This window comes from Cricetulus griseus, chromosome 7 (genome assembly GCF_003668045.3).
Source record: "Cricetulus griseus strain 17A/GY chromosome 7, alternate assembly CriGri-PICRH-1.0, whole genome shotgun sequence".
In the NCBI taxonomy this organism is placed as follows: Eukaryota; Metazoa; Chordata; class Mammalia; order Rodentia; family Cricetidae; genus Cricetulus; species Cricetulus griseus.
Genome location: NC_048600.1, coordinates 7061765 through 7133853, shown reverse-complemented (window position 1 = coordinate 7133853; position 72089 = coordinate 7061765). Strand labels below are relative to the sequence as shown.

The window sequence follows — 72089 nt, the reverse complement described above, 5'->3', positions numbered from 1 at the left end:
GCTACATTGTTCTGTGCTTTAGATTTCAGTGATATGAAATATGTTCATTCTAATAAAATACAAAAATATGTAGACTGTATATGTATGTAGTTTAATCACATATTAATTAGATGGAGAATGGAATGACAGATACTAAAGAAGATGCAATTGGCATTCTTGGTTTGGCCTAATACACGTTTCTACCACTAGACCCATAAACACTCTAATTTTCTCTGGTCCCAGGCTAATGTAAGCAAAGCCACTTCATAGAATAAATGTTCTGTTTTCTCTTCACTTCTCACTTTCATCTTCCGGCTTCCCTTCTGTGTCTCAGACTTCTGATGCCATCATAAAATCCATGTTTTCCTCAGGTATTTCCAAAGGCATGGATATTTAAATGCCTGTAATTTTGAAACTGTTCCTTTTCTTTACCCTTTCAATTTATTCTTATATCATGCAAAAATGCTATTGATGACATCTTCAGCAAATGCTACAGAGAATGAAATTAAAAAGTGGGGATAAGGACTTTTCTCTGCTTAACAGAAAGAAATAGAGATTGAAATCAGTTTGCTCTGATCCAACAGGCAATATTATTTTGTTTTGTTTTGTTTTTTGAGACAGGGTATCTCTGTGTAGCTTTGGAGGCTATCCTGACACTCTCTCTGGAGACTAGGCTGGCCTCGAACTTACAGAGATCTGCCTGCCTCAGCCTCCTGAGTTCTGGGATTAAAGCATGTAACACCAATGCCCAGCTGGCAATATTATTTTTGTTACAGAGTAGTTTATTTTGGCTTCTGTCTCCAGAGTGTTACAGTCCATAATGGCAGACTATAGACATGGTGGCTAAACCTTAAAACTAAGTGGCTACATCTTAAGCTACAAGCAGGAAGAAGAGAGTAAATTGCAAATGGTGTGAGTCTTTTAAGTATCAGAGCCCACCTCCATGCCTCCCAACAGCACCACTAACTGGGGACCAAGTGTTCAAATGTTCAAGGCCATGGAGGACATCTCATTTAAAACAATACCAAGAGTACACTTAATTTATTGGTTTTTCAAGACAGTGTTTGTCTGTGTAGTCCTGGCTATCCTCGGACTGTCTCTGTAGACCAGGATGGCTCAGACTCACATAGGTTAACCTATCTCTGCTTCTCAAGTACCACAGTGAATAATTCTTAAATTCAAAGTATGTTGTGTATACCCTGTTTTAATTAATGTCATGTTGCCCATCTAGGGACAGCTAGGCCATTAGACTTTTCTTATTTACTGCAGGACTTCAGGATGACATGAGTTACATTGAGCCTGGTAAATAACTTGAAAATGTGGATCTTAATTCTTTAGGTCATGTCTTGGAATCAGGCAAGTATGTACTATTTGAATTCCAGGCCCACCTACTACAGAGAATGTGTTACCCTTATCTTTTTTGGCCTTAGTCCTCCTTCATTTTGCCTGAGAATGTAATCATAATGTTTATTTCACAGAGGTGTTTTGGAAATTTTAGAAATCATAACATTATAACAGATACTGTCTAAAGAATAATCTGGCACAAATACTACATCCTTATTTTGTAACAAATATGATGAGTACTGAGAAGGGTTTATGTCTGAAGGTTTCTTTATGAACTATTTTAAAGTTGTCACTCCCTCCTACTAGTCATCTTTGAAAGTCAAGAGCAATGTTTTAATATAAATGAAATGGGTGGATGTTGTACAACATGATGAAATTTCTAATCCAATTTAGGGAAAAATAAAATAGGAAGTTTGGGGAATAGGTAGACATAATTCTGTTTTTCAGTTATATCAGCTAGTGATCAAGAAAGGAAAATTAACTGACTTTTAGGTAAAAGTAGAAAAAACAAGATAGGGAATAATCCTCTCAAGAAATAATGTAAGTGATGCTTGTGTTTTGATTTGGATTTTGAGTGTTACACAGGGATTCTCATGTTAAGGGCATGGTCACCATATCATACAATTTTTGGAATCTGGTAGATCATTTCAATGATAGAATCCACTGCAAGAATGTTCTAACAATGGAGGTGAACCCACTGAAAGGGATATTGACACCCTAGTTCTTTCCTCATGTGTCTCTTTGATTCTCAGATACCATGAGATAGTAAGTTACTCTTCCATCTGCTCACATCATGAAGCACTGGTCCATCACAGCAATGGAGACCAGGGACCAGAGACTGAAACCTCTGAGCCAACAAGCCCAAATGCATATTGTTCCCTTCAGGTTGTATATCTAAAGAATTCTGTCACAGCCATGGAGAGCTGACAATTTCAGTGGGGAAAGAATGGGATTATTTATAAAACTAAGTTGTAAAACTTCTAATAAACATAATGATTTTAATGTTATAAAAACTATGTATTAGATTTGTTTGAAAATGAGAAACATTTCTTAAGCAATTCTGTAAGTCAAATACAACTTTAATAGCCACACAAGAAAAAAAAAGAAAAATTAATAGCTGGCTTCCTTCATGCCAGTATTTTATTAAGTACAGGAAACCACTGACATAGAAAGTAATAATAACTTAAAATTAAGTTACATCCTAAAAATGCAAGAGTGGTCTGACATTTAGACATTGAGGAACCTAATCTTTTACATGGGAGAATAATAATTAGAAACTGCACCTAAGAAGTGCAAGATGTATGTCTAAATTTCTAAAATTTGACTGCAAAAAGTAATTAAACATTTCTAGTAAGTGGTTTATTGATCTTAGAAAAATATGAATACAACACTATTACTATGACAATACTAATATTCTGAAGGTAGACTTGCTGAATTAGGATTTGGTGCCTTACATCATCTCATTAGATGATAAAAACACCTTTGACAAAAACTAACACCCAAGATGTCTGCATATAACTGTCTTAGCTACTCTGTATATATGTTACAGTGGTGTAGCTTGATCCTCTTGTGGAACTCCAATGTTTGGGAACAGGGGCTGTCTCCAACTCTATTACTGAGTTTTGGGACTCCTCTCCCCCATATTGTGTCCCCTTGTTCAGCCTTAATACATGGGGACATGCTTAGTCTTATTGCAATTTGATATGCCATGTTTTTCTTGATACCCATGGGAGACTTACCCTTTCCTAAGCAGAAATGAAGGAGGAAAAGATTGTGGTGTGGGAACAGAGGTGTTGGCCAGAGTGATTGGGAAGAGAAGAGGGCAGGAAACATTGGTGGGGATGTAAAATAAATAAATAAATAGACAAATAAATAAATAAGTAAATAAATGTATTTTTAAAAAGAACACCTAAGTATTATGAATAAAGCAGCAATGAACATGGTTGAGCAGGTGTCTGTTTTGTACAATAAAATTTCCTTTGGATATATGCCTAAAATTGGTACAGCCTAGTTTCTGATGTAGATATGTTCCCAGCTTCCCAAGGAATCAAAATACTGGTTTGCATAGTTTTTGAACAATTTTACAGTTCTCCTAGCAATGTATGAGTGTTCCCCTTACTCTACTTACTCACCAGCATGAACTGTCATTTGTTTTATTGATATTGCCTATTCTGTTTGATGATATATTAAATCTCAAAGTATTTTTAATTTTCAATTCACTGATGACTAAGGATATTGAATATTTTTTGGTGTTCTTTAGCCTTTTGTTTTTCATCTTTTGAGAATTTTGGTTAGAATCATTCCCATTTTAAAATTGGGTTATCTGTTTTCTTGATGTTCAGTGTTTTGATATTTATACATATGATCTATTAGTTGGTCAGTGTCTAAGCAAGATGAACCAGTGCTGAGAGAGGAAATGGAAACAAGACCTATCCCTAATCCAGAAACTGTCTTCAGCTTATAACCTTTCATGAAAGAAAAAATAGTTACTTCCAGTATAGTCTCATGGGTATACAAATCACTCTTATGTCCAGAAACATGAACAGCCACCACAAAACACACTCAATGGCATTTTTGGAGTTTTCATGTTTTCTAATGATTTGTCTGGCATTATTTATAATTTTTTCTTACTAGGTCTGTTGATATATTGTGATTTCCAGTCTTGTGTTTTTTGGGGAATTTCTAAGTGTGTAAACATGTGGATCACTGAATCTACACGTGTTTCTTATACTTTTTCTTTGTATTTTTCTTCTATTAGCTTGTTTACTTAATACTATTCTGGTTGGTTTCTTTCAATTTAATTTAATTTAATTATTTTTAGATGCCTGTTTGTATTCTAATAATAGAGAAATAAAGGGTATGAATGTGGATGGGTAGAGAGTTAGAGAGAAATTGAGGAAGGGCAAAGAATGATGGGTATATGCTTCATGAAAAAAACTATTTTAAATAAATAATAAATATAAAAGAAGAATATCTAAAATAGGGAATAAATAGCTATTTGAGTAGAATAAGGAGCAAATAATATCTAACCAGAGGTTTTATGTGCTTAAAATCCCCCAAAAAATCATTAAAATGGTAAATTAGGCTGAAGATAAAACTGATTTGTGAGAAACATCATATGGAATTCAGGAAGCTGTGGGTACGGTCCCTAGCAATGAAAAAAAAAAAAAACAGTCCTGGTGAATTCCTTCAGTCCCACACTCAAGAGGTGGAGACAAGGATATCAGAAGTGCAAGGTCGTCATCCTCGGTTTCACAATTCTCCAAGGTTAACTTGGGATGTATGAGACCCAGCTGTAGTGATAGATAAAGCATCAATATGATAAATAACTATGTTTGTGAGAAATGACAGAATTTTTATGTCAAATATATCAATGACATATTTTGCGATTTCATATAAAAACCAGAAAGCATATTGTGAAGATTATATTTCTTAGAAGATTACATAAGATAGATTGGGGGTTAAAAAATGATTAATCAGCCTCTCCTGAGCCCTTCTCCTGGCCAAGAATCCCATCACCCCAGGATCTCTCTGGGCCTGCAGCTGCAGAGGGCGAACCCACCTGCATAGAGTGGACCTGCCCAGACAGGAAGGGCTTCTTGAGTCTGGAAATACCTCATTCTTCCTTCCACCTCTGCCAACCTGACCTCTCCTGACAGGCAAGACCATCCATATCTGCAGACACTGAAGTCTTGGTCCACATACACCACCAGGTGACAAGAGAAGATAGAGACCCCCACCTGCACCCACTGGAAGATGAGATGGGAAGAAGTCAGAATGAGAACACATTCATCAGAAAGACCAATATGATACCACCAGAATCTAAGGACTCCACACCAGCAAGATCTGAAAAGCACAACACAGAGGAAGAAGAAGAGACATACCTAATACTCTACTTCATGAAGATGTTCGAGACCCTTAATGAGGAAACAAGAAAATCCCTTAAAGAAATAGAAGAACAAACAAACAAAAATTCAAGAAATAAGTAATTCTCTTAAAGAATATAAAGGAAAAAACCAAACAAGTTAAGGAAGCACTGGAAACAATTCAAGGCAAGAAAGCAGAAATAGAAACAATAAAGAAAACAAAGAATGAGGGGATGCTGGATACAGAAAGAGTGGATAAACGATGAGGATCTAAGGATGTGAGTATAACCAATAGACTACAAGACATGGAAGAGAGAATCTCAGTTGTTGAAGACTCACTAGAGGATATAAGGTCATTGACCAAAGAAAATCTCAAGACCAACAAATCCCTAACACAAAATATCCAAGAAATATGGGACACCGTGAAAAGGCCTAACCTAAGAATAATAGGTATAGAAGAAGGTTAAGAAATACAGCTCAAAGGTACAGAAAACATATTAAACAGAATCATAGGAGAAAACTTCCCCAACCTACAGAAGGATATGCCTTCTGTATGAAAGTACAAGAAGGTTACAGAACTCCAAATGGACTGGACCACAAAAAGAAGTCCTCTCACCAAATAAGAATCAAAACACCAAACTTGCAGAATAAAGAAAAAAATATTAAGAGCAGCAAAGGAAAAAGGTCAAGTAACATATAAAGGAAGACCTATTAGAATCACTCACACTTCTCAATGGAAAATTTGAAAGCCAGAAGGTCCTGGATAGATATCCTACAAACACAAACAGAACATGTATGTCAACCTAGAATACTGTACTCAGCAAAGCTTTCAAGCACTATAGATGGGGAAAATAAGTTATTCCATGACAAAATGAGATTTAAACAATACATGTGCTCAAATCCAGCACTACAGAGAGTTCTGGAAGGAAAACTCCAACCCAACGAAGATAACTACACTCACAAAAACATAGGCAATAGATAATCCAATTTTACCAAGCACGAAAAGAAACAGGAGGGCAAAATCCACTCACAATGACACCACCAATAAATTCAAAACAAACAAGAACCAACAATCAATGGACATTAATATCCCTCAATGTCAATGATCTTAATCTGCCTATAAAATGATACAGGCTAACAGAATAGATATGAATACAGAATCCATCCTTCTGCTGTATACAAGAAAAACACCTCAACTACATATACAGGCATTACCTCAGAGTAAAGGGTTGGGAAAAGATTTCCCAATTCAATGGTCCCAAGAAACAAGCTGGTGTAGCAATCTTAATATCGAACAAATTAGACTTCAAACTAAAATTAAACAAAAGATATGAAGAAGGGCATTTCATATTCACCACAGGAAAAGTCCAACAAGATGAAGTCACTAGCCTAAATATCTCTGCCCCAAATATGAAGGCACCCACATTTGTAAAAGAAACATTACTAAAGCTCAAACCACACATAACACCACACACACTTATAGTAGGAGACTTCAACACCCCTCATTCACCACTAGGACAGGACCACATTACAGAAATTTAACAAAGAAACAAATGATCTAACAGAAGTTATGAACCAATTGGGATTAACAGACATCTATAGAGCATTCCATCTAAATACAAAAGAATTTACCTTCTTTTCAGTGCCACATGGAACCTTCTCTAAAATTGACCACATGCTTGGCAACATAGCAAACCTCCACCGATACAAAAAATTGAAATAACCCCCTATATCTTATCAGACAACCATGATTTAAGAGTAGAATTCAACATCAATACAAATTGCCTCAAACCTACAAACTCATGGAAATTGAATAACACTGAATTGTACCATTCCTGGGTCGAGGAAGAAATAAAAAAAAGAAATTAAAGACTTCCTAGAATTTAATGAGAATATAGATACAATATACCCAAACTTATGGGACACACTGAACGTAATGCTAAGAGGAAAGTTCATAATACTAAGTGAACACATGAAGAAACTGGAGAATAGTCACACTAGAGAATTGACAGAACAACTGAAAGCTTTAGAACAAAAAAGAAGCAAACTCACCACGGAGGAGTAATAATCAATCTGAGGGCTGAAATTAACAAAGTAGAAACTAGGAAAATATTACAAAGAATCAATGAAACAAAGAGTTGGTTCTTTGGGAAGATCAACAAGATAGACAAACTTCTATACAACCTAACCAAAAGGCAGAGAGAAAGAGCATGGTAATTAACAAAATCAGAAATGAAAAGGGGGACATAACAACGGACACTGAGGAAATCCAGAGAATCATCAGGTTAGACTTTGAAAACCTGTACTCCACAAAATTCAAAAATCTAAAGGAAATGGACAATTTTCTGGATAGATATCACTTACCAAAATTAAACCAAGAACAGATAAGCAGATTAAATTGACCGATAGCTCCTAATAAAACAGAAGCAGTCATCAAAAGCCTTCTAACAACAAAAAAAGCCCAGGTACAGATGCATTCACTGCAGAATACTATCAGAAATTCAAACAAGAGCTAATACCAGAACTCCTCAAATTGTTCCACACAACAGAAGCAGAAGGGACATTGCCAAACTCTTTTTATGAGGCTAGAATCACTTTGATACCCAAGCCACAGAAAGATACAATTAGGAAAGAGAACTATGGACCAATATCCCTCATGAACATCAATGCAAAAATACTCAACAAAATATTAGCTAATCGATTCCATGAACACATGAGAAAAATCAGCTGCTATGATCAAGTAGGCTTCATTCCAAGGAAGCAAGGATGGTTCAACATATGAAAATCCATCAATGTAATCCACCATATAAACAAACTGAAAAAGAAAAACCACATGATCATCTCACTAGATCCTGAAAAAGCCTTTGACAAAATTCAACATCCCTTCATGATAAAGATCTTGGAGAGAACAGGAATAACAAGAACATATCTAAACATGATAAAAAAAATATAGACCAAACCAACAGCCAACATCAAACTAAATGGAGAGAAACTCAAAGTGATTCCTCTAAAATAAGGAACAAGATAAGGCTTCCATCTCTCTGTATCTCTTCAATATTGTACTTGAAGTTCTAGCTAGAGCAATAAGACAAGAAAAGGAGATCAAAGGGATATAAATTGGAAAGGAAGAAGTCAAATTTTCACTATTTGCAGATGATATGATAGTCTACATAAGTGACCCGAAAAACCCTATTAGGAAACCCTTAAAGCTGATGAACACCTTCAGCAAATTAGCAGGATGCAAAAATACCCCCCCCCAAAATCAGTAGCCCTACTATATAAAGATGATATATACAATGAGAAAGAAATCAGAGAAACATCACCTTTCACAATATCCATAAGCAACATAAAATATCTTAGGGTAACACTAACCAAAAAAGTGAAAGATCTGTACATTAAGAACATTGAGTCTTTAAAGAAAGAAAGTAAAGAAAATACCAGAAAATGGAAAGATCTCCCATGCTCTTGGATAGGTAGGATCAACATAGTAAAAGTGGCAATCTTGCCAAAAGTAAACTACAGATTCAAAGCAATCCCAATCAAAATCCCAACACATTTCTTCAGAAAACTTGAAAGAAAAATACTCAACTTTATATGGAAAAACAAAAAACCCAGGAGAGCCAAAACAACTCTTACTTCTGGAGGCATCACCTTCTATAACTTCAAGCTCTATTATAGAGACATAGTTCTGAAAACAGCTTGGTATTCGCATAAAATAGAAAGATAGACCAATTGAATCGAAAACCCTGATATTATCCCACACACCTACAAACACCTTATTTTTGACAAAGATGCTAAATCTATACAATGGAAATAAGATATAAGATATAATCTTCAACAAATGGTGCTGGCACATCTGGATTCAGACATGCAGATGATGGCAGATAGTTCCATATCTGTCACCATGCAGAAAACTTAAGTCCAAATAGATCAAAGATCTCAACATAAATCCATGCACCCTGAATCTTCTAGAAGAGAAAGTGGGAGATGACCTTGAATGAATTGGCATAGGAGACTTCTTCTTAAGCATTACATCAGTAGCACAGACATTGAGATCTGCAATTAATAAATGGGTCCTCTGGAACCTGAGAAGCTTCTGCAAGGCAAAGGACACAGCCAGTAAGACAAATGACAGCCCACAGAATGGGAGAAGATCTTCACAAACCCCACATCTGACAGAGGGCTGATCTCCAAAATATAAAATGACCTCAAGAAGCTAGCCACCAAAACACCAAACAATGAAATTAAAAAGTGGGGTGCAGAACTAAATAGAGAATTCTCAACAGAGGAATCTGAAATGGCTGGAAGACACTTAAGAAAGTCCTCAAAATCCTTGGCCATCAGAGAAATGCGACTCAAAACAACTCTGAGATACCATCTTACACTGGCCAGAATAGCTAAAATCTAAAACACCAATGGCAATCTATGCTGGAGAGGATGTGGAGAAAAAGGAACACTCCTCCATTGCTGGTGGGAGTGCAAACTTGTAATCAGTATGGCTGTTGTTCAGGAAAATGTGAACCAGTCTACCTCAAGATCCAACAATTCCTCTCTTGGGTATATACCCAAATAATGCACGTTCATACAAGGACATATGTTCAACCATGTTCATAGCAGCATTGTTTGTAATAGCCAGAACCAGGAAGCAACCTAGATGGTCCTCAACTGAAGAATGGCTACAGATAATGTGGTACATTTATACAATGGAGTACTACTCAGCAGAGAAAAAAGCAATGGAATCTTGAATTTCACAGGCAAATGATGGACCTAGAAGAAACCATCCTGAGTGAGATAACCCAGTCACAAAAAGACAAACATGGTATGTACTCACTCATCTATGAATTTTAGACATAGAGCAAAAGATTACCAGCCTACAGTCCTCTTCACCAAAGAAATGAGGAAACAAGAAGGACTCTAAGGGAAAAATTCATGGACCCCAAAGAATGGGAAGGGGAAGGATCTCATGAGCTAATTAGGCGCATGAGGGTAGGGGAGAAGGAGCTGCCAGAATGAAAGGAGGAGAAGAGGAGGGGACAGGAGGAAATGGAGGAGCAGAAATGTTGAGTTGGGGGAAGAATAAAGGAGAGCCAGATGAAAGATACCATATCAGAGGGAGCCATTATAGGTCCAAGCAGAGATCTGGCACTGGGGAGATTTCCAGAGATCTACAAGGATGACACTAACTGACAATCTAGACAATGTTGGAGAGGATAACCAGAATGCCCTTCCCCTATAATGAGACTGATGACTACTTTTTATGCCATCCAAGAGCCCTCAGCCAGTGGCTGATGGAAGCAGAGGCAGACATCCACAGATATACACTGAACTGAACTATGGAACCTAGTTGCAGAGAGAGAGGAATGAAGATCAAAGGGGTCAGCACCAGGCTGGTGAAACCCAGAGAAACAGCTGGCCTGAAGAAGTGAGAGCAGATGTACCCCAGACTGCTGTTGGGGAGGCCAGCACGGGACTGATCCAGACCCCTGAACATGGATGTCAATGAGGAGGCCTCTGCACTCTAGGGAGCCCCTGGTAGTGCTTTAGTATTTTTCCCTGATGTAAGAGGGGATTTTGAGAGCCTATCCCATGTGAAGGGATGCACTCTCGGCCTGGACACATGGGGGAGGGCCTAGAATTGTGTGGTGGACTTTGGGGAGCCCCTGTCAAGTCCCCTACCCTGCCTGGGGTGAAGAGGGTGGATGGGGTGGGCGTCAGGTGGGGGATTGGGGAGCGGGAGGGAGAGGGAGGATGGATTGACATGTGAAGCAAGCATGTTCCTAATTTGAACTAATAAAAAAATAATTACAAAAACATGATTATTCAAAAGCATTTTAACCTGGAACATGATTGGACTGCAAAGGTGTTTAGAACCAAGTTTGTCAACCTGAGATGGATTCCCAAGACTCATATAGTACAAGGAGGGAACCAACTCTTGAAATTATCCTGTAACTCCACTTGTAACTCCTAACCCTTGCTACACAATAAATAAGAACAGTCTAAAGTTAACCAGTCAAGAGTAGAGGAAAATAATAAAAAAATAATTCCTATAGTAAAACTGTAAGCCCCATTTCATTATAGTTGCATAATATTTACTTGATGGTAGTATCCTTACAAATTTAAGTATAAAGCAATGATAATATTTAGATGAATATAAGATTTATATCCTGGTTAGTAGGATTTTACATTAAATATAGGTATGTTGAAAGTTTAAAACCAAAATATATACCACACAAATATTAACCTAAAAATGACAGAGAATTGAAAAATTAAAACTAATCAAAACCTAGCAAAATAAGCAATATTCAAGAACAAATGCCAAGAAATAAATCATGTACTATGTTTTCAAAGACTGACCATGGCTGCAGATTTTCCTGACATTGAAAACATAATGACATAGCACAACAATCAACTTTAGTCCTAAAAATGTTGACAAATTACATATAATGGACAAATTGCTTTTAAAAAGGTAACATCAAACATGTCAGGAAAGAGAGACTCTGGATGGTCTATTATCTGTTAAAGAAGTTAAGTCTATAATTAAACCTTCATAAAGTTCTCATGAAATCCAAATTACTTCCATGATTATTTCTTCCAAACTTTTGAGAAAACAATAATATCATATACTTCTAAGTTCTTTCCAATATAGAGGACACGGACTGTAACTTTTCTAGAAGTCCAACATAATCTCAGTTCAAAATCTGATGATAACACACATAGGGAAAATTATGGACTGGTTTTGAAAAGTATTTTGCAAAGAAATAGGTTAATAACTTACTGACATATCCAAAGGATTAGGTAAAAATAAGGACACCCAAAATAAAAGCATAGAAAATATCTCAGATTAAGAAATGGAAAGATCTGGCTAGCATGATTTATTTTATGGAATAACTGGGAATCTCAAACACTCAAGAGTATCAAACTTACTGAGGGATTTAAGACTTGTAACTGAAAGTCCAAGAAGTGAGATGGTCATAGCTCACAGTCCTTTCATGCATCCTCTCTTCTCTGTGCTCTTATGCATCCTTTACAACAGGAACTTCTAAGCACTGTAAACTTAGATATATGTAATATTCAAATCCATGAATTTTGTTAACTAAAATATGTTACTAATTTTAAGACAATGGTGGATACATTTTGTGAAGGTCATAATGTAAAGAACGCTGCCTTTGGGATGAATTCAAACATTACAGCCCTATTTTTACCAATGAGGTCAGTAGTATTCTAACTACTGATAATAATGTGTTTTTGTCTCTTGGGCTCCGTTGAAACCCTAGGCATCATCAAGTTACTTGGTAAATAGAAGAGGGATACTGGATATCGAATATTGAACCAGAAAATAGCAACGACTGTACTTTGCTGGTATAACTTTATTTTATCTTCTTCAGATTTATGTTTGAGAAGCAGCTGGTTCAGTGACATTCCCGTCATTCAGCTGACCAGAAGGTTAGGGTAGCAACTAGTCTTCTCTTTGGTTGTAACTTCTGGGTAGACTTAAATAGAAGTGTCTAATATCAATATTTCATTTTTATTTCTATAATGTGCTTGCAAACACCCGTGGCTGAATCTTGGAGCTCTCAATAATTTCACTAAGTATTCCTCCATGATTTTAATGTTTTCCTCAAGGTGTTTCAGCCTCAACAGAATTCATGAGTTCTTTGAATGTTTTTTGATTATCATGCTTCTACAAAGTCATTTATATTTTGTATACTGCTTTATGTCATTTAGTAATTTCACCTATGTCCTCATTTATTTTAATTTTCAATTCTTAAATTTTCTATCCTTTCTTCTCAATTTGATCAGCTTTTCTCTTCTCACATGAATATTGATAGAAAATCATCTTAATTTCAAAGTTTTAATATTTCCACCCTTTCTGAACCAATATCTACTATTGATAAACAGACAAACACACCATAGAATAGCTTTTAAATACTGACAACTGAGTACACTAAAAATATGGATGTGTTAAGGCACCATACTGATGATTTGGGAAGGCTTATGTCCAGTAATTACCTTATTCTTTTTACATTCCAAGTTTGCTAAAAGGCACTTTCCTTTTAACTGAGTAGAAGTCAAGTGATGGAGACAGAAGAAAGAAACTTTTATCTAAGATAATACTGGCTATAGATACTGAAAAGGGACAAAAAGGAATCTTCTGAACTTCTGATGTTCTAAATTTTGATGTAAACATAAACCATATAAATGAATATGTATGAACAAGTGTGAATATATATTCATTATATTTTATACCTATGACATATATTTATCATACATAAATATATTATTGGTATATTTTGATATGTATAATTCATGTGTTTACGCATGAATGAGTTATTTTAGCATAATTAAAGAAAAATAAATTTATGGTAAAGGTAGTATTTCTATAGCTTTCAAGATTATATATATATATATATATTATATATATATATATATATACTGAGCAAGATTTTAGCCCTATTAATTTGTGAATTAACATAGATTAAAGACCTATTTGCAAGTAGTTTCAAAATTGTACTATAATAGAATCTGGAGAGATGTGAGTATTTTAAAAATTGCTGAGTTAACGATGGACACATTTCAGGGCATTCTAGCTAATGATGTTCCCTTTGTAGACTTTGATATTGTATTGGAAATAAGGACAAAACTATTTATCTTAATTATCTCAAGGAATGATTGGCCACAGAATCTAAATTACCAAATAAAAATTCTGCTGGTGCCTTATGGCATGATGCAAATGAAAGATACAGTCATATCTTTCCCATCTTCTTTACTAGAGGGAATTCTAGGTTAAATGTCATTACTGTATTGAATATTGTCTTTCAAGGATCCATACTGTGTTCTTACATCTAGGCTTTTGAGTTTTCACATCAGGGTTGAAATGTATATGCCCCTCTTTATTTCCCAGCCCTTGTCTCTGTGCTGTCTAGGGTTTAATCCTGCAACTTGTCCTATGCTGTTTTTAACTTTACCACATCATCTCTGATTTCTCACCCATCTGACTCTGCTGCTGTCTTGCAATATCTGACAGTTATATATATGCTGAAGCAAATTTTGCTGAAGCAGTTTGATGCAGATTTTTTTTATGAAAGCTGATAGCATTGGTTTCCACAGTGTTTACCAGTGAGGCTCTGAATTCTAGTTCTCTCTAAGAGTCTGACTATAAAGCTGCATCTATAGGTTAGAGAAAGATGTTTTAATTCTGTGAGCCCCGACTCCTTTGCTGATTGGAGGCTGAGTTAAAGACAAAAATACAGGGAAAATCTACAATTCATCACCTCTCATCCATTTGTGAATCCTAGAAAGAAAAAAAGAGTTTCCAGTGAAAGACACTATATCCTGGGAGGAGATGAAAAGTAAAAATGGAGGGGAAGTGAGAGAAATAAACAGCTTACAAACTTTCACATATGGTCTGTATCACATAAAATGTAGCTGCTGCAAAATTCACTTTAAGTGTGATTTTATGAAATTCTTTTCAACTCTGTAGAACTTTGACAAGGTGTATACCATGAATACCAGTTGTCCATGGAACAGGTCTTTATGACATAAGGAGGCCAATGCATACATATGATATGCATATTTACTGACTTTTAGTGCATAGTTATGCTTTCATGTGGTCTTAAGAGCTACAGTAATTTTATTTACTTCTATTTTTTTAAAATCATTATGTAACTTTTCCCTTCCTTTCCTATGTCCATAGTTTCCTATATATACTCACTCATGTTACTCATGTGTCTCAATTTCTTTGATTGTATCTGTTAATACTAGTGTGTGAGCATGCATGCAACTGTATATATAAATAGACAGTCACAGAGATCCACAATTGAACATAATGTGGATATCAACAAATTGTGTAGAACTGAATCCCAAAGGACACATCTACATCAAAATTCCTGCATCCATACATGGCTCAAGGAACATAATAGAAAGGGTGTTAGAAAGGTTATATAGAAAAGACAAGATCCAGAATACTAGGAAGGTTTTCATTAAACAATTTCTCCTAGAAATGTTTGCATAAATAAAACTGAAGCAATATCATCACCAATGCATAGGTTAAGATGGAAGAAGGGAAATTTTGTGGGGTTCCACCCCTAGATGAAAAGCCACAATAATATTTTCAAAAGGAATTATGCTCAAATACACTGTGTTTGTCTACATTTCAGTATTTGGTGAGTATTATTCTTCAGGCAAGAAGGAGTTCTTATCTATCCTGGCTATTTTTCTATTGCTATGATAATACACCATGACAAAGGCAACTTGTGGAAGAACAAATTACTGTCACATTGCAATTTCAGGAGTTAGAGCCCAAGACCATCACGATGCCGAGCATGACATCAGGTATGACATTGGAACAATAGCTGAGAGTTTACATTTTGATCCACAATCTGAGAGGTAGATGTCTAACTAGGAATGGTGTAGACTATGTAACCTCAAAGCAATAGTGAAATACCTCTTCTAGCAAGGTCACAACTCCTAATCCTTCACAAGCAGTTCCATCAACTGGGAACCAGTTATTCAAATATATGTAACTGTGTGGACCACTTTCACTCAAAATAGGACATAATCTATAATGTAACAACCACTCAAAACATAAAAAATCTCATAGTGGCCTGTCTATAATGTATACCATTTTCCCCGTTTTATAAGCTGGGTTTGATCCCTTGTGTTACAAAAAAGTTACTTGGCATCTTCTGGAAGATAACACAATCACAAAGCCAAGAAATGATTTTTTAAAACACACAAGAGTTGCCAAGATTTTTTATATGCTAAAACAAACTCACTGTTATTTCAGACTAAATCTCTGAGTGCCATGTACAAGAATTCTTCAGTTTTGCACCAACAAATGTCTGTTCTTATTGATGTTTTACTCAGCAGGGACCATTACAGCCTTAGTTCCAGATTGCAGACCAAATCAACTGAGCATATGGCATTTTGGGAAATTAATGTGAACTGTGTGCTTATGAGAAGCTCACCTTTGAGTATTTTACTGTGAAGTAAAGGTATCTCGGTAACTAAGAACTAGTCATTAATAATGAGCTCAGGCAGTCAAAGGATCTTGTAAATCACTAGTTCATCATCTGTTCTGTTCCTATCTAAATGGGATGTAAAAAGAAAGAATAGACCTTTCAGGATAGAAAATTAAAATGGGAAGAGAAAAGGGCATGAGGGAGATTACATGGAAGAGAGAGTCAACAAAAATTAAGAATGTGTTAAATTAAACTATGTAAAACTTAGTATTATAATCTAATTAAAGTAATTATTAGGAGAAAGAGAGGATGGAGGGAAAAGGGATACACACACATGAGAGAGAGACAGAGACAGACAGAGAGAGAGAAAGAGAGAGAGAGTTTACTCTTGATCCATCTAAGCAAAAAGTTTACTTTTTTGTAATTCATTATGCTGCCAACAGTATCTTCTTTTGTCACCCTCAAACACAGTGACAGAACTTTTAGTTCATTTGCCTAAGGCATCAACATGAATGGCAAGTCAATCATAATGTCTATAGAAGCAATTTAGCTTCACTTATTGTCTTCATTTTTTAGGGATGCCATAACAAAGTATTATGAGTTAAATAGCTTGAAGCCATAGAAATTTATTCTTTCGAAGTTCTGGATACATTACACCAATATTTTTCTCTTCATTCATGTTCTCCCTCTCTCATTCTATCTCTCATTTTCTCTTTCTCTCTCTCCATACAAATTGGTTTTATTTTATGAAGACAGCAGTTATGAGATTAGGGTTCAGCTCTGTCCATTTACTTGTATTGATCTTATTTCATTATACCCTACTTCAAAGTAAGGAATACTGGAGACAAGGAGATGATTTGTTGGATAAAAGAGCTTACTGCATAAGCTTTGGGACTTGAGTTCACACACCCAGCACCTGTGTAAGAATCAAGTGGTGTCATAAACTCTGTAACCACATTGCGGAGATAGGATATAGAGACAGGAGGATCTGTGATGTTCAGAGACTATACACCTAGTTGAAGAAATGAAAAGTGTCAGGTGTAGGCTGAGAAAGCCCTTTGTTTTGACATGGTACTGAACTGTCAAGGACTTCAAGATCTAGCAACTCGTGGAACTGTGGAAAAACTTTACACATATGGATCAGGCTCAAAAGAAATGGAAAGGCTTTTTCTTGAGTTACTATGGGTGGCAGCATCCCAGACCCTTAACTGTATAAATGAAGAAAGGAAAGGAAACAGTTGTGTATATTCATTTACCAGTTTGCTTCTTGCTTATGAATGTGATCCAATAACCTACTTCAAGCTACTGCTCTCTTGATTTCTGCACCGTGGCCTGTGAGCCAGAATATGTCCTTTTACTCCTGAAGTTGCTTTTTCCAGAATATTTTATTAAAACAATAGGGAAGGAAGTTCAAATACGCTCCAAATACCCCCTATGTACACTGAGACAAAGGTTTTATGAATTTCATAAGTTGACATGCATATGGAGGCTTTGAAATTTGTTTTTGAGTTAATTTCTGGAAGAACTTAGGTGTCTAGATGCATTATTTTGCATATATAAGGCGATTATTGATTAAAACCACATGATTATTGACACATGTTTATTTATAGTTTCTTGTTTTGATCAGTTGATCTATAAGTCTTTATTTTATAAAAAAGTTCTGATCTTATAGTAGCTTTATAATAAATATTAAATCAAGCATAACCTTCTCCCACTTTTTTCTTGCTTTTAAAATAACATATTGGTTTCCTGTGTTTTTTTAACCACTCTTAAATTTATGGTAAATTGGTTTGTTGATATCCACAAAATTTAATAATATTTTGATTACTATTGTGCTGAATCTACAATTTCACTTGATGAATCTAATATTTTGAATATACAGAGTTTTTATATCCATAAATGGAGAATGATCATTAATTTAATATTTTTTCATTCATTGCTTTTTAATTTCCTCTTAGGTGTCTTGTATGAATTCCATTAAGGTTTTATCCATCTAGTTTATCACTTTTGGATTTTATAGTAGTTGGAGTTTTTGTTTATAACTTAAAATACCATGTGTTCATTTTTTATCTATAGGAAAGTTATTGGGATTTTTTATATATTCCTTTTATTCTACAACTATGATTACTTAGTAGATTAAGGTGAAAAGGGATTTTTTTATTTCTTTATAGTTGGCCACTTCCTATGCAGAAAGGATGCATTCCTCTTAGTCGTTTTTTTGTTTCACTGAATGAGCTGGGACTTATCCGGTGGTACTAAAAGGCAGTGGCAAGAAGAACAATATATATATATATATATATATATATATATATATATATATATATATCTGGGTAAGTGAAAATGTTTAGAACTTCTCCTTATCTAGTGGACCGTTAGCTGCATGTATTTGAATGATGTTCTTACTAATGGCAAGAGGACCTGTATTCCTTTTTTAATGATTTTTTTTATCTACAATGGGTGTTTCATTTTGCTAAATGTTTACAAGTCATCTATTAATTTGCCATGTGATTTTTGTCTAGACCTTTGATTTGATAGAGTATACTGACATTTTGAGAGTTGAACTAGCTTTTCATGCTTGAGATAAATACCATTACCCTATGTGTTTTTACTTATAATTATTAGATTCCATTGTTTTTTCAGCTATTTATATTATTTGGTTTTGGTTTTTCAAGACAGGGTTTCTCTGTGTAAAATTCCTGGCTCCTCTAAAACTCATTTTGGAGACTAGGGTGGCCTCAAACTCACTTAAATCCACCTGCCTCTACCTCCTGAGTTCTGGGATTAAAGGCCTGTGCCAAAACCACCTGGCTTGTTTGTGTTAAACTTAGAAATAATGGAACCACTGGTATTTACAATACACATTCACATACTCTTACTTTTCATTGTGTGGTTTATTTTTAATAGTGTGATATTTTATGCAAAACATGGCATTGTCACTGCTTGCGTCATGACAATTTTTGCAGAGCCACAGATGTAGCAAGTAGTCTCTATATTGTTCATGTCTTACAATAGATTTATCTGGAAAGGAAACAATTACACTTTTTTTCTAAATTAAGTCAAGCCTATTGTTTCTTTAATGACAAAAACTGTAATGCTAGATAAATTTAAAAAGTAATTTCAGAAAGAACACTTTAGTAACACCTAACAAAGCATCTCACTTCTGTTGCATGTTGGAGATAATTGAATGCTATACTTCATAATGAACTAATGGTATTTGTCAGACAAAATGATAATATTTTGTACTTGCATGGCATCTTTATTTTAATGAGCTCAATAAGGATTCAGTGGTCTATTTTTTTCTTTGCAATAATTTGGAAGCATTTACATGGGTAATATGTTTTCATGCAAATTTCCCCTGACTGGTGAGAGATTTGATAGTATCAGAGGTAACATGAAAAGTTAGTTTTATAATTAGAGTCACAGATAAGAGTAGTCAAGCTGGAAGAAACTGCTGAAGATAATCAGGTCATCCACTGTGCTGTGCAGATAGGGAATGGAACATAGAAACAAAGTTATATACAGGAATATAAACATGTTCCTGAGCTAAACAATGTAGTTATAATTACTATAAAGAATAGACTATTTTATGTGGCATATTGCAAGAGTTAACTATCTCTGTCAACTATTTAACTATATTTTTATATATAAATTAGGACTGAATTTTGGTAGATAATTTTATATGCTAAACACCCAAGGATAATGCTTACAAAGTCATGCTAACGTATATAGGTAGAGTTGCATTAAGTAGATTCTTCATGTTATACTCTTAAAATAAGATATTGATGCAATTTCAAATACTATATTCAAATAGTATTTGGTAGTACATTTCCCAATTTTTGGCTTCTATTAACATAATATTCATTTCTACTTATGGGTAATTATTAATTATTTTCTCATATAATACAATAGTAGATTATACAAATTAGCCCTATATTCTGGATTTTAAAAAGACAATAAGTACATTTTTATCTCTAACAGAAGAATACTGAGTTATCAAAGTATGGAAGAAATTTACATAAAAATAGATAGTCAATGATTAGATTATAGTAATGTATGACATCACTGAACTTGCAGTTTAAACTAAAGAACTTTGAAATACTACAATTTTCTTACCCAAACATAAACTGAAACATTATTTTTCCAAAGTCTTTATCAAGATGGGCATTGGTGGTACATGCCTTTAATCCCAGCATTTGGGAGGCAGAGGCAGGCAGAACTCTGTGAACAGTTTGAGACCAGCCTGGTCTACAAGAGCTAGTTCCAGGACAGCCTCCAAAAGCCACAGAGAAACCCCCCAAAAAACCAACAAAACAAAACAAAACAAAAAGAAAAAGAAAAGAGAAAAAGAAAAAGAAAAAAAGAAAAAAAGAAAAAGAAAAAGAAAAAGAAAAAAAAGTCTTTATCAACCACATTTTCTTTGAAGAGAGTAGTTTAGAGAGACATCTGTAAGATAAGTTAATGTAGAAGCATCTCAGTATTGAATAACTGCATTCTATTAAACAGGGTGGGAAACAGGATCTAAAGAAGAGAACATTAAACTTCCTTATTTTCTCTAATCTGGGGTAAAGATATCAGGGTGAGGAAAGCTGGTAGAAAGAAGACAAGAAAGTACTGAGTCTTTAACTTAGACACACTGTGAGAGTCTATGATCAACCTATGCCATACTGACCTCCTCTACTTTATGTTATGTAAACTGATAGAGGTGCAATATATAGGAAAGAGATAGCCTAAGTTAGCTAAAAACAGTCTAGTGCTGTTGGAGAAGGGAAACAATTGGATGTCATTGTCTCCCATGATGCTGCCCCTGGAGATTACTTGTGCTCCAGTGAAGAGATTAAACCCAGTGAAGAGATTAAATTATTTTTAAATTGATACTCAATAATTTTAGTATATCATTTATCAAAATATATTTTGCTAGCATATTTAATATTAATAATTTTAATTAATATTAAAAAGTAGTAAGTCTGTGTCCATGAATTCTCTCTCTTATCCTGTTATCATGAATCTTTATTGGCTGTCTGGAGTGGACTCAAGAGACTGTTTTCCAGCCTGGGAGTTTAAAATTACCTCAGGCAGGAAAAAAGTGAGTACTAGAAATAAGAAGGAGCAATAGGAGAAGGAAGACACAATTCAGCAATGGAATTGAATGAAGAGGAAGAGGATGAGAAGGAGAATGGAAGTCAGCAAATATGCTCATCACATAAGAGACAATTGTGACAACATGGAAAACCAATGACAGGTAATGAATATATATTTTCTGATGATTCAACTTAACTTTTTCAATTATGAAAAAGATGAGAGCACTAATAACAAGGCCAATGACAATCCACAAATTATAATGCTGGCACAGTTCTTAATTCACTATAACTTTGGCTTTTAGTATATAATATTAATATAGACTATTATGGGAGTGTTAATATTATTCATATATAAGAACATCTTGATAAGTACTGTCTCTTCAGTTACTGATTAAAGTTAGCTCATTTCTTAGCTATCCCATTATGTTTATAGGCCCTTTGAACAATAGTGAGTGTGGAAGAAGTATTTTTCAAAGTCAGGGCAAATGAACTGGTAACAGTGCTAATGGCCTGTTAACAAAGCATGAAAAATTCCTGAATAAGCCATAGTGAGGAGCTAGCTCACTGCTGAGGTAAGGGATAATTGCTTCCAATGACCCATGCACAAATAAATAAGACTGATGTCTATGTCTGTATCAGAATGTTTCATTCTTCAGGGGAAATAATTTACCTGTAAGTCAACAACAACACATGGCTACAGAAAGGGATTCTCTAAGCTTAGTAGGAAGTGATAATGTAGATTCAAGCATAATGATTTCATAGTTGTTTTCTTGTTGTTGATTTACAGAGAGGAGCAAATAATGAAATGAAGAGATATTTCAATATTACAAGTCAGTTAAATCAAATCAATGAAGATACCTCATTAATATATAATAATACATACAGATATTGTAGCATATACTAAAGCAAAAGGTAATTTCTTTCTTTTACAAAATTTCTAATCTTCATTAATGCAAATGGAGTCTGCAATAATAGAAATGTTTTAATAGAAAATAAGATATTTTTGCATTCCACAAATGAAGCTGCAGAAAGGTGGAAATACACTTGTATTTTTAATTCTTCATGTTCTTCTTTCCAAAGACTATTTAATGGGTTCACATTACTGGATAATGTTATAGCTTTTATGACTTTCTAAAGAATAAAGAGGATTTTATATATTAATTTGTAGTTGAGATGAGGGTGGTTTTAATATCATTTTCCTGAAATTTCATATACCATTGAAATATTCATAATGGTTGGCTAAAACTATATAAGAGCTTCTTTTTATATACATTACAAAAGTTGAGTGAAGGTAAAGAATCTCAAAAGTTACATAAACTACCCTGATTTTAAATAAATAAAAGAATATATGTTGGTGAACTTGAACACAATTGAAGCCAGCCTGGTCTACATAGCAAGTTCTAGGACAGGCTCCAAAGCTACAGAGCAAACTTGTCTCAAAAATATAAATAAATAAATAAATAAATAAATAAATAAATAAATAAACACATAAATAAAGTGAAATCAATTACATAGGATATGCATAACATTGAAAAATAAATCAGAAAAATGAGGAAGTACATTTGAGGGAAGGAATAATCTAAAAACACAGTAACAGCAACAAATTAAACTGAAAACAGCAAATGATTATATTAATAATAAGCTAAAAGGTGGGTATTTTATTGCTAACAGCAGAATGCACAGAACTAGAGATCACACTAGGCAAAAATAGCTAGTCATCTCTAAACAAATGTGTTTTCTCTCTTGTATGGGATCTAGGAGGATAGGAAGCAGGACATGAAAAAGAAGGGGAAGGAAGATTGGTGGAATGATAAAATATGGGCTTTGATAAACCAAAATACAACATAAACATATATGGTAATGGTATAATGAAATCTTTTTAATTAATATAGCCTGCATATGCTGAAAATGGATATTTTTATTTTATTTATTTAATTTAGAATATGTCTCATTTTACTCATGCACATCAGTGGAACAGAACTGAAAACCCTAGAGAGACTTGTTCCAATAGTTTCAAGCAAGTTATATAAAGGAAGGACTGCCTATTCAAACATGTGTTGCTCTGGTAAATGAACAATATGTTTTAATAATGTGGTTACAAACAGAGAACTTACACCTCTTCTAAAAATTCACTGGAAATTGAACACAGACTTAATCTATAAATCACACTACAAAATGTGGAGGTAACATATGTGAAAACATGACTGACTGAGTTTACATTTGGTGATACACTTTTAGACACAATACCACAAGAATGGTCCATGAACAAAATTATGTTAGGTTAAAGTCATTAAAATGAAAAGCTTTTACTCCACAAAAGAAATCCTTAAGAAAACAGACAAGCCATATATGGGCAGGATAAAAGATGTGGACTCAATGTATGAAAAGAATTATAGAAACTCTAACAGTGAGCAAGGGATAATTTAACCCCTCCAAAAAGAAGACTAAGACTAGGGAAAGGAGGAGGAGGAGAAAGAAGAGGACAATGAGGCAGAGGTGGAAGAAAGAGGGGAAGCTGGAAAAAGGAGGACAGAAGAGGAGGAAGCAGGGGAAGAAAAAGGAGGACAATAGAGTTCTGAATAAATGTTTGAAAGTAGAAGACACTGAGAGAGCAAACAGATTTGTGAAAGATCCTTTCTATTTCAGAATTGAAAACAAAATCAATAAGAACCAAGGTCATATGGATACTATGCTGACTAAACTCCAAAATCTGAAAATTAAATGTGGATGAGTATGTGAAGAACAACATATGCTGTCATAGTATTTTGCAAGACAGTTGGCATTGTCTTATGAATCCAAATGTAATTTTACCATGTGCCACAGTAAACATATGCCTAAGGTATTTATCTAACTGAGTGGAAAAATATACACACAAAATCTCAACACTGAAACTTAAAGCAACATATACATAGTTGACCAACAAGGGAGGTATCCAAGACAGCCGTCACTATAGTATATTCATAAAGCATAATATATTTCAAGAGAAAAAGAAATTATTAAGCCACAAAAATACTTGAGGAGAACTTAAATACATAATGGTATGGGAAATGAGGATTTTTGAGAACTACATATTTTAAACACAATTATTTTTACTTTTTGCAAATGGCAACATATTATGGAAATAGTAAAAACAAAATTGGTAGGCACAGAAGATTGAGGGATTTGAGAAACTGAGAGATTTTATAGATAAGGTAAACATGCTTTTATGTGGTAAAACAGATCTGTAAGTAATGCAATGGCTGAGACTCAGTATTAGGCACCATTAATTACCCATAATGGATAAGTGTTTAAAAAATCTAGTGATTGGAGAGTCCCAAGGAAGAATGCATGTCAACAGGGAAGACTGAACCACACATTGCAAGTGAAAATTCAGATTCTAACAGGAGAGCAAGTGTGATGGTCTAAGTAACCTTGGAAGTATAAAATCAAATAAGATCAAAATTGTATTTGGTCTTTATTACAAAAGTTGCCTACTATGAAACTATCTGTTAACAACCCAGATATTTCTAGGAATATATTCTTAAAATTAAAAAAAATAAGATAATAATGAATAGCTGAGACAGAGAGGTCTCACCTATTTGGAGAATATGAGAGGAATGAGGCAGTATCATTCATTTCTTTCCTTCTTTATTTATTTGAATTAGAAACAAGATTGTTTTGCATGTCACTCCCAGTTCCCTCTCCCTCCCCTCATCCCCTACCACTCCTCCCCTAACTAAAACCCTACCTATCACTTATCCTTTCTGCTCTCCAGGGAGGGTGAGGCATTCCATAGTGTGTCACCAGAGTCTATCCTTTGGGATAGGGCCTAGTCCCACCCCTGTGTGTCTTGGCTCAGGGAGTATTCCTCTATGTGGATTGGGCTCCCAAAGTCCACACCTGTGCTATGGATAAATACTGAACTACTATAGGAGGTCCCAGAAACAAATGTTCCTGGGATCTGGTCAGTCCCATGATTGTATCCCAGCTATTAGTCTGGGGACCAAGAGCTCCCTGATGTTCAGGTCAGCTGTTACTGTGGGTTTCAGCAGCCTGGTCTGAACCCATGTGCTCATCACTTGTTTTTCTCTGCAACTGGATCCCAGTTCAGTTCAGTGATTAGTTATGGGTGTCTCCTTCTATTTCCACCAGCTGATGGATGAGGGTTATATGATGGCATATAAGACAGTCATCAATCTCATTATCAGGGGAGGGCATTTCAGGTAGCCTCTCCTCTTTTCCTTAGATTGTTAGTTGGTGTTATCTTTGTAGATCTCCAGACCTTTCCCTAGTGCCTGATTTCTCTGTAAACCTAAAATATCTCCCTCTATAGTGGTATCTCCTTTCTTGTTTTCTTCTATTCTTTCCCCGATTCAACGTTTTTGCTACATCCTGTCTTCCTCATCCCTCCTTTTCTCCCCTTCTCGTTCTCCTAGTTCCCTCCCAACTCCTCCCTTGCTCCCAATTTGCTCAGGAGATCTTGTCCCTTTCTCCTTCTCCAGGGGACCATGTATGTCTCTCTTAGGGTCCTCCTTGTTTGCTAGCTTCTCTGGCAGTGTGGATTGTAGGCTGGTAATCCTTTACTGTATGTCTAAACTCCACATATGAGTGAGTACATACCACATTTGTCTTTTTGTGATTGGGTTACCTCGCTCAGAATGTTTTCTTCTAGTTCTATTCATTACCCTGGAAATTTCAAGATTCCAATTTTTTTCCTGCTGAGTAGTAGTACTCCATTGCTTAAATGTACCATTTTCTCTATCCATTCTTCAGTTGAGGAGCATCTAGGTTGCTTCCAGGTTCTGGCTATTACAAATAGTGCTGTTTTGAACATCGTTGAACAGATGTCCTTGTTGTATGAATGTGTTTCTTTTGAGTATACGTCTAAGAGTGGGATTGCTGGATTTGTGGTAGACTGATTCCCATTTTCCTGAGGAGTTGCCATACTGATTTCCAAAGTGGCTGTACAAGTTGGCACTCCCACCAACAGTGGAGGAGTATTCCCCTTTCTCCACATCCTCTCCAGCATAAACTATCATTGATGTTTTTGATTTTAGCTATTCTAACAGGAGTAAGATGGTATCTCAGAGCTGTTTTGATTTGCATTTCCCAGATGACTATGGATGTTGAACACTTTCTTTTGTGCCTTTCAGCCATTTTAGATTCCTCCATTGAGAATTGTCTATTTAGTTCTGTACCCCAATTTTTAATTGGATTTTTTGGTGTTTTGGAGACTAGCTTCTTGAGTCCTTTGTATATTTTGGAGATCATCCCTCTGTCAATTGTGGAATTGGAGAATATCTTTTCCCAGTCTATGGGACACAGTCTGTAAGAATCATCCATTTCTAAATGGATGAAAATTAGATATCTGTACAGATTCATGTTTAGTGAATATTATCTCACATATTTTCATATATATGTGCATATCAACATATATGTATATATGTCTTAGAGTAGACAAATGTATATTCACTTACTCTGTAAGTTAATTGTTAAATGAGGTGAAATCCAACTAGCACAAAGGAAGTCTAGGATCAAGACATTGTTGTCTCATGCTGTGTCCCAGTGAAAGGATCTAAAATCCCTGAAGTAATGGCTTCTTACTGGAGTGGAAAGGAAATAGTCAAGATTCCTAGAGAACATCATAGAGCCAGAACATAGTATTCAAGTGAAAATTTATAGCCATATGTATAAAGAACTGATAGAAAAATCTCCAGTAGCCAAAACTGATGTGACCTGATCACCTAACAAGTGGACTTGCAGTGAGCTATAACTTGTGACAGCCAATCTATTTACATTGCAGTTTTATAAAATTCTGTGATTTAAAATAATATTTATAAATTAAATGTCCATCATATATCTTATAGTAAAATAAATAAATGATTGAATAAATAGATTAAGGAGAGTAAAGAGTCACAATTCTCAAACAACAATATTTAAAAATAAATTATGTAGCTCCCCCCAGCCCTGAAGTGAAGGAAGGGAAAGATCACTTCTCCATAAGTATAGGATAGGTGTAGGGACTCACTCTAAAGAGGGTGTGATGAGACTGGATAAAGAAATGATGACTACAGTCACTTCAGAACAGAGAAATGCAATAGTAGTTCAGATTATTGATCAACAGCTATAGAGTGTACTGATAGTATGGGCCCTTGAGATGATATGATAGAATACTTTGCTTCTGGGATTGGTTTCCTGTCACAATAAGAAGGCCCAATGAACCTACAGAACTCTACAGTGACAAAACAAAGTCTCATGTGGCATGTTCAGTAAGATGCTAGAAAATAAAATAATATATATAGCATCAATTAAAAACTACAGATATCTTAATAACCATAAACTAGAATTATTAGAAACATATGAAGCCCACTTACGTAACATATGAATACAAGTAGCAAATACAGCAGACTAATGCAAGGGTGGCACAACCGGGGACTCTTTTCACAAGAATGAGATTCAAGGATACTAAGAGCACTTGGTGTACTCTTGTTTGTATTTTAAAAAGCTGTCAGCAATGCAGAATGCCTTTATTTAAGAGTTTCACCAAACCATGCCAAAAATCCTTGAACTGCTATTTTGTTTCCTGATCAGTGATTCTGTTGCTGTGCCACTTGGTATTTCAGTCAACCATAGGTGCCAAAAAAATAAGTATGGGTTTCAGGAATCAGCTACAGCCAGGTTTTTAGATTGGAAGCCAGAATATAAATGGGACTTTAGCAATGTGCCTGCTTTGGCCATGAAGCATATTGACAGATTCCAGTTGAATATCCAGGGAAAGGCACTGGCCAAGAAAGACCATAAATTGACTATGGAAAGTTCTTCTAATAATATCTGCTTCATTGTAATTTTAACAGAGGACATGTCTCCTAGAATTTGTCTAATTTAATGTCTATTTCATCTACTTGTGAAATGTACACTTATGAATAGTAATATAAAGGTCAAGTCAATTTCTTGATATGGGATTTATGTGGTTTTGGACCTTGATATAATAGAAACTACTTCCTTTTAAAAGTCCATAATCATAAGTGTACTATAACAGCATATCAGTTTGTGTTTCCCTGCATGTTTGTTTTTACTGTGCTTCTTTTAGAACGGGAATCAATGGAAACACTAACCACTGTTACAAAATTTTCAGGGATGTCAAAAACCTATTTTTCAATTACTCAGATTAACAACATTTAAAATTCTTGCTCAAAAAATGAAATTTCCTATATTTCATTATATATGTAGTAGTACCAAAAACCTTATTAGATTTCAAGACAACAGAGAAAGGAGAGAGAGAGAGAGAGAGAGAGAGAGAGAGAGAGAGAGAGAGAGAGAGAGCAGAGAGAGAGAGAGAGAGAGAGAGAGAGAGAGAGAGAGAGAGAGAGAGAGAGCATTAGGTTCATAGATGCAATGAAGGCTTGGATTTGTATAGGCTGTTGAGTTTAATACTAAATGGACCTCCTTGGGAAACAGAGAACACTGATGTTTTGTATGTGGGTTTGGGTATTCCAGTACAATCTATTACAATGAACACATATCCTTTCATAGAGGAATTCATGAGTTTTGTGGTTCACACTCCTAGGCAGGAACTGACACTCACTTATAAGTAGACACCAGAAATAAAACAAAATATACCCACCCTACAATACACAATCCCAGAGAATCTAGAACCCTCTCCCAGAAACAGATGGAAGCAGATACAGAACTCCACAATTAACCATTGGGCCAAGCTTGTGGAGCAAACTGAAGGAGGATCAATAATATGAACATAGGAGTCAAGACCATCATGGGGAAACCCACAGAATCAGCTGACCTGAGCTAGTGAGAGATCACTGACTCTGGTCTGACAGGGAGCCTGCATAAGACCAAACTAGACTCCCTTAATATAGGTGACAATGGTGCACCTGGGACATATATGAGGCACCAGCAGTGGGTCCAAGATCTAACTCTAATTCACAAACTGACTCAGTGGAGCCTATTTTATATGGAGAGATATCTTGCTCAGCCCAGCACAGGGGTGTGGGAGGTGGATAGGTGTCTTGGTCCTGCCTCAGTGAAATGATGGAAATGACTTAGTAGACTTCCTAAGGGAGGACATACCCTCTCAGAGAAGTAGATGGGAGATGGAGTGGGGAAGTGGAGGCAAGCAGAAGGACAGGAGGGAGGGGGAACTGGGGTTGTAATGTAAAAAATAAATTAATAAAAAAGTAAAAAAAGAGAAATGTGTTTTGTTAAACATGCTTGTTTTCAAATGTATGAAGAAAAGACTCAACCATGTGTTTGTTTACAATAAAACACTCTTAAATTATATATACATAATTTTACTCAGCTTATTTTCTCACCATCCTCTTTAACACAGATCACATATAATAGGCATGTCTCCTTCCTCTCCTACACTCCAGAATCTGGAAAAGTACACATCTCAAAGCAGATCCTTTGCAAGTGTTTCCTGAATAAATGCATGGTCTTCTGGGAAAAATAGACAAAATGCAACTGAACATATTTAATTCCTTGACTAAGTTTTAAAAAGAAACAGATTTTTCCCTAAATACAGTAATACAAAATAGAACTGCCATATGACCCAGGTATTTCATAGAGAGAACTCCACATCCTACCATAAAGATACTTATGTTTATAAAATAGCAGCTTTATTCATTATGGCAAACAATTGGAATCAGGGAATGAATTGATAATGAAAATTTGGTACATATGACAGATGGATATCAGAAATGTGTTTTCATTTTATTGAGAATATATATCATATTACACAAATAAGTATATATGTGTAATATGTAAATGAATGCACGTGTGGATGCAGTATAGCATGAAGAAAACAAGAAAGGACAAATATCAGCTGATGAGGAAGGACTGAATGCAGGTAGTGGACATGAACCAGAGTTCATGAGGATTAAAGCTGCTTTTCTAGTTCTGTGTCTTTCATTGACTTTCTACTTTTGCTAATGGATAAATGCATTAAAACATTCACTAATGAAAGTATAATATCAAATGTTAAGTTCTACAACTTCAGACTGAATATTCAAACTGTAGACAAATTCATTGGAATGCATAATAGAATCTGGGTCTAGTTAATGTGGGTATATGCTACTAATTTGAAAGATGTTTTTGTTTGTTTTAATAACAAATTTTATAATTAAATACTACCCCAATAGACACCACATGTATCAACCACTTCAGGGAAGGATTCCTGTTCAGGAGTAATTACCTAATACGTAATCGACTCCATAGATTTTGTGTATGTGTTTTTATTTGGTTACAGTTTGGTGGGTTTTGTTTTGTTTTATGTTATTTTTGTTTTTTTCCTTTTGACCAGCTTTTCTTTTTGACCAGGCTTTTATTGTATTGACTATTTTATAGAAAGAATATAAAGTTGGGTGGGTAGGGATGGGTGGGGGAGGGGAAAACAGAATATTATCAAATATACTTAATTTCTTAAACACTGCCAAAATCTGCATATTAAATTAATGTTTCTCTCTTATTAAAATAACTGAAATTTTAAAGTTAAAATAAAAAATCTTAGTCTCCAGCATGTGGCATTATTGGGAGGTGGTACAAACTTCAGAAGAGTTGGTTGGTGGAAGGGATTTTACTAAAGTTATGATTTTGAAGGAGATATTGCAATCCTGGCCTTTCCTTTCCTCTGCTTCCTGCTCAGCATAATATGCACAATATAAAATGTCAGCATAATTCCTGAATAGTACATTCCTGGAATTGATATTCTGTCCTACTACATGTCTCAAAACAATGGAGATGAAGGCTTTGGAACTATGTGTCAAAAATAAGCCTTACTCATTAAAATAAAACTTTAAATAAAGCTGGACATTGGTGGTGCATGCCTTTAATCCCAGCACTCAGGAGGCTGAGGCAGGAGCATCTCTGTGAATTCAAGGACAGCCTGGTCTACAGAGTCAGTTCCAGGCCAAGCTCCAAAGCAACGCACAGAATCCCTGTCTCAAAACAAAACAAAACAAAACAAAACAAAGCAAAACAAAACAACAAAAAACAACTTTAAACAATTAATCATTGTTTATGTTGGAATTCATTCCAATATGTTATCCAAATGGAGATATAGTGCCAGGCCTCAGTGACTGCCTATCACCGCTGAGTCCCTGGGTTTTGTACCAGGCCACATAGTATGATATATATATTTATATATATATATATATATATATAATCTGCTCTTAAAAATATTAGGAATGGGCTGGAGAGATGGCTCATTTGTTAAAGACTAGGCTCACCACTAAAGAGAAAATCTAAGGAGCAAAGTAAAACAAGCAATTATTTGTTAAACATGGGCTTTAAAACTTCAGAGAAAAAGGTGCTGGAGATAAATAAGGAAAGGAAGTGAAAAAAGAAGGGAGGGAGGAATGTGGATAGTGGGAAAGACTAAATGATCTTTGAAAGTGTTCCCTATTTGTTATATAACATTTCCCTCAGAAATGTTTATTTTTTGATTAAATAGACAAAGACTGCAGAATTCCAGACTGCAGTAAAAGAGATTAAACATCAGTCAGCATTCTCTTTAAACTAATGAAGATGCTCTCTCTCTCTCTCTCTCTCTCTCTCCACACACACACACACACACACACACACACACACACACACACACACACACACAACTGTGATATAGGAAATGAAAATGAAATGAAATGAAAATTTTCTAAAACTGAGATAAGAACTGAACCTGGGTCTACTGCAAGAACAAATGCTTTTAACCACTGAGAAATCTCTCTACTTTCGTCTTGTGACAGTCTTAAAAGCTGTGATGAACAAAATATCCAAGTAAGGATATAATGTTCAAGTTATTTGTCTGCTTGCCTCACCTGGCAAAATCAATGCAGAACTTTATTTTGGTTCCATTCCAGTGCATACAGCCCTTTAATTTGGAACAGGCTTGGTGGCAGCAAAGACAGCAGGCGTCCAGTCACATTGTGTCTATAATCCCAAATCAGAAAGGCAATGAATGTCAGTTCCCAGCATGCTTCTCCCTTTAGGCCAGCCCCCTAATAGTGCTGACTACATTTAAAGTGCGTCTTTCCATATCAATTAACCTGATTTAGATAATCTTTCCTAGTCCCAAAGGCTAGTCCTAGGCAATTCCAGATCCTGTCAAGTTGGCAATGCTATACAACACACATGCATAGTCCTAATTCAATTCAATTTATTATGCCCATGTGGAAATGTTGTACAGTCTTTTTGATTTAGTATCTTTTTCTGGAGCATTGAAGTAGCTACAAAGGCTGTAACCTGAAAATTAAGTGTATTAAAAACATACTTGGAGGGGATATTATGTGTTTCAATGTTTTGTCTGAATGTATGTCTATGTACAAGATAAGGGCTTTGGGTTCCCAGGAACTATAGTTACCATTGTAATCTGTCATGTCTGTGTTAAGAATCAAGGTCAGATATTCTGGAAGAGCAGCTCAGTTCTCTTAACCACTGAACTCCCTCTCTAAACCCTGTTTTAGATATTTATAATGTCCTTTTTTCTATCAGTTGACTAATAATAATTTTCTGTTATTTTTATATCCTAGTATACTTTTATTCTACACAATGATTATAAGCTTGACTCTATTCAATACCTTGGGCATATACTAGGTATTGTTAATTGATAGTTAATTCTCTGATTTCACCTAAAACCAACAATTACAATTTGAATATTTGTTTTAAAATGACTATTACTGAAATAATTATATCTGAATCAAAAAGAACAATATTTTCTAATGTGGTACATTTACACAATGGAGTATGACTCAGCAGGGAAAAATACAATGGAATATTGAAATTTGCATACAAATGAATGGAACTAGAAGAAACCATCCTAACTCGAGTAACTCATTCACAGAAAAACAAACATGGTATATACTCACTCATACATGGATTCTAGACATAGTGAAAAGGATTACCATCTTACAATCCACACCTCCAGAGAAGCTAGGAAACAAGGAGGACCATAAGAGAGACAAACAGGGTCCCACAGTGAAGCAGCAAGGGACAAGAGCCCTTGAACAAATGGGGAGTATGGGTGGAGGGTGGAGGGAGGTATGAGAAAAAGGAGGGGAGAGGGAGGATTACATGAGAGATCAGGAAGATTTAGTGGGGAGAGAAATAGAGGAGAGCAAGAAAAGAGACACATGAATAGAGGGAGCCACTATAGGTTTAAAGAGAAATCTGGCACTAGGGAATTATACAAAGATCCAAATGGATGACTCCAATAAGACCCTAAGCAATAGTGGAGAATCTACCTTAAATGCCCATCATCCCCTATAGTGAGAATGATGACTACCTTAAATGCCTTCCTAGAGCCTTCATTCAGTAGCTGATGGAAGAAGAAGCAGAGATCCACAGTCAAGCACTGAGCCAAACTCCTGGTATCCAGTTGCAGAGAGGGAGGAGTGACAAACAAAGGGGTCAAGACCATGCTTGGAAAACCCACAGAAACACCTGACCTGAGCAAGTGGGAACTTATGGACCCCAATCTGACAGCTGGGGAAGCAACATAGGACCAAAGGACCAAACCAGGCCCCCTGAATGTGGGTGTCAGTTAGAAGCACTTGGCAGTCTATGGGGCCTCTGGCAGTGGAACCAGGATGTATCCCTCCTAATGCAGGAGCAGATCTCGGGAGCTCATTTCCCATGGAGGGATACTCTCTTATCTTAGATACATGGGGAAGGAGTAGCCCTACCCCAAATGACTTGATAGATTTTTTAATGATCCCTCTTGGAAGGCCTCTCCATCCCTGGGAGTATGGGATGATGGGAGGGAGAGGGAGAGGGAACTGGAATTCATATGTAAAATAAGATTGTTTGTAATTTAAATATAATTTATACTTATATAAAAAACAAAAAGAATGGTATTTTCTCACTAATATGAATGTAAATGGAATCACACATATATATGCATACATACATTCATTCACACATATTACACACATACATTCATCAGTGTAAGTCAGAATGTTATCATTCACATTTAAAGAAACCTGAGTTTCTTCCCACATCCTACATTACAGGAAAGTTAAGTGGTAAAGTGAAATGGAGAAGGAAAGTAAGTGTTTCGTAAGCAGAATGCTGCACCTGAAGAATCTTCATATCCTACTCCCCAGTGATTCAATATTTTGAGTGTGATGGAGTTATTGTCAGACATATGTGACCTGAATACTTAGATTGCCAGACACTTAAGAAACAATAAGAAAACCTCCCAATAGCAGGGAGCAGAGTTCTCAATTTGGGGGTGGGTGGGCAGTTGAGCTCCCTATACAAGGAGTTTCCTAGGACTTGTGGCAGAACTTGGCCAAAAATGTTGCTGAATCATACCATATGGACACTTGCTCAACTATGTTCATAGCAGAATTATTAGTAATAGATAGACCCTGGAAACAATCTAGATGTCCCTCAACAGAAGAATGGATAAGGCAACATTTCTTAATACTATCATTCAACATATGAATTCTGTGCAGACCATAACACTCAGATTACCCCAATTATGTACTTCTAAATTTCTGTACTAACTTTTACTTCTTGTCTTTTATTCTCTATCCATTAACTCTGGAACCCTATAGCACCTCAATGTCAACTTGATTTATACCCCTAGGATGTCACTATACCTGTGACAATATTGATGACTAAAACAGGCATTCACCTTCCTGATTCTGCTTCTTCCCATTTCACAATTGAGATTACTCACTATTTTTTTCCAATAAATGCTGTTCACACTGAGCCTCATTTTCTCTAACTGTCATTCTTTCTCCAGTTTATGCTCATTCTTCTATATAAAATTGCCTTTTTATTTTGTTACAGTAAAGTTATTCCATTTTTATTGTTTATTCCTTCATATCATCTGAATTCATTTATATCAGAGTTTCTTTAATTTTGTGGACTACAAAACTTTGTCTCATCCTTTTATTGATAATGGTCCAGAGTGTTCATTAACAGTTAAAGTGGGTTAAATTTAATGATTTGATAGTAACAAGTGACTCTTAAGAAAACAAAACAAAACAAATGAACTTAATGGAATCTTTTGACAATTTTTAATATGTAAATACACTATATCAAATGAATGATGTTGCAGATCCATGCACAACCTGTCAATAATTCTTCAGTGCACCATAATAAAATTCCAATTGTCCACTCTAGTTTGTTGAATTGTATCCTAAAACACATTCATAGGTACACTGAAGTTTAGAATATAGTCATAATTAAAAATAGGGTTTTTTGCAGATACACTTTTTAATGACTTTGAAAGGAAATCTTCTTATATTTGGGGAAGACCTTAGACTCATTGGCTGGTATGTCCCATTAGGAAGATACAAGGGACACAGAATAGAAAGGTATGTGGATGAAGCAGCAATTGGAGATACTTTGCCAGAAGCCAAGGAACATATGGAGCCTCCAAAGCTGGAATAGCTTCTGCTATCAAAGCTTGGAGTATGCTTTTTTCTTCTTTTCTTTTCTAAATAATTGTAATTAGACCAATTTTAAATTAGAAACAAGCTTCTTTCACTTGTCACCACCAGTCCCCTCTCCCTCCTCCTCCCCTGGCTCTTACCCCCATCACAACCCCTTCTGCTCCCCAGGGAGGGTGAGGCCTTCCATGGGGGATCTTTAAAGTCTGTCATATCATTTGGAACAGGGCTTAGACCTTCCCTCATGTGTCTAGGCTGAGAGAATATCCCTCTATGTGGAGCGGGCACCCAAAATCCATTAGTGTACTAGGGATAAATACTAATCCGCTACCAGAGGACCCATATATTGCCCAGACCTCCAAACTGACCTCCTTGTTCAAGGGGTCTGGAACAGTCCTATGCTGGTTTCTTGGCTATCAGTCTGGGCTCCATGACCAACCCCTTGTTCAGGTCAACTGTTTCTGTGGGTTTCTCCACCCTGGTCTCGACCCCCTTGCTCATCACTCCTCCCTCTCTGCAACTGGATCCCAGAGTTCAGCTCAGTGTTTAGCTCTGTGTATCTGCCTCTGCTTCCATCAGCAACTAGATGAAGGCTCTATGATGACATATAAGGTAGTCATCAGTCTCATTATTGGAAATGGGTATGCTTTGATAAACTTTGATTTTCGCTGTCTTGACACTTTTGGGAAAGTACCTTTATATGATTTAACAAGTTTTTTTTCTTGTTAGGAAATCAATATTGGTGTTGATGTAATTACCAAAATAAGCCAATTCCTTCCAGCTCCCACCACTTCTTGCTTTGTGCTAAGTTTCCACTCTGTGTACTTCAGAACCTCTAAAGCACTTTCAGGTTTCTGCATTGATAAACTGTTCTAACTTTTCATTCTTTGTCCCATTCTTTTGGAAGACATTACCGACTGTTTTTTCTGAGGCCACTTTCTCAAATGCAATTCATCTTTCATGTTATTTTTTGCTGAGGAGACCTGCTGGGACCTTTAATGCTATGTAAGATTTCCAAATGTATAGTATTTCACACATATATTTTTGTAGCTATGCATTATAATTATTTGTCTATTCTGTAGTTCTTGTGAAATGTCTGGTTCTAGAAAACAAACTTTGCCCTAGACTTCATTGTTGTGTGACATTTCTATGGAAGATGTAACTGAATGCCTCTTTACCCACAAACGAGACACTGAAGAAAGACAAGAAAATGAATTTCACCCATGTCCAGCATGACGAACTAATGGGATCTGGAAGGCTAGTTGCAGGAACATGGATGCAATACCATTTATATCAAGTAGATGACTCCAAGGCAGTAACACCACCAATAAGTCTATCCTAGAATAAATAATAGCTTATGGGCATTTTATTTCTGAGATTCTATGGAGTCAAATTCCACAAAAACTCACCTCACCCTGCCAATCTATTCCTGCCTTTAAAAATTGGAGAGAGGTCTTATGAATCTTGTGCCTTTCTGAGCATCTTGTACCCAGTAAAGCTTTTTTCTAAGATTTACTTTTATTTTGAGTTATATGTATGTAGGCGTGCCCATTTTGGGGGTATATTCACAGATTTTGCCAGTGTATTCAGAGATTCATAGATGTCTTGGATCTAGATTTACAAGTGTTTGTGAGCCACATGGGACATGGACTCTGGTCCTCAGCAAGTGAAATATGATCTCTTAGCAAATGACATGTCCCCGCTGCCTTGGTAAAACTTCTGACTTTCCTGAGTGTGATGAACCTCCCTCCAGGAGAGAATGTTTCAATCTAAGGAAATGGGTACATAGAGCATGTTCTGATGCTAGTGACAATCACAGTGAAGGACTAAGGATACTTGGTAAAAAATTAATTGATTACCACTGGGAAATAATTCACAACAGAACCTCAGAAAGTATATGGTGGAATAAAGCACTGGCATAGTTGTAACACACTCCCTAGATGACAATTTAAAGACCCTAAAAATGCCAAGATTATGTGGATGCATGTGATTAGATATACAAGCAAAAAAGAAATAATTTCATGTGAAAGCCAAAACAGAAAATGAGAAAGGAATGCTAAAGATTAAACTTGCAGGTGACTAACAACTATGCAGGAGTGAGAAAAGGGACATATTTACTGTATGATATCCAGTAACTCTCTGGTGTCACTGGATAGTGGCAAAGATTATGAAGAGATCAGATTGCCAAAAGCATAGATTCTTTAAATATTTAAAATCAGAGAAAAATGAAATGAACTTGCTTCAGACAGTGTGTAGTCTCTCATTTAAGTGCAGAAGTTAGGATTAATAACGTTCATGGCATGTATATAAATGTTATTCTCCCAAAATTTGATGAGAAGATAGACTCACAATTCAATTTCACTTTTCATCAAAGGCAGAAATTACTGCATTTTTTTGATTCATGCATCTAGCAATACTGGAGAATGTGTGTTCCTGATGAATCATTATTTAGGCACTTTAGAATCCTATAACCATTGTTGATAACACAGTAATATGAAGCCAATGAAATGTAGCTGATTTGCACATTATATTGTTGCTATCAATTCTCACTGTGATAAAGTGGGGGCAATTCCAAAAGTGTGACAGCATTGTCTCTTTCAATTGTATTGATCTTTCACTACAGGACTATGTTTTGTTTGTTATTGGATTATCTCATATTTTCAATTAAACACCAAGTCTGTCGTTCAATGGAATCATGTTTACCCTTTTGTAATGGACCGCATTTACAAATGGTGAAATCAGGCACACACTTTCCTCCTATTCCAGCCCTCATATGGTTCTGCTATCTGTTTTTTAAAATGTTCTTTTATTTTCAAAACCCATTGATTTCCCCAAGACCTTATTAATTTTATAAAGAATGAAGTAGTGTAAGGCATGAAAGATTTTCTTAAATTTGTTGCTTGGATGTACATGAATCTTTGCAATCACCTCTCTGTACATAAGGTGATCCTCTCAGAACATTTGTCTTTGGGTACCTTACCAGTCAGAATAGTATTTGAAATTAAAATTCGGGTCAATAAAACATAGACGTTTTCTGCTAAGTACTCAAAAGGCAGTTCCTCAGCAGGTTGTAGCCACGGGAGGACCAGAATTCAAGAGCAGTCAGGCTAATAGAGACATCAGCTGTGAAACAAACCTAAATCGAAGGTTAGGAATTCAACTTGACAGAAAGATTAATAATCCAGCAGGGAACAGTGAAAGCAACACTGGTGGTTTCAGCTTTGCTTGGCGATCCCATAATATGAAGAAAATAAATGAATAAATGAATAAATAAATAAATAAATAAATAAATAAATAAATAAATAAAGTGGAATAAAATCAATCACACTTTGGACCTTGATAGTTTTTGAATTTGAATACTGGCTGTGACTGAACCCCTGAATGTAAGAGGCTAGACATCTTTCAGAGTGATTTTACTAGTTTTCTTGAAAAACCTATTGAGTGGTCACAGCTGGAGAGCATCAGAAAGACAAAAAGGGTTTTGTTTTTGTTTTACAGTGAACTTCATTTTTATAAGTAATACACCATAAAATATAAGGGGCATAAGGCAGTTAACTGGTATTGGTTATAATTACCATGTATTAATACACGATACACATACCTCACTGAATGTTTTCTAATCTTTTTACAAGAATTTAATAGATAAGTACAATGCATTTTTATCAAATCTATCTGTTCTTCTACTCCATAAAAATTCATGTCTCCACATACACCGTGCAAATGTTTGTGTGCATGCATGTATATTTGTATGTATATATTTGTGTGTATGCTTGTATGTATGCATGTATGTATGTATAGCTACTGAGTCCACTTAGTGTGACTTTGAGTTCCCTAATGGTTAGAGATATTGTAAATTCGTCTTGAACTATATTTCAAGGAAATCATTTAAGTTCATAAAGTAGTTTTGCCAAATTTGTAGGGTTTGGCCAGAGTGCAAAATTTACTTATTGAGTCATTGTTTCTCGTGTATCTTCCTTCCCAGATCTTAGAAGGAGTGTGCACTAGGAAGATTTGGGGCATAGGCAAAGTCTTACTGTAATTCATTTCAAGTGTCTGAGAATGAGGACATGCTGCCTGCTTTCCTGAGATATGTTCCTCTGAACATAAACTATGTTTTAAAGCTTTATTGTACAGTGCAGATTATGTGAAGTGTGTCTAGATGGAGGTGAAGAGAAAAAGTTTAGAACGCATGAAGTAGATCTATTCCACAAATTGTTATTCTACATTATGGCAAACCTACATTGTCTCTGCAGGTAATCAGAGACAAGTCCTAGCCTCATGCATTAATGAGAAGACATAGACCTTGGACCATGAGACAAGAAGATTTACCTATGTGCACAACACATTTTCACAGCAAATCAGATTACTCTGTTTCTGTGTAGTTATTTACATATTTCATTTTTCATCAGAGTTATTAATAATTATCATTGTTATCTAAAGTTACACTTTCGAGGTAGCAATTAAGTATCTACTCCCCATGATTCCAAATGCTAGCAGGAATGGGACATTATTAATGTCTGAGGCTATGAACCTCAGAGTTGGACTCTTTCCATCTCCCACTGTCTCCTAACCTGATCAAAGGGAATCTAGGTAGCACTATCCACATCTTATTCCATCAGCCACCAGACTAATTTATGGGAAATAGGTTGTGTGGAGACCATCTAAGCTTTCAGTCTAGCCTACAATACATTGCTGAGACTCATGATTCCAGAAAAAAGAAAGGAAAAAATGTTCCAGCAATCCTTGCAGTGATCCAGTGTCCTACAAGATTCAATAAACACCAATACTACCAGATCTGCTGTCTAAGCACCAATAGAGCATCCTTTGTTCAAGTGTTCATAGAGCTTTGATTTAATTATCTTCCTTTCTCTTTAGTATTTTTAGAGAACCGCTTTAGATTAGAATATTGAGCGCTCACATTTCAGGAGAACAAGAAGTGCAGTTAACCATCTATATGACACTCTAATTGAGGAATTTTGTTTTCCATCTGTAAAAGTACCATGTGGTCAGTATGTTAGATAGCTTAATGGATCAATGAAAACCACAGAGCTTGAAGTCTTTGCTTCACATTTTTACTCCTGATGGATGCTAGTGCATGTTAGCCCTAACACCTAAAACAGAGGATAATGCATCTTCAGCAAACATTGCTAAATTAAGGAATGAATTTCAACTTAAAAAATTAACTCTGTGTCCACAGTTCGTCTGCATTTCTGCTAGGCAAAACCATACTCACACTGGATTTGAAGTCAGGATGAAGAACTACATGGTGATTTCCTGAGGGAAGCAAACAACGAGGTAAATTTGACTGCTTGTAAGAAAGGCTGCTGTCTCATTTGACATTAATGGGGATCAGTTAAAAATAAATGCAGCTGTTCTGTAGTAATATACAACAACAAAAAATTCAGGACCCATCTTTTCCTTGCCATTCTGTCACTCTGGCCTTATCTTTTAATTAAACCTGAACTTTAAAATAAATGTTGCTGGCTGGCTACTTTATTGAATGGTATATCAATGGAGAATGCAGCTATTGGTATGCTACACAAAGCCTTTCAAAAATAAATGGCCACATAAAAAGGCTCTGATTGTATTGAAAGTCAAAGTTTATGGATATCCTGTTAAGAGCAAGCCCAAGAAATCTGTGAGAATGAAAGTGACTTTATTTTAGACTTCTCTAGACTATACCAAAGGACTCACACCACTTTCCTTAAAGAATGATTGACTTTTGTTCAACACAGCAATTTTGCAAGGAAATGTGAAGTTAATTATGGTTTATTCAATGCAAGTCAACCCAAACCTCTGAGTTCAAGCTTGCTAACTTTTATACATTTTCTTCCTTCCTTCCTTCCTTCCTTCCTTCCTTCCTTCCTTCCTTCCTTCCTGCCTGCCTGCCTGCCTGCCTGCCTGCCTTCCTTCCTTCCTCCCTCCCTTCCTTCCCTCCTTCCTTTCTCTTTCTTCCTTCCTTTCTTTCTTTCTTTCTTTCTTTCTTTCTTTCTTTCTTTCTTTCTTTCTTTCTTTCTTTCCCTTTGGTTCTTTGTTTAAGATCTATCACAATCAATCCGCTGAATATTCTGTCAATTACTCATATCACACTAGCAATAGCAGTGATTAGTGGCAGCTATTTGGCTATTATTTTGTCATTAGCCAATGGCATTAACTTTTCAATAATAAGAAAATCAAGGGTAATGATTTTGTTTGTGGGCCTGTAAGAAACACACACAGATACTTAAACGTTGATTATGTTGCAATATTGAGTATTAGATAATCAGGAGTAAGGTTCTTGGTCCTGTTTGTTCTCAAGATACCATTACAACATTTAGCACTGTACAACTCAAGTTTTACTTTAAAATTCCAATGATGATATCTGCCTTTGTTCCCCCTATAAAGAGTAGGAACAGGGAACATGAATGTGGTTTTGAAAAATTAAAGTTATACCAAGATGCTATTATATCATTCTAAAATCTGGTTTTTGAAATCAGAGTTAAAGACTTCTCTACTGTATTTATTTGCCCTACTGTTGTTATCACTGTTTCTATCTCTTGGATCTATTATAAGCAAACTGAGTTTTCGTGTTTATTTGTATATTCAGGTATGAATGATAGTGACATATTTACATCTTCATATGTACATAATTTATACCCACTTAGTATATGCAAAAGTTGAGAAAAATTAGCAACAGGTAAGCATCTTAAAGTTTGATTATAGGAATGTGAGTCCTTAACTGCATAATAAAATTTGGTGGTAGCACATGCCTTTAATTCCAGCACTGGGGAAGCAGAATCAGGCAGATCTCAGTGAGTTTGAGGCCAGAACCTTGCTAAAAAGCAAGTTCCAGAACAGCAAGAGCTGTTATATAGAAAAACCATGATCCAAAACAAACAAAAAATCAAACTAATAAAGGAAAATTGCTTACATAGGTTGACCTAAATCTACAAGATGAACACTAATACAGAAGAAAAGCATTATCATTGTAAAAGACAAACAAGTTTAGAAAGTGTGGTATTCACATGACTAGAATGGAAATATTATTCAGCGACAAAGAATGAAGTAATGTCATCAGTGCAATGATGTATGGAACTGGAGGTCACCATGGTAAGCAAACTAATCTAACCTAGAAATACAAATTTATATTTTTCCTTACCTTCAGAATTTAGATTTTTAGAGAAATATATCAAGGTAAATTTTTTTCAAATGAGCACCAATGGTACAGAGGCAAAGAGGTTAAGAGGAAGGAGTATATGAGCAATTAAAATACATTGTATATGTGTATGAAAATGTCAGGGTGAAAGCAGCCAGTATGTCAATTAATTCCTCCTAGTAAGAAACTTCATGATAAAGATGGCTTAATCAACCTCAATGAGACAATTACAATGTTTAGTTCCAATTTACAATATCACATTTTTTTCTAAACTACTTCTTTAATATCATTATTTTCTAAATGTTTGGCTTACTTAAAGATATGTTGTTATGTGGCTTGTTACAAGAGCAGAGGTAAACAATATTAAACACAATAGCACATAATCATTGTAAATCAAAATTAATTGCTTCAATAGTTGGCATAGGAATATAGAAGATGATAACTGAGAATGAATGCTTCTACATTGGTTTGGTTTTCTGAATCCATGGAAGGCAGTCTGCCTGCAACACAGCTTAACTTCACATTTGGCTCTAAGAAACTGTCGTGCTTGCTTTACAAGCTTTCTGTGCCCTGTACTCACATCATATCTCACTCCCCTTTATGGGATCATTAAAATGAATAAACAGAGTAATTACATTGCCAGCAAGTATGGCTGTACACAGCATGTATTCTGAATGTTCTAATTGTTCTGAAAACCAGTATCTGTGTTTCAAATGCTGACAACAAAGGTAATGGCTTTTACACCCAGATGAGCCAATAGCTTCCTTCTATGAGTTTTTAGACTTACTACATGGGAAAAGTTGTAATCATTACTTTTGCAATGATAATATCTTAATGTACAACACTTATTGAGAGATTGAAGAAATGGCTGTGTTGTTCAGGACTCTGCATTATTCTCAGCGCCAGAGTAATATTTCCATTTTGGACAACAAACAGGTAGCTGTCCACTTAATATCTCTTGTTTGAATAGTATGGAAATTGATTTGCTTGCCAGGATTTTCTGGCTGTGAAATCTAAGAAATTGGTTCTATATTGCTGCCTGAAGCACATTTTGTTCCTGTTTTTATTTTTTCTTCTTTAGACTCTAACTCTCCTGTATTTCATGTGATCTCCTATGGACCACCGAGAAACTCTACCTTTCTCTCGCCTGGAATTGACTTAAAGATCCTTTTTCCTTTTACGAAGATAGGTGAGTCATTAAATCAGGAATTTGAGGAATCAATTCAGCTGCCTCAGACTGATTTGTGGCTGTGTGGACCCATGGCTCTTCAGAAGCCCAGCTGCCTTTGCTCTACATAGACAGCAGAGCTTCCCATTCTCTGGGAATAGTCAAGGATTGAGATCTTCTGGTTTTAAGAACAAGAGTTCTTCTATTTGGAAGGAAACTGGACTCAATAAGTAGCTAAATAATAACACCTAAAGCAAAGATCAGATCACCCCACCTACTTGACTGAGTGGCAGGTACTGGAAGATGTAGTTACTGACATATTCTAGTGCTGTGGATGACAGCATGACTTCTTACTAGACTGCCTGACTTTGACTTTTTGTCCGAGCTCTTATTAGCTTTTCAATTTCAGGCAACTTAATAAAGTCCTGCTGAGATAGAAATATAAGTAGTATCACCATCGAAGGATTGTTATTAAAATTAAATGTGCTATGTAGTATTTAGAATGCAATCTTGTTCCTCTTCCCTTGCTAATATATCCTAGCACATTTTAATATTGTTAGATGTCTACCACTAATGTCACCATTACAGTGTCAAGTTACTCTCTCAAATATAACGTAGATGAGCAGTTTTACAAGTAATAAACAGCATTAAGCATAATAAGCTCTTACTTCTCTTTTGATGGAATGAATTTCCTATGCAGATTTACTCTTGGTGTTCTCAGATGCTAACATGGGGACAGTCATAGGCAGGATGGCATGAGAATGCAGAAACACTTCCCTTTTAGTTAGTGTTACTTTGTTAGAGTAGACTGTCTTAAATTCTCTCTCGTAGTTCAAGAGTTTGGTGAATGCAGGGCCAGTTCAGAAGAAATAATCCATTATTTAATTATCCATAATCTAGTGCATTACCTCCCAAATGTCTTGGAAGGCAGAAGAAATATAAAATAAAACTCCAACTAGCAAAATATTTCTGTCATTTCACATGATAGGTTTGGCATTATTTTCACTAGTTTGGTGTATCTGAGAAATATAGGTAAATTGTCCATATATAAAGCCATTTAGTGGATTGATGTTAATTAGATTTTGGAGCAAACCCTATACCATCCCCCCAGTAGCTCTTATATTTAAAAGTATCTGGAAATGAACTCACTTAAGTGTCTAGTAAATGTGGCATTTCCTCTTAGTATTATATTGGTTCACACTCAGATCACTCTTGTGAATTTGGAAAAATACAAAGAAAATCTATACACTCTTTTTACAAAAACATAATAACTTATTTGTAAACCATGGAGAAAATAAAATATGAATAACCAAATAATTTAGTGTTAGAGACACTAGATCATGTTTCTTCTGAGGAGTCCAAGGCTCAGGCTGACACAGCATATGAAACAGTGAACTTCCTTCCCTAGATGATTACCTGACAGAAAGAGCAAGAATAGGCAATTGATCCAAGAATATCCATGACACACATCAACTGAATCACAAAGATGTAATTAGTATGTAATAAACCCATTGAGGAAAACAAAAAGCATGAGCTCATATTGAGGCCAACACTGCAATGCACACTGGAAGTATGTAAGAACATTTTAAATCATAAGCTCTTTCAAAGCACCTACTTTGCTTTCTTTTCTAAATGGTTCAGGTTGCAAAACTGTAACTGAAGGAACCATTGGTTTTACCCAATAGAAGTTATGGGAGCCTCTTAAATAGTAGGTCAGAGTGGATAACATGGTCTTCTCCAGCAATATCCACCATGAATCTTCTGCCCAACACTCAAAGCCCATCTCACTTCTCACTTCCTATGCATCAGAAATCCATTTGGCTCCAAACAGGCTGATGAAACCCACAGAAACAGCTGAGTTGAACAAGGGACAACTCTTGGTCCCCAGACTGATAGCTGGGAAACCAGCATGGGACTGATTCAGATCCCCTGAATGTGGGCATCAGTGAGGAGGCCTTGGAAATCTATGGAGGCCCTTGTAGTGGATCAGTACTTATCCCTAGCAAAGGAATGGACTTTAGGAGCCCATCCCACATGGGGAAAACTCACTGAGCCTAGACACAAGGGGGTTGGTCCAGGCTCAATCCCAAAGAATATGACAGACTTTGAAGACCCACTATGGAAGGCCTCATCCTCCCTGGGGAGCAGAAAGGGTATGGGATAGGTAGGGTGTTTGTTGGGGTTGCAGGGGAGGAAAGGAGGGAGGGGTACCTGGGATTGTCATGTAAAATAATTTTCTTTCTAATTAAAATAAAATATTAAAAATAGAAATCCCTTCGGTAGCTCCTCTTTCATTGGCCCTCTTCCCTATAGTAACTTCTCTCACATATGCACAGTGTATAAAATGGCTACCATAGATGGTGTGTTTGTGTTAAAAAATAACATACAAGCTCTGTGGTGGTGGCACACACCTTTAATCCCAGCACTTGGGAGGCAGAGGCAGGTGGATCTCTGTGAGTTCGAGACCAGCCTGGTCAACAAGAGCTAGTTCCAGGACAGCTTCCAAAGCCACAGAGAAATCCTGTCTCAAACAAACAAACAAAAACAAACAAAATAACATACAGTATAAACTATGAACTACTGAAAATAGAAATAAAGATGTAATTAGATTATAATTCCATAACTGATCTTAATATGCTTTAAGTTCCTTCTTTAAGGAGAATGTGTTTGAATCCTTCTTTCTCATAATCCCTCATGATTTCATTTTCCTTACATAGATTTCTTTTTTTATATTTTGCTATCTTTAGATACTTTAAAATATATGAAGACAGAATTTAATCTTCTTTGAAACATAATGTATATAAAGTAGGTTTTCCTACTTTTTTGTTCCAACTTTTTTTATTTGAATTAGGAACAGGATTGTTTTACATGACAATCCCATTTACCTTCTCCCACCTGTCCTCCCCTCCCTGCCTCCCCAAACCTTATCTGTCACATATCTTTCTCTGGATGTTGAGGCCTTCCATAGGGTGTCATCAGAGTCTTTCGTTTCCTTTGGGGTAGAGCCTAGGCCCACCCCCGTGTGTTTTGGCTCAGGGAGTATTCCTCTATATCGACAGGGATCCCAAAGTCCACACCTATGCTAGGGATAAATACTGGGCTTCTACAGGAGGTCCTGTAGATTTCCGAGGTTTCCTCACAGAAACCCATGTTCCTTGGGTCTGGATCAGTCCCATGCTGGTATTCAAGCTATCTGCATCTGGGTTCCAGTTCAGATCGGTGAATAGTTATGAGTGTCTGCTTCTACTTCCACCAGCTGCTGGATGAGGGCATATAAGTCTGTCATCAATCTCATAATCAGGGGAGGGCATTTGAGGTGGCCTCTCCTCTGTTGCTGAGATAGTTAGCTGGTGTCATCTTTGTAGATCTCCAGATATTACCCTACTGCCTCATTTCTCTGTAAACCAAAAGTGTCTCCCTCTATTATGATATCTCCATTCTTGTTATCATGTATTCTTCCCCCGGACTCATATTTTCTGATCCCTCATGTACTCAGCATCCCTCTTCCTCTCTCCTTCTCATTCTCCTAGCTCCTTCCCCCCTTTTCCCGTGCTCCCAATTTGCTCATCAGATCTTGAACCTCTCCTCTTCTCCAGGGGACCATGTATGTCTCTCTTAGGGACCTCCATGTTTATTAGCTTCATTGGCAGTGTGGGTTGTAGGCTGGTAATCCTTACTCTATGTCTAAAATCCGCATATGAGTGAGTACCTACCATATTTGTTACCACGCTCAGAATGGTTTCTTCTAGATCCATCCATTTTCTTGCAAATTTCAAGATTCCATTGTTTTTTTCCGCTCAGTAGTACTCCATTGTGTAAATGTTAACACATGTTCTCTATCCATTCTTCCTTTGAGGGGCATCTAGTCTGCTTCCAATTTCTGGCTATTACAAATAGTGCTGCTATGAATATCGTTGACCAAATTAACCAAAAGGCAGAGAGAGATCATGCAAATTAACAAAATCAGAAATGAAAAGGGGGACATAACAACGGACACTGAAGAAATCCAGAGAATCTTCAGGTAGTACTTTAAAAACCTGTACTCCACAAAATTGGAAAATTAAACTGAAATGGACAATTTTCTGGACAGTTATCACTTACCAAAATTGAATCAAGAACAGATAAGCAACTTAAATAGACCTATAACCTCTAAGGAAATTGAAGCAGTCATCAAAAAATAGAAGCAGTCATCAAAGTCTCCCAACCAAAAAAAGGCCAGGGCGAGATGGATTTACTGCAGAATTCTACCAGAAATTCAAAAAGTGCTAATACCAATACTCCTCAAATTGTTCCACAAAATAGAAGCAGAAGGGACATTGCCAAACTCTTTTTACGAGGCTACAATTACCTTGATACCCAAGCTACACAAAGACACAACTAAGAAAGAGAACTACAGACCAATATCCCTCGTGAACATTGATGCAAAAATTCTCAATAAAATCCTAGCAAATTGAATACAAGATCATATCAGAGAAATCATCCACCATGATCAAGTAGGCTTCATCCCAGGGATGCAAGGATGGTTCAACATACAAAAATCCATCAATGTAATCCACCATATAAACAGAATGAGAAAAAAAAACAAACATGATCATCTCACTAGATGCTGAAAAAGCCTTTGACAAAATCCAACACCCCTTCATGATAAATGTCTTGGAGAAATCAGGGATAACAGGAACATACCTAAACATAATAAAAGCAATATACAACACGCCAACAGCCAACATCAAATTAAAAGGAGAGAAACTCAATCCAATTCCTCTATAACCGGGGACAATACAAGGCTGTCCACTCTCTCAGTACCTCTTCACTATTGTCCTTGAAGTTCTAGACAACAAGAGGAGATCAAGGAAATACAAATTGGAAAGAAAGAAGTCAAACTCTCACTATTTGCAGATGATATGATAGTCTACATTAATGACCCAAAAAACTCTACCAGGGAACTCCTACAGCTGATAAACACCTTCAGCAAAGTGGCAGGATACAAAATTAACTCAAAAATATCCATAGCCCTACTATACACTGATGACACATTGGTGGAGAAAGAAATCAGAGAAACATCACCCTTTACAATTGCCACAAAAACATAAAATACCTTGGGGCAACACTAACCAAAAATGTGAAACACCTGTACATAAGAATTTTAAGTCTCTAAAGAAAGAAATTAAAGAAGATACCCGAAATTGGAAAGATTTCCCATGCTCTTGGATAGTAAACAATAGAATCAACATAGTAAAAATGGCAGTCTTGCCAAAAGCAATCTATAGATTCAATGCAATCCCCATCAAAACCCTAACACAATTCTTCACAGACCGTGAAAGAACAATTCTCAACTTTATATGGAGAACCAAAAGACCCAGGATAGCCAAAACATCCCTATACAATAAAGGAACTTCTGGAGGCATTACCATCCCAAACTTCAAGCTCTATTACCGAGCTATAGTCCTGAAAATATCTTGGTATTGGCACAAAAATAGACAGGTAGACCAATGGACTAGAATTGAAAACCCTGATATTACCCCACACACCTATGAACACCTGATTTTTGACAAACTATCCAAATTTATACGATGGAACAAAGAGAACATCTTCAACAAATGGTGCTGGCATAACTGGTTGCAAACATGTAGAAGACTGCAGTTAGACCCAAGCCTATCGCCTTGCACAAAACTTAAGTCAAAATGGATTAAAGTTCTCAACATAAATCCAGCTACACTGAACCTATTAGAAGACAAATTGGGAAATACCCTTGAATTAATCGGTACAGGAGACCACTTCCTGAACCTTATACCAGTAGCACAGACACTGAGGTCAACAATTGATAAATGGGACCTTCTGAAACTGAGAAACTTCTGTAAGGCAAAGGAGACAGTCAGCAAGACAAAACGGCAGTCCACAGACTGGGAAAAGATATTCACCAACCCCACATCTGACAGAGGGATGATCTCCAAAATATACAAAGAACTCAAGAAGCTAGTCTCCAAAACACCAAAAAGCCCAATTAAAAATTGGGGTAAAGAACTAAACAGACAATTTTCAATAGAGGAATCTAAAATGGCTGAAAGACACATAAGAAAGTGTTCAACATCCTTAGCCATCAGGCAAATGCAAATCAAAACAACTCTGAGATACCATCTTACTCCTGTCAGAATGGCTAAAATCAAAAACACCAATGACAGTTCATGTTGGAGAGGATGTGGAGAAAGGGGAACACTCCTCCACTGCTGGTGTGAGTGCCAACTTGTACAGCCACTTTGGAAATCAGTATGGGGACTCCTCAAGAAAATGGGAATGAGTCTACTACAAGATCCACCAATTCCACTCTTAGGCATATACCCAAAAGAAGCACATTCATACAACAAGGTTTTCCTGTTAAGGAAGAGTTAGATATGAGAGGTAGAAAATGGCTGCCTAGGGGTCGAAGCTGAATTGAATTTTAGCTGGGCCACATCAAGACAGATGAATTAACTGGGTCTTGGACATACTCACTATGCCTGGCTGATCTTTTTCCTGTAAGTAATTTTGCTTACAATTAGCTATATATTTAATTACTCAGGGGTGCTCTTCTTTTGTAAAAGACAGTGATCTCTAACATAAAATGGAAAACTTGGGATAAAATAAAATTCTGTATGCCAAGAGTTGGTACATTTTTTCCAAGATTTCCTCTCTGTTCCTACCAGTTACACTTCACCTCCTCATCCAATCAGGTGTGCTTGGTTTTAGCTTCTACAAAGGGGATAGTTGCTATCCCCTTCTTTCCTTCTTCTTCTTTTTTTGGGGGGGGCGGTTGAGACAGGGTTTCTCTGTATTGCTTTGCAGGTTGTCCTGGAACTCACTCTATAGACCAGGCTGGCCTGGAACTCACAGAGATCTGCCCACCTCTGCCTCCCAAGTGCTTGGATCAAAGGTATATACCACCAATGCCCGGCTAGGGAGCAGAATTTTTTTAAAAGATTTTTTAATTTGAATTAGAAAGATTATTTTACATGTCAATCCCAATCCCAGTTCCCTCTTCCTCTACACCTCCCATGCCCCCCAAATAACACCCTACCTATAGACCTATACTTTTAATCACAAACTGCTAAGCAGTTGTCATATGATTATAATTTTCGTTTCTACTTTGTATACTACTATATAAATAAAGGATTGAATGATTATTTGCTTAACTTTTTAAAAGTAAAGTAATTACACCAACTAAAGCAGAAGATTTATCTCTTTGGGGTTGAAGTTGCTCTGAAGTCCTGATTATTCACTCAAGTCTACTGCACACATAGTTAATTTTCTAGAAAGATTCTCTGTGTAAAGTAGTTATTAAGCTTTGACCATAGATGCTCACATCTCTGTTCTTAGCACTAGGGAGTCTGAGGCAGGAGGATCACAAATTTGAATCTGGAATGGGTGTAAAAGGTAAATTAACTGTCCTAAGCTTTAATCTGCTCCTGAAGTGATTTGGGAGAGTACAGTAGGGAAGAGAATTGCCAACCTACTTTAAAGGCTACAGAACTGTCTATAGTCATCATCAAAAATAAAATTATATCAACCTCTTAAATCATGTACAGCAGTTAACAAGGGGAGGCAAGGTCCTTCAAGATAATGGGACAAGTCTAAGTAAGAACATCACAAAAATAGGTAATATTTTTATGCCCTTTTCTTTGATCACAGAAGAGTGCCATTTACAGCTTTGCTATTATCATAGGACCATCAATTTTAAGAAAAGAGAAGAACGTATATTCTATGTTGAGGTAAGAGATGGTTTAACATCATAAATTGTTTTTCAAATGAGTAGGCCACATCTCATTTTCATGTAGAAAATGCTATGATAATAAAGCTCTCAAAGTTGAGGCATGGGAATGCTTAATGAAACTACTTTAAAAATGTGAATGAGAGGGCACGAATAAATTTTGTGTAAAGCCCTGAAGACCATGATCTAATTGAATTTCTACCTATAAATTCTACATCCTCAATTGAACACTACAGCCAGAAAGTCACTAGAAAGTGTAGGTAGTTTTGCAGACACTTATGAGAAAGGAATATTTTGTGTTACATTGCAGTCAATCTCATTTCTAATTAAATTAATGTTAATGACAGTGAAATGCATGCTAACAACATTTCTACTTTAGGAAATTTGTTTAGGATGTGTCACAAAACTGATGGGCAAAAAGGGATTCAATAATATTTCCATCTACTTGTTGCATATATTTGTTGTGCATCAAGATTCATATTCAGTTTATCTTGTTGTGACTATTGGTAATAAAAACTGAACTACTCATGTTGCTATTTCTTCTTTCATCAGAAAGTATATAACTTTATAGGATGAATTTTGTATTACTGATATAAATATACTAATGAAATATCAGTGAAATGTTCACCCATTATTCTTTCTCTTAGTATGATTGAAAACTGAAATACAAAATTACATAGTGTCAACACAGAATTTAAGTAACACAATTATATGATGCTGAAAATGGTACATGTTCTTGAGAGATAAATATATAATTTTTTTGCTTGCTCAGGGTTTTTCAGGCAATATTGACAAGTTGATATACTCCCATTAAAATACTTAGTCTATGACAGAGCATCTGCATTTAAAGCCCAGGGAACATTGAAGAAGAGGGGGTAGAAAAGAAAGAATAGAACTTGAGCTGTGAGGTTGTTTCTTCTAGCTATATCACGACATGTATAGACATAAAATGCCAATAATATTTCTTCTTAAATAAGACCTGAACAATGACACCTCCAACTGACATGCCAATGAGAATGGGTGACATTTCACAGGGTCCAACCCCTACATGAAGCACAACAGGCAATTAGGGCAGTTTAAAGTGAGAGAATAAGCCTTTCCTAGGATGAATTCCCTATATAGTAATTCAATCCCAAGTGGTTAGCCCTAAAGACATATATACAAGCAACACTAAGTAGATTCAGCAGGTCATATTAATGTTTATGTACAGATGTGCACATATTTTTGAAGAAAAAGAGGCTATGAATTTGAGAGGGAGAAAGAGAATGAGAAACATTGGTGAGAGGAAATGGAGTGAAGAAATTATAATATTAAAATTTAATTAAAGAAAATTTTGAGACTTAGGAGTTTGCATGCTTGATTTTAGTTGTCAACATGGTGAAATCTACATGCACCTGAGCAGGGTCTCTAAGGATGTCTGCAAGGGATTGTTTCAACAATATTGTTTGAAGTCAAAAGAGCAACCCATTAGGTGGCATCATCCAGTGGCTCTCCAGGGGGTAGATAAGGAGCTAAGTAATGAATGTATTATTTCTTTCCTGTCCGCACATGTATGAGCTGCTGATAATGATTTCAATAGTGTCTCCCATCTTGCTGTAAATTTACAGTGAGGAAATAAGAAATACTGTTCTAGCCACCTGCTGCATGTGCCAACAATGATGAATCCTACTTCTGGTCTACATCCTTGGTAGGAAGTCATGACTTTACCTTAGCAGTTTTACTATCCAAACACACTCCCAATCACATCATGAGGAAAACACCAGAAGACTCTCAGTTGAAATCATTCTGTCCAGTACCTGATGCTCTCCTCTCTGGCTGTACATGTACTGTAGTCCAGCAGCTGCTTCAAGTTCCTAAGGTATTGATTTTATCAAAAATGTAGAGCTGAAATTTTTACCTACTTAATAGAATTGATTTGGGCTTCAAGGGTAGAAACTACCGATAGATATTAATAAATATAAGCAAGTCTTTAATGTTTATTTTTATCAAATTAGGCTTTCATTTGAGGCTATTTATACATTTTCTATTAGTTTCTATGGAAAATGCATTAGCATTTTAATGCATTAATTAAATGAGGAGGTTATAATATAGATCTACAATTTTCTTCATGGCTGCATGATAGGAGATATCTCAAATGAAGAGAGTATGGCCTTCCTAGAAAGGAAACAGATAATAAGATATATGACTACCACTTTTACAAATTGCCAGCATGATTCTTTTAGAAAAAATATACCCTTTAGATACAAAGATGGGCAGCTTCATATGAACAAGGCAGCAAGAATCAAGTGAAATAAATGTGCCTTGATAACATATTAGTGACTCCATTGGTATAAATATTCTTTGCAATTCACAGTGAAATACTATATGATGTTTGATGTGGCCGTCACCACAAGTTAGTGAAGTTCAAAGTGTTCAAGGTATTGTTCTTGAATATCTGCTTCCTCATGTTTTCAAGAGACAAAACTTCTACCTCCTATACAGATATAATGAAAATGCTAATACCATTGCATTGCTACAGGATTGCCAATATATCTACAGAGAGTAGAGAGATTTAGCATTATGTTAATCATGATTCTTGGCAATTAAGCTTAATCTTGCTCCTAATTCAAGCAATATGGACTTGCAATTATTTTTCTTCTCAGTTTAAGTACCAAGCTTGAGAAAGAGATGTGGTTTCTCAAGACTACCATCACCCCAGAGCAGCTTCTGTTCAGTATGCCATCCTTTGCTTATGATTTGACTTCCTTGTCTTCCTAATTAACCATTCTTGCCACAATCAGAACTCTCTTCTTGAGCTGTAGTTCCTGTTTCCCCTAGTATGTACTTATTTATCACTGAGTAGACAGCTGGAATCTTGCCCTCATTGCATCCTTTCCTTCCACACACACAGACACTGTTACTATAAAAGTTAGAGAAACATATTTCCTTAACATGAAACTGCATGTGCTCTACCTATGACATAATCATATAAAAAATCAAATAAGATCACTTTTCTTTCCAGAGCAGTGTTGTGGCGTTCTCTCTCTCTCTCTCTCTCTCTCTCTCTCTCTCTCTCTCTCTCTCTCTCTCTCTCTCTCTGTGTGTGTGTGTTTATTGTATTTTATTTTATTCTCACAGAACTCCTATAAAGGCATAATCTCAGAATCATTCTGTATGGAACAGATTCCCTACCTTTGTGAAAATGAAAACAAAATACATAGTAAAAACATATGATTCAGCAAATATTCTGGTCTAAATATTCCCTTGGCATTTATGTCACAAAATGTCTCCCTTTTCTGGTATTCAGCCTCCCCTTTTAATAGCACACAGAGAATGAACACCGGCTTGAAGTGCCATATGAGGCATTTTTCCCAGGGTCTGGTAGGAACTGGACAATGGCAGGCCAGTGGGCACTTTGCAGAACTGTGTTAGTACAAATACCTTTATGTTCATTTCTCAGGAATCCAGAAAGTCAAGTTTTCTGGTTATGCAAATATTCCTTTTTAGTATTTTTTGACTACTTGGCAGCATTTAAAGTATAACAAATGTACTTTAACAATATCAACATCTAAGCTATGAGTGAATTCTTTTGTTGGGGGGGTGGTATGAAATTTAATAATCCAAAAGACATGGTGACAGTCAGAGACTAAAGGCTGAAATAAAGCAAATATACCTCATGAGAAAAGGTACATTATTTAAAATGGTATATCAAGTGTTATTAAATAATTCAACACAATAAAATAAATTTCATGTGTATGTGTATGTATGTGTATGTGTGTGTGTGTGTGTGTGTGTGTGTGTGTGTGTGTGTGTGTGTGATGGTTAGTATCAATGGTCAAATTGTCAGACCCTGAAATCACCTGGGAGGCAAATCTCCAGGTATATGTGTGAGGAATTATTTAGCCTCTCACTTGCCCTTGAGGGATTAGGCTGATTTTGTTAAGTGAAGTAGAAAGATTGATGCTGAAAAGGGGAGAAGATATTCATTGGGCTTGGGTAAAAAGAAGATGAGTTGAGCAAAGGCATTGCTGGTACACTGCCTCTTCTCTGTAGATGCACTGTGGTCAGCTGCTTCAGTCTTCCTCTAGCGTGACTTCCCATCATGACAAACCAGAACTTACGGGTATGAATCAAAAGAGACTCTCCTTTTCATCACTTCTAAGCATTAGTACTTTCTTTTTATCATAGAAATAGAACAAGTAAATAAGACCATACACAATTCCTTTTCATCATAGGTCTATTTTTTTCTCCACTCACAAATAAAACTTTTCATGCTCTACACATCAACATAGAGGCATGGAGCACCAGGGATGCATCCCACAACCTACAGAGGAAACCTCTCTTCATCTTTCCCTTTGTTGACGTGCAAACATATTTTTCCACCTAAATATCTCGGCTTTCATCAGCATTGTATGTCATCAACAATAATGTTTGAACATACTCTAATTCAAGAGAAAAGGAGGAGAGTTAAGAGAGTGAGAGGAATTAGGGAATGGAATAGGCCAGGGCTTCAGTTCTCCACAGGTATTGTCAGTCAGCTTCAGAACACATTGCTGGGGCCCTCTGTGTTGACAAAGGCCATGATGTCTAATGAGATGCAAACTGCAGGCCCTGACCTTGCACACCTGAAACAGATCCCCTCACACACACTTTTTGACAGAGGAATGATCCTGGTATCTTGGCAAGAGTCCAGCATGATAATTGCATTTCTGTTCATATTTCCTCACCCTGCAGTTTTTACTATTAATGGGAATTCTTCTGATACCTGAGAAAATGGCACATAGGAAAAAATAAAGTTACCACATTCCAAAGAGTGGACATCTCTAACATTAGGAGGGAAATTTAATACTAATCAAGCATCTTTTGTGTTGTTATTTAATTCCTGTTATATAACACATAACAAAGAGAGAGGACACTATAGGGAAAGCATTGGGGAAACACAGGTAGGAAGCAAAGAAACACATCCCAAATTAAACTAAGTTCATTCCAGAAGATTGGACCAAAAATGAGAGTATAATTCTTCTTATGGCAATATGAAAAGAGGTAGATTATTTACATAAACATACTCTTTAATATCCATTATACTTTAATTAGCTTTTGATTACACAAGAAATGTACAAATCCATTCTTATGAAAAAAAACTAATGTTATTACCTCTATTCCATTACAATCCTCAGAGGGAAACAATGCTATTAATTTGACTTATTTCATTCAGAAAACATACACATTTTGTATAACTATAAGTATAACCTTTAAGAAAGAACTAGTGTGTGTGTGACTATTCTATGCAAATTATGGCATGCTTTGTCTGGGCTCTGTGCATGTTTTTTTATCTTTGCTGAATTATTCCAAATCAGCAGCATTTTCTCCATTGCAGCTTTGTATATGGGAGCGTGACATGCTCACGTTGATTTTAAATTTTCTTCCTGTCTTTGAATAGGTATTTATTGCAATGATATTCATTTCAATACCTGCTGTCCTCTGTCACTATGTTCCTTTGTCTTTTTAGAAGATGAAGTAGAACACTAACCTAAAAGAATGCCACAATACTCACCCTTTAATGTCCAATTCAAATGGAAGTTTTATTAAAGCATCTCTATCAGTAGTAATGTGAATTTGTTCTTTGTAATTTTGACATATATAAACAAATATCTGATAATATTATCTTCCAAGTGTCCCCTACAAATCCTTTTAGGCTCCTCTAATACAGCATGCCCCCTAAATCATGTCTACTCAATGATACTCAAGTAGGTTGTTCATTCCACTAGAACATTGGCAGTCTATCAGTGCCCACATCCCAAGAGGAATGTGATACCCATCCCCATAGCAGCCATGAATAACCAACAGCTTGTCTGCTGGGAAAGGGATCTCGGGAGCTCCACAACTGTAACTGCTAGAATACCAACTGATTGATTGTGTGATGGTCTTGTGCAGGTAACCAGAGCTGATGTGGATTCATGTGTGCAACAGACTTGTCATGTCCAGAACTCAATTCACAGCAATCCCACCCACATTCTGGCTCTTTTATTCTTTCTGCTCCATCTTCCATGATATAAGTCGAGCCTTCTAGCAAAGTGGTCAGATGTATGGCTCATCTAAGACTTAACATTCACAGTCACTTCTTTTCATTGCTTTGAACAGTTTTTAGCTTCCCAATTTCTGCTATATAATGTCTAGAGTATAATGCTTTTATGAACAATGTTCAGAGCAGCATAATCTATGGATACAAACATAAAGTTTTAAATAATAGTCTGACAACATGACCATTTAGCACAATGGTTCTGTACCTGTAGGTCTTGATCTCTCTGGGATTGATATACCTTTTCACAGGGGTTGCCCAAGACTGTCAGAAAACACATATGTTTACAAGTCCTAACAGTAGCAAAAGCACAGTTATGAAGTAGCAATGAATTAATTTTATGGGTGAGTGAAGGTTGCCACAACAAGAGGAACTGTGTTAAAGGTCTCAGCATGGGGAAAGTTGAGAAACACTGATTTAGTAAAAGAATAACAGTACAGTTTCTCCTAGACCTAGGGTCTCCCATGCATGATTTTGGTGTTTTTTTTTCTTTCCTTCAAATTTAAAGTGCCAAGTCAGAATTCTACTCTATGAATCAGGCTTCAAATTTAACCAGAGATTTGTTGATTGCCACATTAAACCCATGCTACTATAGGACCATCGAGTACCTCTAGCCTAATAGGCCATTATTCCTGCATGCAGAATCCATCATCCAATGTCTTTTACCCCTGGGAGTCTGTGCCTTCCAGGGCTATGCACATCATCCAGAAAGAGAGCATTTCTGCCTGTTCATGATGGAGTTGTCTATTCTACCAACAAGGTCTGTGGTATCTTCAGCAAGAAGGTAGTATCATCTACTTATTTGGGTCATAAGAGAAATGTCAATAGTTTCTGCTCTTTGGGGTACTTCTGGGGCATATTTATTTCCTCACCATAAATAACTTTCTCTGAGTTGAATCTGTGCAGCACTTACCTATATTCCTGCCACAATGGATCTGCAAAGTAATTTATTCTTGTAGAGTATTTACTTTAACAAATATTTTACATGGAAGGGGTGGGGTTCTTCCTATATCTGTGTCAGTGCACCATTTGCATGGAGTACCTGTGGAGGTCAGAGGGGGGCAAAGATCCTCCTTAGAAACCAGAGTTACAAATGGTTTTTACCTGCCAAGTGGGTGCTGGGAAATGAACCCGGGTCCTCTGCAAGAACAGCTGGTGCACTTAACCTCTTTTCTTTTCTTATTGCTGGAACCAAATACTCAACAGAAACTATGTAAGCATTTATTAACTTTCTTAGGTTTCAGAAGGTGGAATACATGACTAATTGGTGTTTGAGAATCTCACAACAGTGGAAATGTAGTGCATGTTACCACTCATAAATAACACAACAGAGGAAGGTGCAATGCAAATACAACTCAAGGGCATATTCCTTGAACTGTTCCCTCTAATTAGTCCTCATACTCTTACCTTTAACTTAATCTCAAGAAAGCCATCATAATATAAACCCATCAAGGAACTGGCTTTTCCACTGGGTCCCCAACTTCATGATCATTTCTAGGAATGTTTTCACAGACACATGGAGGAATGTGTTTTGTTAATTTTCTAAAGAATTCTCAATCCAATTAATTTGACAAAAACAGAGAGATGTTCTCCCTTTATCCCCACCCAAGTCTGTGAAACCTCTAAGTACAGGACACGTTTGAATTCAAATGAATCCGTTTACCCTGCAAAAGGCTATTCTTCTAAAATGTATTATTTGCATAGAGTAACATGCAAAAAATGTATCATGCTATTTCTGATCAGAGAATGCTAAATTTCAGAAATGTTGGTATTGTAACTCTTAGAGCATAGAATGACTTCTAGAACAATAGTGGCACCTCACATACATCATGTTGTTTCTTGTAATGGAAATCATCCTATATACTTTCAGACTGTCCTCCATATACTTAGAGAAATCTCCTTGAGGAAGGTCCTATCAACTGAATTTGCCCCGGTGGCAATGAAATAAATGCTACCTTCTTTAATCCTTTCTTCTCTTTCTCATTTCCTTTATGTCAGAAATTGATTCAAGTAAATTCAGCATGATCAGGAATAAATGAAAATTTTCATTTTAAATATAAAGTATTGTGGGCAAATTAAATGGTTCTTAAGAGTACAATACCCTGGTCTTCAAATCCTCATATAATGCAATAAAACAAGAATGAGTATCTAGAGATGAATTAAAACTAGCTTCAAGCTGACCAACTGACTGCCCTTGAACAGATCCCATTAGCACAGACTACTGAACCTTCAACTTGTTAATATTTTAAATGAAGTTCCAAAATACATCTCTCTAGAGTCTTCTGTCTCTAGGAATGGCACTGATTTTCTGCTGTGGTGAAAGAGCCAGTATTTTCCTGAAGACGTGTATTAATTCTGGTCTTAACCTTAAAGAACTTTTTTCAACTTAACTGCAAATCATGTTTTATAACTTGAAATTCTGAGTAGCCTTGTTTGAAAGTGAATGTATAATGAGATTTAATAGATATATTGATTTTCTCAAGATTCCATTGTATTTTATGAATTAATTGCAATCTTTAACACTCATTAAAACTGAATGTTTCTTCTGTAACAGGGAATATCTTAATTAGAACATTATGCTTTAAATATTTTACAAATAGATGTTAATCTTGAAACTTGTCTTTTGAGGGTCAAAAGAAGAATTTGCATTTGTACAGAAGATCTCCATAATTTCCTTTGAATAGATAGGCTTTTGACTGAGATTTTGTATTTTTTTCTTGAACTGGTTATACTATTTCTTATTATGCTATTATTCTCCACAGCAAGAATATTTAAAAATAAAATATATGATATAACTTGTCTATATCTATTTCTTTCCCGTTTATGTGCCTAGCTCTTCAACTCATTCTTCCATTGCCAATGAGATTTGAAAATAAATTTACATTATAAAAAAACATTGTTGCCATCATTTACCTGGAGCAAAGATCATCCAAAAATGAATATTATCATAAATAGATATTCAATTAAATTAACCAAAATTACTGTTGTGCCATATTTCTTCTAAACTGTTAATTTTATAATCAAAGTGTTCTGCAATAGTTCTTCCAAGGTATGAGTTAATGACTAGATGGACTTCATGGAATGGGACAAGCTACATATAATAGTTTAAGCTTCTGTCGCTGTGGAACATTCCTTTACTGTAGGATATCCCCTTGCTGTGAGACATCTTGTTCTTTGAAATGTAGCTGGATAGTCCTTGTGCAATCCATTGGAAGAGATGAAAAGAGTTCCCAGTTTGGCATAGAGGTATGCTCCCAGAACCTCATTTTTTCATTATTGAATCAGAAACTTGATTGACAATTAAATTTGACCCAAGTCTCCATTTGTCTTAATAAAACCTTTCTTTAAAACAATTTCTGCCCTTATAGCTGCCAGAAATATTTTTCAAAGAAATTTATTGACTGTTTTATAAGGTTAATTGAAGTGGAAGAATTTTTTTCCTTAAGAAATAGTAATCCTTGACCTCTGCCTATAAAATAAATAAGTTTTCCTATGCCTGTTTGATTTATTACAGAGACACAATTTGCTTCCTTTCCTTGTTTTTTTGGTTTTTTTTACATATATTTCATTTTTCCTGGCAGAGTCTCACATTTTGGTATGAATCTGCCTTTAAGTATTTATTGTATTTGCAAGACAATTCTATTCTCTGTAACTCACTGTGTTCCAACTTGGCAGAGTCATTCAGACATATAAAGGGTTCCTCTGAGAAAGCCAAGACTTAGAACTAGTTGCTTTCTTCTAAAGAAATGAACTGAGATAAAAGTTTCCACTAATAACAACATAGACTCTGAAAAGGGGTCAGTTTTTAAAGCACTAAGTCACTGGACTAATCCTGGAGAAGTACGAGAAGGAGGAGGGGGTGTGGAGGAGGGGGATGAAGAGGAGAAGGAGGGAGAGAAGCAAGAGGATGAAGAGGAGGAAGAGGAAGAGGAGGAGAAAGAGGATGAGGAGGAGAGGAATAGGAAAAGTGAAAGGAGGAGGGAGAGGAGAAGGAGAAGAAAGATCGATATGACATTGTTTAGTGAATTTACATTTTTGTAGGCAGAAGAGGATGAAGATGAGAAGGAAGAGGAGGAAGAGGAGGAGAAGGAGGCATGAATATCAGTAAGACAGTTTAGTGAATTTACATATTCATTTTGAGTTTTAGTTACTATTTATAAATTTTCCTTGAGATGATATCTTATATAAGTATATATAATTATATGTTTTTATTTCAATCTAACCATACAAATTTAAAAATATCTGTAAGTCTACACTTGGAAGGTGGAATCCAGTGGCAGGCTGAACTACATAATGAGTTAGTGGCCAGCCTTGGCTACAAGATATCCCTTTTCAATGATTTAATGTATCTATATAAAGTCTGTGACCCAACAAATGTGATATAATATGTGATATTTTTCTTTTGTGGATATCTTATTTTGCATCAATTTTTCTATAAAAATTATGTGGTCAATATATACATACTTTCCCAATGTGGTGATGCCTTATTTTTAAATATGTATTTATATATAATCAAATTGAATATATCTTGTTTTAAATTAGAATATATTTAAATATAACTATAAATATTTAAGATATACATTCACATATTTTCATGTCTTTATACATTCCTCATTTGTACACTTCAGTTAGTTTCATATTTTATCTTCTGTGAACACATTAACTTTTATTTTGTCTCCTTCTACCAATCTTGTTTGGTTTTCCCTAGGTCCCTAAGCAACCTAGTCTGTTTCTTGTTTATCCAAGAAGTGTCATATATGGATTCCTTCCCAGGAAGTTGGCCTTAAGTCAAATCAGACATTGGTTGGCTACTCCGACAAGTTGTGTATCACCATTGCCCTAGCATATTTTGCAGGCAGGAGAGATTGTAGGTGGAGGGTTTTGTGGCTTTATTAGTGTCCAGACTTCTCTTTCCATGACCTGAAGAGTACCTTCCCATACAAAAGACACTAGAATACAGGGGTGAAGTCTCCATATAGACACCAGCTCTGCTTATCTTTGTTCAAGGAGTTATGTAAGTCTTGTCCTTGGAAATGGGAATCTGCTGCTAGTTTATAGAGAGAAACCCTTCTTCTTAGCTTCAGCCCGGGTTGTTTGGGATTTCCATTGGACTTCCTTGACCAAGAACTCAGTTTAATGCAACCCAGTCCATCACTGGAAACCTTGCTTGGCTTCAAGAGATAGCCAGGTGAGATTCAGTGTCCACCATTATTAGGAGGTCCCTTTAGGTTTACATTCACATATTCAAGGAATTTTCCACTATACTGGTTCTATATCACCTTCCATATACCCCCTAATTCCAGCAGTCTTTCCATGTACTCTCTCCCTCCACCCTACCTCCCTACCACTTGACCCCTCCTTCTCACATCTCTATCTGTCTCCATTCCACACATAGCCTTCCCAGGGAGATCCATGTATCAGCCATACAACCTTCCTCTTTACCTAATGTAGTGGCTGGTTTTGTGTGTCAACTTGATGCAAGCTAGAGTCATTAGAGAGTAAGGGCCCTCAGATGGGGAAATGTCCATGAGATCTAGCTAGCTATAAGGCATTTTCTCAATTAGTAATCAAAAGGAGAATGATGGGGAATGTACTTCTGTGTATGTTTATCTTATTGATTGTTGAATAAAATACTGTTTGGCCAATGAGAGCAAGTTAGGCAGAACTAGGAGTCAAAGAGGATTCTGGGAAATGTAGTAGAAAAGTGGTGATCCAGGCAGGAAGTGACATAGCAAGGAGACTCATATTTAAAGAAGGAGAAACAGTAAGCATCTCTCTTTTCCCCTCTGCTCCTGCTCCAGCAGCACAATGTGATCCACCGGCAAGGAGGGACGCCAATAAGGCGTCCGATAAGATAAGTCTTATAAAATATATAGATTTATGATAATTGAGAATGAGCTAACAGATGAGAATCCTAGTCGTTGGCCAAGCAGCTTTGAACCTAATACAAGTTTTTGTGTATTTACTTGGGCCTAACTCAGGCGGGCTGCTGGCGTAAAGCACATACATGGCGATGGAGCTCAGGCAGCTTTTGGCAGAAAGATTTATCATAACATGAGAAGACCAGCCCACAGTGGGTGGTACCACCCTTGGTATAGTTATCCTGGGATCTATAAGAAAGCAGGATGATCAAGCCAGGAGAAGCAAGCTAGTAAGCAGAATACCTCCATAGCCTCTGTATCAGCTCCTACCTCCAGGTTCCTGCCGAGTTTTAGTTTCTGTCCTGACATCCTTTGGTGAAAAACAGCAATGTGAAATTATAACATGAATAAACCCCTTCCTCCTTAATCTGCTTTTTTGTCATGGTGTTTTGTTGCAGCAATAAAAACCCTAACTAAGATACCCAGTATCTCTGGATTTATTCAACTGTAGTTTGGTTATTATTTACGTAATGTCTAACACCCATTAATAGGTGAATACATACCAAGCTTGTATTTCTGTATCAGGGTTGCCTCTCTCGCTGAATGATTTTTTTTTTAGTTCTATCCGTTTGCCTGGAAATTTAATGATGCCATTTTTAATAGCTGATTAATGAGTAACACTCCGTATTTTATTAATCCATTCTTCAACTGAGGGACATGTGGGTTGCTTCCCATTTCTAGATATTATGAATAGAGTTGCTATGAAAATGGTTAAACATGTGTTCACGTGGTAGGACAGAGCACCCTTTGAGTACATGCTCAAGAGTGGTGTAGCTTCCTCTTGAGGTAGATTGATTCCCAACTTTCTGAGGAACCGCTGTACTGATTTCCATAGTGGGTGCAAAAGTTTGCACTCCCACCAGTAAAGGAGGAGATTTTCCCATGTTCCAAATCCTCAAAAGCATGAGTTGTTATTTATGTTATTGATCTTATCTATTCTGACAAGTATAAGATGGAATCTTAAGGTAGTTTGATTTGCATTTCTCTGATGGCTAAGGCTGTCCACTCTCTCCATATCTCTTCAATATTGTACATGAAGTTCTAGCTAAAGCAATAAGAAAAGCAGATCAAAGGGATATAAATTGGAAAGGAAGAAGTCAAACATTCACTATTTGCAGATGATATGATAGTCTACATAAGTGACCCAAAAAATTCTACCAGGGAACTCCTACCGCTGATAAACACTTTCAGAAAAGTAGCAGGATACAAAATTAACTCAAAAAAACCAGTAGCCCTATTATATACAGATGATAAATCCAATGAGAAAGAAATCAGAGAAACATCACCTTTACAATATGCACAAGCAAGATAAAATATCTTGGGGTACTGCTAACCAAAAAGTGAAAAACCTGAACAGGAAGAATTTTTAAGTCTTTAAAGAAAGAAATTAAAAAAGATTCCAGAAAATGGAAAGATCTCCCATGCTCTTGGAGAGGTAAGATCAACATAGTAAAAATGGCAATCTTGCCAAAAGCAATCTACAGATTCAATACCCTCCCCATCAAAATTCCAACACAGTTCTTCACAGACCTTGAAAGGACAATACTCAACGTTATATGGAAAAACAAAAAACCCAGGATCACCAAAACAACACTGTACAATAAAGGATCTTCTGGTGACATCACCATCCCTGACTTCAAGCTCTATTATAGAGCCGTAGTTCTGAAAACAGCTTGGTATTGGCACAAAAATAGACAGATAAACCAATGGAATCAAATTGAAAACACTGATATTAACCAACACACCTATGAACTAAATGCTAAATCTCAATCTTCTTGATCCCTGATGTTCTCCTGCCTCCTCTTCTTCCTTTCTCTTTCTCCTCCTTTCCTCCCCTCTCCCTCAGTGCTCCCAATTTGCTCAGACCTTGTCCCTTTCCCCTTCTTCAGGAGATCATATGTTTCCTAGGTTTTCTGGTGATGTGTATTGTAGGCTTGTAATCCTTTACTCTATGTCGAACAACCATATCTGAGTGATTACATACCATGCTTGTTTTTCTGTGACTGGGTTACCTCACTCAGGATGGTTTCTTCCAGTTCCATCCATTTGCCTGTGAATTTCAAGATTTCATTGTTTGTTTTTTGTTTTTTCCTTGTTGAATAATACTACACTGTGTAAATGTATCACATTTTCTCCATCCATTCTTTGGTTGAGGGGCATCTAGGTTGCTTCTAGGTTCTGGCTATTACAAACAATTCTGCTATAAATATAGTTGAACATAAGTCCTTGCTGTATGAATGTGTATCTTTTGGGTATATGCCCAAGAGTGGAATTGCTGGATCTTGAGGTAGACTGATTCCCATTTCCCTGAGAAACTGCCATACTGATTTACAAAATGACCACACAAGTTTGCACTCCCACCTGCAGTGGAGGAGTGTTCCCCTTCCAGCACAGACTGTCATTGGCATTTTTGATTTTAGCTATTCTGGCATGTGTAAGATTGTATCTCAGAGTTCTTTTGATTTGTATTTCCTTGATGGCTAAGGATGTTGAGCACTTTCTTAAGTGTCTTTCGGTCATTTTAGATTCCTCTATTGAGAATTCTTTATTTAGTTCTGAATCCCAGTTTTTAATTGAATTGTTTGGTGTTTGGTGAGTAGTTTCTTGAGTTATTTGTATATTTTGGAAATCAGCCCTCTAAGATGTGGGAATGGTGAAGATCTTTTCCCATTTTGTTGGCTGTTATTTAGTCTTGTCAGACAATTCTTAAACATGCAAATACACAAAATCAATACAATATTTCTATGCTAATAAAAAGTATTGGGAAAGAAATCCCATCCACAGTGCTTCAATAAATACTCCTAAATAAACTTAACTAAGGAAGTAAAAGACTTCTATAATGCAAACTTTAGAACACCAAGTAAAGAAACTACAAGATTGACAGATGCCTGATGCTCTTATGTTAGAAATTATTATTATTATTATTATTATTATTATTATTATTATTATTTGGTTTTTCAAAACAGGGTTTCTCTGTGTAGCTTTGGAACCTATCCTACCTCTGGAGACCAGACTGGCCTCGAACTCACAGAGATCTGCCTGCCTCTGCCTCCTGAGTACTGGGATTAAAGGCATGTTCCACCAATGCCCGGCTATGTTAGAAATTATTGATATTGTAAACATATTGTGCTGTCCCAAAGAATTTCTGTATTCAATATCATCCCCAGTGAGAGGCTCATAAAATTCTTCAAATAACTAGAAAAAATAATTATATGGAATCATAAAAGATGCTATATTGCCAATTCAGTACATATTGAGAAAATAGGTTAAAGGAATCACCATATTTGGGACAGTTTAAGGAATTTCCCTATCTTTGAAAAGAGAGCAGGATTGAGTGTGCATTGCTCATTAAGGTAGAAAGCATCCCACATTTGAAATCTGTTGTATAGGTATTCATCCTTCTTTTCTCACTTCCATTTGTCTAGAGATTGTTAGTATTCAGGCATCTGTACTAGCCTGTCCTTGGGATTCTGACAGGATCTTCCCTCAGCTGTGGCCACTATGAACACCACCTGGGAAGATTGACAATGTTCCCTTTTAAAGGGGCCCTGTCTACCTCCCATCTCTGTCTGTCTGTCCCTCTTTCCCACAAACTCACTCCTCACTCACTCACTCACTCACTCACTCTTTGATTCTCTGCCTGTCTCTCTGTGTCTCTGTGTCTCTGTCTCTCTCTGCTTCTCTCTTCTCTTAAGCCACTCCTGTACCTAGAGGTCAGTCTCCCTTTTCCACTTCCACTTTTTTCCACTCACTTTCCCCCAATAAAAATCCCTTTCACCCAAGCTTTGTAGCATGGCAACTTTCTCTTTTGTGGTGCTTTTTAAAATTACAAAAATGATTAGTATGATCCCATTACTAGACACAGTATTCTCTACTCTGTTGCTTTTTTTCAGAGACATTCACTTTTTTTCCTCAATCTTCTCTCCTCCAGCAGTGTACCAGCGGGAGGTGTCTCTAATCTTCACTCTGTGCCCTTATGTACATGAACTACTGCACAATCATGATGGCATTCTTAAAACAAGTGATTTATTGTAACAAATTACTTGGCCATGAATAGTGATAAGATGAAATCTAAACACTAAATCAAAATTCCTTTTATGAAAAATTTAAGAAGCATACATTTTGTTGAGTAATGACTAAAGTTTTGTATAATCACTCTCTAAATAGACTGAGCTTGTTTTTGGCTTTTCATGTCTCCCCAGAAATGCCATATATTTTATTCATGGTTAAAAAAAATTGAACAGGAAAAGTTGCTACAACATTTTTACTATGTTATCAATTGAGAATTTTTATGTACCACATTTTTATTAAAATCTCACTTTCCTTTTAATAAATATATATTAGATCACATGTAAATCCTTGTTCTAAAAGATTTCCTGTAATGTAACCCATGTGTTTATAAATTGTTGATATGATTTGATATAACCAACAAATTTTGAATTTTACATGCCTATTTGAAGGATACATAGCTATCAGCATGTGGGAAGTGGCATACCTCATTCCCTTTCAAGCTGCCAATGTTCAGTACTATTCATTTGATATTGGGCTAAATATTTCAAAGTTTGGACATACATATTTCATGACATTTCACTTAACTATAGATTTTTATGCTTTATACCACAGGAGGCTGTCAACATTCTAATCACTCCTGTGAGAGGTGCTGCCTGAAAACATGGAACAAAATTATCCATTTGATTTGAGTTTTTGGATTTTAAGTATGTAGTAAAGTGGAAAAATACGAGGATAATCTCAGAACTATTATTTTAGTTCTGAAGGACCCAGCAATGTATCTTCCACAAAAGCAAGCGGAATTTTCCTGCTGAATCATCTCCAACTATAATGAGAGTTATACCTTGGATCTTTTCTGAACCAGCCCCATAATCAACTCATTGGTTCTGATTTTCCAAATGATTGGTGTCTGTGAGTTCTATGCTACCCTCTCTCAGAAGCTTGGACCCAGTGCCTGAGTGCTCAATATGGCACTTCGTTAATCTCTTGTACTTCCTCTTGTGGTCTCATAGCTTCTCAGTAATTATTCTTTGAACTGTGATGTTGAACTGCTGATAATTTACATTATGAAATACTTGATAAATGTGAAACTCTCTTTAGGTCATTTAACTATCCTAACCTTTGATGTTTGTGGTGGGAGAGGAAAAAGAATGCACCCACAAAGGAAGATATTTGCAATACAGAACTGAATGCAACATTAATAATATAGCTGTATACATTTGTGTCCACTCACAGATGTGCATGCACAACACACACACACACACACACACACACACACACACACACACACACACACACCTTACTTTGGGGAAAACAGCCCTCCATCTTATTTTCTTATTTTCAATTTTCTCCAAAATCACTTTGCTTTGAAGGATGGCACTAACAGTTTGCTTCCAACTTTATTCACTCCTTGTCCTCCTTGTTGGCTCTGGTGAACATTCCCCACTATGTATCCAAAGCCACCTTTAAAACACAAATATCACAACTCACACCTCTATAAACCAAAGGCCCTGATTGCTCTTGAGACAATGTGCACAATCCTTGTCCAGGAGTTCAAGATACTCCACTAACTGGTCTCCTGCCATTGTTCCATTCACAGCAACCCTGACCTGTTCCTCACGCCACTGAATCCACAAACACTGAATGTTTCAGAACTTCTGGATGCTCTACCTCTGCAGGAGGTAGTGAAGCATTGTTTACCATCTTCTCCTCTCACATTTGATACTTAGTATCTAAGTCAGCCAGTGTGAGCAGCTGGCCTGAGCATCATTCTTACAAACTCTTAGTATTGCTCTTGATTCTCCCTACTATGTCACCAATATTTCCCACTGCCTTATATTATTATTCCCTGTTTATTAATCACAATCCTCCACTTGGCTCTGAGTTAATTCCACATATTTGCAGCAGAGTGCCTGCACATTAAAATGATTGTTTTTTGAATGAATATACAGAGAATTCAGTACTAGGTACCAAGTCATATAATGCCTGTAATCACACAGATGGTTGTAAACTGTAAGCGAAGATAGTATTTTTTTAATTATTTTAACTTTCTCAAGAGAAGCTTGTAAGTAAATGAGATGGAGGACACACAATTAATGTATGATTCTAAGGGGCCACATCATTAATATATGATCCCAATTTATGCCTGACTAGTCATATAATTTTTATCATAACTATGTCCCAGCCGTGGCTTCAGTCTTCTACCTCTTTACACTACAAGCTACAATTTTTTGCTTTTATACTTATGAAAATATTAGGCCATCAACTTCTATTATAAAAAGTGCATGGAGGTTATCACTACTGTTAACAATCAATGCAATCTGGAGATTGGAAATGAGAATATGACAATAAAAGCATTCATTTACAAGTGACACAAAATCTGTGTCAATAAAAGCATCTCTTTAAAAATGTGTTCTGGAAAAGGGACCTGCCTGGGGTGGCTACTCCCAGCCCTATCAGAGACCTTATAGACTGGGAGAAGCCCAGAAAGGAACCTGGAACAATCACCATCAGAGAGGCTCCTTCCAACAACAGATGGAAACAGATGTAGAGACAAGGAAGTTGGTGAATCCTGTGGAAGAGAGCGAGGGAGGATTGTACTAGTCAAAGGGCGAGGAACACCACAGAATTAAAAAACCACTGAGACTGAACAAGCAATCAACGAGCATCCCTGGGTCTAAATTAGGTTATCTGCTTCTATGTTGATTGTGTAGTTTCGTCTTCTTCTGGGACTCCTAACAGTAGTAGTAGGAGATGTCTCTAATTTGCCTGATTTTGGAAGCCTTTTCCTCCTACTGGGTTGCCATGTCCCTCTTTAATATAAGGGGAGGTGCCTAGTCCTATTCTACTTATATGCTATGTTTGGTTGGTGTTACTGGGAGGCCTAGCCTTTTCTAAAGGGAAATGGAAGAAGAGTAGATATGGAGGGGGTAGGAGAGTAGAGGGACTCAGAGGCAAGGAGGTAAGGTAAAATATGTCAAGGTGTAACATATGAGAGAATAAATTAATTAAAAAATATTGTGTTCCTGAAAAACAACATAATGGAGGAAGTAACATTGCATTTCAATAAGAAAAGTGGTTAAACGTTAAAGCCCTATATTTTAGAGCATTTCATATTGCAAATGGGTGCATCAGACTCTCAAACAATTTTAGCTCTGTGTCCTGGATGTTATTTATAAACTCACTGCTATTCTATCAGAAGAAAAGCTGGTAACTTTGTCACCATTAGTATGCACACATGACTCTACTTGGCACCATCCTACAGATCTATAAACCTAACAAATGAATTGGAAAAGAAACACATTCTGGTTCCAGATGGATTTACTTGCCTGAAAAGTATATGAAATTTGCTTACACTTAGTACTTGGGAAACTTGTGCTCATCAGTGAAGACTCATAGTTTTGGGTAGAATGCGATTCTACACAGTTGCAAGGACTCTTTGTACTTTGAATCACGTTGAGGTTATTCCATTTATGGTGTACATAAAATAACTAAAAATGGTTTGCAGTGAGTTTCCATCCATTTTATAAAGAAATAGGCTTAGCAAAATATTTGGAATGTGTAAACTTTATGGCCTGTATTATTGGGGAAATATTTTCTGAAACAGCACATTTACAGAGAGAATGTGTAAACCTAGGCAAGTTGCTTCCATAAATTAAAGAGGGGAATGGTAGACTGCATTGTTGAAATTCTTGACACAAATCCTGGAGTCCAAAGACTTGGATACTGACCCCAGATCTGACACTTATTTGACAATTTTATATTGGGAGGAGGAAGACCAGTTACTTAATCTACAATAACCTGGATACATATACTACTTTGAACATTAACATATATCTTATTATAGATTGAATGTAAAATGTTTAACAGAGTCTCGCATTTAGTACGTATCAATAATAACAAGTGTTTGCTTATTAGTGATGATTCTGAACCAGGAGTGAAGATGCAAGCCTCTGGAGATTGAGGCAGGGGGATCCTAAGTAGAAAGCCAGCCTGGGCTAAACAGTGACACTGTGTCTCAGAAAACAAGGAACCTAGGCTCTCTTTTCTGTTTCTTTTATCATCTGTAGTAGGAGAAAGCTAATGTTAAATAAGAAAAATAGCAGAATTGTTAAGCAACCTGAAACATAATTCTAAGTGAACAATTATGATCCACAAAGTCACTAATAACAAAAATGTTTCAGGCTAATCTAATCAGGAGAGTTTAATACATCATTTGAATTTCATAGATTTCTCCGTGTAAATTGGGGGAAGTGTTGGTCATCTTCCCTAGCTTACTTTTAAGGATATTTAAAAATATTAAACAGCAGAAGAACAAGAAATAAGCTCTGAGTGTGCCCCTTTGTGCATAGTGACTTGCAGTTTTGGACTACTTTGAGACACCAGAGGATACTGAAACTATGGATGGCACGAGGCAGATATGTGGAAAATTAGTTCCTGAAA

The 72089-nt window shown here is 36.2% G+C and overlaps 1 long non-coding RNA gene across 1 annotated transcript; it reads left to right on the top strand.

The window, feature by feature from the left end:
• Positions 1-20537: 20537 nt before the first annotated feature.
• On the top strand, positions 20538-52144 carry LOC118237971. Its single transcript, XR_004770848.1, has 4 exons — positions 20538-22140; positions 40813-40910; positions 42530-42704; positions 51581-52144. It is a non-coding gene; the product is annotated as an uncharacterized LOC118237971 (long non-coding RNA).
• The last annotated feature ends 19945 nt before the right edge of the window (positions 52145-72089 follow it).